This window comes from Amblyomma mixtum, chromosome 2 (genome assembly GCF_055824585.1).
Source record: "Amblyomma mixtum isolate Tamu chromosome 2, ASM5582458v1, whole genome shotgun sequence".
Taxonomy (NCBI): Eukaryota; Metazoa; Arthropoda; class Arachnida; order Ixodida; family Ixodidae; genus Amblyomma; species Amblyomma mixtum.
In genome coordinates, this window is record NC_143013.1 from 241,083,144 (window position 1) to 241,155,232 (window position 72,089).

The following is a 72,089-nucleotide window of genomic DNA, read 5'->3' on the forward strand; positions in this document are numbered from 1 at the left end:
GGTTAAGGTCAGCCCTTTATGTACCAGCCATCTGGTAACAAGCCGCCCAGGTTATACCTAATCAAATGTTCAATGAGAATTTCACCGTAACTGGGCCCGGTGAACGAGCCGTCGATCCGCATGAGTGCGCCGGGGCCACACGGATTGATGGTGCCCTAGACACTGAACGAGCAGCGGCCACTGCGAAGCACATTGTCGGTGTACTCACTCTTGGCCATTTTAGACGAAACACGTTACAACAAAGATTGACTTGTCTCCTCCGAAACTTGACCAAAGTTGAGCTAGCTCATTCCGCTGCCGAAAAAAAATAATAAAGCTGCAGGCTAAAATCACAATTCCAACATTCAGCTAAGGCTTGTGTGTGGCAGAAGAGAATGAACCGCTTCTTATATGATACTGCACTTGTGACAAGTCAAACGCACAGGGGGCAAACGACGCTGCACCGCATTCTTAAGACGATGATGAATTGCAGGCACACTATTTTTGGAGTACTGACAAGTTAGTCAAACTTTCGCCTCGTTTTTCATTGCCAATAATGAATGGCAGGTTATACCCAGTCAACACTAGAAATAGAACAACCATGAAAAGCCTCCACGTAAGAGCTAGTGTGAAGTTTGCAGTCACTGCGCGTACTCTGGCCGCAAGCGAGTGGCGCGAGATAACAACGCCGCGGTGCGGTTTCGGAGCCGCTCCGCCAACTTGAGTGCTACTCCGCTTACTTTTCTGTCTAATTGTACAACATAAGTTGATAAGGTTCGTATATAATGCATATAAATTGCGCGCATCCCCAGCCCAGCTACTACTAAACGCTAACTTCGATGGTCTGGCCTCAAAGTATTAAGAAAAACTGAAGAAGGAAACGTTTTGCTTCCTTTATCTTGGCCTGGTAGGTATTGATAAAACACAATACATTTTAACCTCTAAACTACGTGCAACCCGGTCCTGTCATCCTAACAAGGTTAAATAATATGAACTTAAAACAGTGCGCAGGGACAGGACACAGTCAAGAAACACACAGACACAGCACTGACTGACAACTGTGTGTTTCTTGACTGTGTCCTGTCCCTGCGCACTGTTTTAAGTTGAAAAATGAACCAACTGGCCCCGCTACTTCCCATGATAAATAATATGCGTGTGAAACTAATACTTTCAAAGAAACTTTTTCTTTAGAACGCCTCGCCGATGAAGTCCTCGCCGGTGTATGTTGTTCAATGTGCAAGTGTGTCATTCTCGCGTACTACGCTGAATGTCAAAGTGCCCTCACTGACCTGATATCTGCTGACTTTTTTATTAAGTGGGGTCAAGTTGGATTGCCTCTGTTCTTTTTTCATGTTTTTTTTTTACTTTTTTCTTCTATGACATATGTTTGTTTTCCAATTACTGCTTGCTGGAGTAGTACTGGTTTTTCCGCATAGTGATTTATCGCTACCATATGTGAGAAATATTCTTCCCCTTATGTATGCCTTTAACGCCTACTCGTGTAAAGGTTAGAACTCAGGCTGACGGCGTTCTTCTGAACCAATCAATAATTAAATCACATTGAGCCAAGCCGCCGCGAGGGCTCGGTGGTTATGGTGCTCGGCTACTGGCCCGGGAGGCTCCGGTTTGATCCAAGCCGTAGCGGCCGCCTTTGATTGGAGGCAAAATACTAGAAGCTTATGTGCTGTTTGATGTCAGTGCATGTCAGAGATCGCCATGTGGCCCAAACTATCAGGAGCCCTCTACTGCGTAGTGCCCTATAACCCGGGTAGCTTGGGGAGGCTAACCCCACAAAACAATAAAACGAAAGAATTGCGCTTAGTGCTGCTTATCGACGGCGTCTTCGCTCTCTGTCACAGCACAATGAGTTATTTCAATTGTTAGGGACTTTCACTACGCTTCAGTATTTTTTAGATGCACACGTACAAGAGCTCTGTTGTGTAACTGTGATATATAATATGACGCCATATTCATCATCGGCAAAACTGCACCCACCTCATAACAAAGGCCTCTTAACTACGCAGTCAACCCGGTCCTGTGCCATTTTCTACCACATTACTTCGAAAACTTCCTAATTTGATCCGCTCACATGACTTCCTGCTGCCCCTGCTAGGCTTGCTTCTATTAGAATACGGTTTGTTACCATTAACAGCGGTTCTATTGCTTCCGCAATAAGTGCCCTGTCGGTGCTCCTTACTTCTCAGTTACGAATGGAATATAATTAACTAGCGCTTGTTCCCTAATCCACTGTGCTGTCTTCCTGTCATTTAACGTAACACTTATATCTTTCCTTTCCATACTGAAACAGAATTCGCGCCAGTTGCGATTTTCCCCAGCGGCGGTTGAGCCCGGCGGCGGGGACTCCGTCCTAAGCATCCCCACGCGCGACCCCCCCCCCCCTCTCTCGCACACACTTCTCGCTGTCTAGTCTCCGACGGTGAGAAAGCAGTTGTCTGGCCAGTCACCTCCTGTACGCGGAATTCCGGCTCGAGCGTCTGCGGGGCCAGCCGGGGCTCGGCGCGGGACGTTTCGGCGCGATAGTTTACGTTTCGTTGCCGCCTCTGATTCGTCGGTCCCGGGCCCCGGGCCGTCCGGGAATGGTGAGGGAGAGAGGGGGACACTACGGGGGGACTGTGGAATGTGGCGGAGAGCAGTCGAGGTGGAGATCTTGGATGTGGCGGTGTGCTAGCTAACCGCGCGTGTGTGTGAAGTGTCAGCCGAGAGGTGGTCGGCTCGTCGCGAAGTGTCTGGGCGACGAGTAACGACTCCGGGGACCCGACACCGACAGCCCGACGCCTATCTCGGACCGGACCTCAACCACCCGAAAAGCTAAGCCCCCACCACTCCCACATTTACGAACTATACCCTAAATTCGTTCCTTTAAAAGTGCCTTGTATTTGTATTTCCTCTCGCCTGTCATATTTGATACTGTGTGTCAAAGCTAAAGTTTGTTCCGTCTGTCCTGTGTCTATGCTGTGCTATTGTTGATGAGTTGGTGAAAGCGTTGTTCTCTTTGTAATTAAATTCTATCCACTTTCATTCCCGACTCCTGTGTCGTGCCTCCGGTCAGCGGCTGGTCAGGCGTGGACCTATCGCCGGTTAGCCACTCGGTCCTGCTTAAGATCTGGCACCTGGGTGGAGGTGTTTGTCTCTCCTCCTATAGAATTGGTAACAGAGAGTGTGGAGCCCATTGGTGGCGTGCTCCCACTTCGTGACAAAGTGGCGTCCGCGACAGGACCCTGTGCTAACCCCGACTGGCTCTGACCGCGAGACAACGACACAGCCGTATAAGCGCATTTTGATTTTGATTGCCGGTTTGAGACACGATGGCAGAAGCCGAACGCTTAGTCGCACTCGGTAAGGAGTTGGGTTTGGAGGGAGCAGAGCTTCACGAGTTCCTGAGGGAAGAGAGAGCAGCGGAACGCGAGCGGCGTAAGCTGGAAGACCAGGGGGAGAAAGAGCGAGATGCTCGGGAGAAGGAGCGAAATTTTATTTTTATTTATTTATGAATACTGTCAACCCTCATTTGAGGGTCATTACAGGGAGGGAAAGTGAAGAGACAAAGAAATGCACATATAACCATGAATGAACAAGCTTCTTTGAGCATACAATACAAGAGAGCATTGAAACGCAATACAGTTCACACCACTGTAGAACCACCTGCTATACAAAAAGCAATATTGGACAATCAGTTACGCGCCCATCTACAAGAATCCCATGCCTAGACGGAATCCCCAAGTGCATTCTAGAATGCCGCTACACCTGTAGACTCAGCAACGTGAGCGGGCAGTTTATTCCAGTGCTCAATAGCATCCGGAAAGAATGAGCAGCGAAAGACGTTAGTTCGTGTCAAGTATGGCCGAATTGCTTTTTGGTGGTTAAGGCGGGAGCTTAGTCTACCTGGAGGCTGCAGATATTTTTCTTTATTGATGTTAATTTCTCCGTGAATGATTTGGTAAAGTATTTTTAATCTCTGCCTTTTACGTCTTTTTTCTAATGTTTCTAGACTACATGAGTTTAACATCTCCGTTACCGAATCTGTTTTCCTGTATTTTGAACAAATAAATCTCGCTGCACGTCTTTGAATCTTTTCTATTTCCGTTGAAAGAATCTTCTGCCGAGGAGACCATACTACAGATGCATATTCTAGGGAAGGCCGGATGAGAGATTTGTATGCTAAAAGTTTGACATCTTTCGTTGCTCTCCCCAACTTTCCTCTTAGAAAACACAGTTTTCTATGTGCCACCGCACAAACATTTTCGACATGATTGTGCCAACTTAGGTTGTGAGAAATTGACACCCCCAGATACTTGAATGTACTAACATTAACCAAATCGTGACCTGCAATACTGTACTGAAAAGAAATTATATTTCGTTTGTTAGTTATATGGGTAAATGTGGTCTTATTGAAGTTGATTTTCATTTCCCATTTCTCACACCAAAGAGCAAAAGCCTGCAGGTTTTGGTTAATGTTAATCTGATCTCCTTCACATGTGACAGGTGCATAAATGAGGCAATCATCCGCAAATAGTTTCAGTTTAACAGAATTTCCAACTGCACATGCTACGTCATTGATATAAACTAGAAATAGCAATGGCCCCAGCACAGAACCCTGTGGTACACCAGAATACACATCCAAAAAGCCAGACTCGCAATTGTCAACACGTACCGCCTGTTTGCGTTTCGCCAAGTACGCTTCTATCCATCTAAGGATGTCTCCATTAATGCCAGCCCTTCGCACTTTCAGGAGTAATTTGTCATGAGGAACCTTATCAAAGGCTTTTTCAAAATCTACACAAATAACATCAATCTGTCCCCGGTCATCTATAGCTTTAGAAAGGTCATGTATTGTCTCAATTAACTGTGTCACCGTTGAAAACACTCGACGGAAGCCATGCTGACATTCAGAAAGTAGTCCATTTGTTTCCAAAAAAATGATAATATGTTTCGCAATAACATGTTCCATTACCTTACAGCAGATTGAAGTAAGTGACACAGGCCGATAGTTGTTCATAAGTGTGCGATTGCCACTTTTAAATACGGGTATAACAATGGCAGTGCGCCAGTCTTGTGGCAGATAATGAGTTACGAGTGATTTTCGGAATATAATTACCAAGTAGAAGGACATCCATTCAGCATACCGTTTCAAGAAGCATGTAGGTATTCCATCCGGGCCGATAGCTTTTTTTTCGTCCAATTCTATCAGCTGCTGAAACACGCCGCTTTGAGTAAAGCTGATAGCATCGATAGACGTTTCACGAGAATGTGCTTCGTCGTGTGCGTCGCTTTGGCTCGTGTTTCTTGCGAATACAGATTGGAAATATTTATTGAAGTGGTCGGCCATATTCGTTTTATCTGCAATAAGTTCGGCTCCCACTGTCACCTGCTTTACTCTTTCCTTTCTTTTATCAAGATAGCGCCAAAATTTCTCTGGAGAATTTCGCAGAAAACCACTAAGAGTGTGATTGAAAAATCTTTCTTTTGCAGCCGATAGCAACATTTTTATTTTTTGACGTAAAACCTGTATGTCGTTGAAGTCGGCTTTCTTTCTACGCAATCTTTTCAACTTCCGTTTCGCGTGAATGATATCCCTGGTGACCCATGGGTTGCGCTGCTTTGTTTTCTTAACTCTAGTTGGAACGTACCGGTCGACACAAGTACTGATGATAACTTTAAGACGCTGCCATAACCATTCAACTGATGCATTTTCAGAGGCACTTTCAAATTCATCAAAACAAGTTTCCAGGTAATCCAGGATGGATGTATCATCGGCCTTCCCGTACTCTTTGATTTCTACTCGAACCATAGGTTCCGCAGGAACGTTTACAGAAGTAAGCACTTTCACGAAAATAATTTTGTGATCAGATATTCCATCGGGGACATTTGTTTCAATATCTCCTACATTATTTGAGAGGAACACCAAGTCTAGTAATGACTGTGACTGAGGCGATATCCGTGTAGGTTGTCCAACTACTTGTCTCAAATTGTAAAAGAAAGCAATATCCAGTGCTCCTAGTTACATGACTGAAGATTGGCGGGTGCTCCTAGTTACATGACTGAAAAGAAACTCATTTAACTTATCGAGAAAATCGGGTGAAGTATTCGGTGGCCTGTAAAGTGCTCCTATGACGTACGCAGCACCAGAAAACATAATTTTACACCACACTGACTCCGGCATTTCGCTCGTAATCGTGGAAACTGAGAGCGATGACTTCACAATAATGGCCACACCACCCCCACGGGAATCTCGATCCCATCTGAGCATTGTGTAGCCAGGAGGAACAATGTAATCAGAAGAAACATCACTGTTGAGCCATGTTTCCGTTATGCAAACGACATGCGGGTTCTCTGAGAGCAATAAAAATTCCAATTCTGTGACATTGTTAAGAATGCTGCGAGCATTCAACAGAACTATCCTGAGCTATGAATTACTTTCACTTCTAGAAGGTGACCCATTATGGCTGTCATCTGCTGTCTCCGATCCGTTGTTGGTGTTTCGAGCACCCTTACGTTGGGTCCGGCAGAGCAAACGCTCGTTTCGAGTGTCATCCCAAAAGTACAGACGGTCATCTATCTTCAGTTTATCGTGAACCAGCGATACCTTTTGTCCGTTAGATCGTTCGACAGCAGCAGACTGCCACAAATTCCTCCGAACTTGTACAATATCTTTTGCGTAGTCATTGCTGACGCTAACAGACGTGCCTTTAAGTTTGTGGCAGTTTTTAAGAACGCTGTCTTTTTCCCTGGAATCATAGAATTTCATAATTACTGGTCTAGTAGCTCCTGTTTTCTTTCTTCCTAGGCGATGAATTCTTTCGACTGAAGTAATCTGAACACCAAGATCCTTGTGGAAAATATTGTCTACAACCGCTTTTCTCAGATCTAACTCTGACTCAGTGGCTTGTTCAGGGAGCCCAAAAACTAAAAGATTGTTACGCCGGCCGCGGCTTTCAAATTCCACTAACTTTTTAGCTTGCTCTTTGATGATAGACTCAAGGTTATCAATTCTTGTGCTCATTTCCTTGAATGCCGCTAGAAAGTCCGATAACCCTTCCGTCCTTGCATTCAGCTCACCGATTTCGTCTTGAATAGCTTTCAATTTGCGATCCGTGTCTGCCTGATTCTTTACAATCATCTGCAAGTATTCCTCTGTTGTAGGCCCCGGATTCTCCTCAATATCACCCGACGTCAACAGCAACAACAACACTGTCCAGCAATCACTCAAAATTGCGCGACACCTGCGAGGGCACGGCAGGACTACTACAAATCTATTGTCATTTCTGTTAGAATGAACATTATGCCAGGAACTAACCTGCAAAACCAGCAGAAGGCGTTTAGCCATGCTGTCCCACAGGCGAGTGCCGTGCCCTCTGAAGAGGCCCGCGCAGGACTGCCGCTTTTGTAGATCCGCTGTAGATGACGTAATTGTCCGGTGGTGTTTCTTCTCGGCAAAACGTAGTTCCACCGTCACGTTTTCCAGATGAGCAAGCGGGAATGCGTGCACGGGTAGTACGCAGGCAGTTGCATCTTGTGTCACGCTGCTTTCTAGATGATCCGGCAGGTTCAGTGGTAGCCCATGTGAAGTGTTCGTTGTCGCATCCGAAAACCACGACACGACCTGCAAAACCAGCAGAAGGCGTTTAGCCATGCTGTCCCACAGGCGAGTGCCGTGCCCTCTGAAGAGGCCCGCGCAGGACTGCCGCTTTTGTAGATCCGCTGTAGATGACGTAATTGTCCGGTGGTGTTTCTTCTCGGCAAAACGTAGTTCCACCGTCACGTTTTCCAGATGAGCAAGCGGGAATGCGTGCACGGGTAGTACGCAGGCAGTTGCATCTTGTGTCACGCTGCTTTCTAGATGATCCGGCAGGTTCAGTGGTAGCCCATGTGAAGTGTTCGTTGTCGCATCCGAAAACCACGACACGACCTGCAAAACCAGCAGAAGGCGTTTAGCCATGCTGTCCCACAGGCGAGTGCCGTGCCCTCTGCGCGGGAGAAGGAGCGCTCTGAGCGAAAGCTCCAGGAAATTGAGAAAGAGATGGCACTCCTTCAGTTAAGGGCGAGTGCCAATATTAACGGCAGTTCGGTCAGCGAACCGAGCTCGTCGACGATGGCAACCCGAGTACTCAGAGTTCGGCCACACAAGTTGATGGCCCCATTTAACGAAAAAGGTGATGACCTGGACGCGTATCTGACGCGGTTTGAGCGGGTGGCGGAAGCCCAGCAGTGGCCACGGGAGGAGTGGGCCACTGCGCTGAGCACTTGCCTCACGGTAGAGGCCCTGAATGTGTTTGGCCGAATGCCAGCTTCTGACTCGAATGACTATGTTAAAGTCAAACATGCGCTCTTGCTCAGATTTCGGTTGACAGAAGAGGGATTCCGTCAGAAGTTTAGGAACGAGACGCCTAATGACCACGAGACTCCCTCGCAGTTTGTATCTCGACTGGGCAACTACTGGGGAAGATGGATAGAACTGTCGAAAACAGAGAAGTCATACGAGGGTGTGAAGGGGCTAATTTTAGCCGAACAGTTAGAAAACTGTGGGCCTGCAATGGTCACGTTTATAAGAGAAAAGCGGACCACGGACCTCAAAGAATCGGTTCAGCGAGCAGATGAATACGTGATGGCACGAGGGACCGTCAACTTCGGCCGAAGAGACTCCAAGAAGGAGAGTCTGGTCGCAGGCAAGATGGCCGAACAGCCGCGTGGCCCAGGGGTTCTTGCACGGTGCTACATCTGTTCGCGACCGGGGCACATTGCGGCCCAGTGCAGGGCGAACCGTGGCCCTCCAGTGCAAAAGAATCAGACTCCATCCAGCTCCACGAACATGTCTGCATGTATCCAGGATGGCTATCTAGAATTGAAGGATGGACAGCGCGTCCCAGTCGTGAGTACGACTGTGTTGGCAAAGACGCCCGACTTGCCGGTCGTAGAAGGCCTGATCAGTGGAAGAAAGGGTCCAGTGCTGAGGGATACAGGTTGCAACATGGTGATCGTCAACCGCAGCTTCGTGAAGGACGAAGAAATGACCGGCGACCACCGGGTCGTCTACTTGGTAGACCGCTCTGCTAGGCTACTGCCCGAGGCCCGCATTCATATCGACACCCCATACTACAAGGGGGAAGTTATAGCGGGTTGCATGGAGGAGCCCCTTTTCGACCTTGTTCTGGTTAACATTGAAGGAGTACGATGCCCAGGAGCATCGGATACTGAGTGGAACCCCGAGGACTCGGAAAAGGCAGAGGCTCCTTCAAGTAAGCATCATGATCCATGCGACAAGGGCCCCGACCAGGTCACCATGCCAACGGCGGCGGTCATGACCCACCAGCAGGCGGCCCGACAATCCAAAGAGGTATTCTGTAAGGTACGGGAGCCTACTACTCTCCCTGACGTCAGCACAGACCAAATGAGGCAAGACCAACGAGACGACAGCAGGCTCCTGGTTTGCTTCGAGGCGGACGAGGGGCGAAAGAGGACAAAGTGCAAGGGAGGCGGTTCGTTCAAATTCTGTCTTCATGACGGCCTGCTATACCGAGAGTACACTCCGGACACCGGAGCGAAGACGACCCAGCTGGTAGTGCCCCAGAAGCACCGCGAGAAGGTTCTCCAGTTGGCACATGGGGGACTGATGGCAGGGCACCTCGGTAGAAAGAAAACAACGGATCGCATTCTCGCAGACTTCTTTTGGCCCGGACTACATGGGGACATGGGCAGGTTTGTCGCATCATGCGACATATGCCTGAAAACCGTGGCGCGCAGCACAGTGCGGAAGGTTTCCTTTGAGCAGGAGCCTCTCGTTGACACCCCCTTCAGCAAAGTCACGGTCGAGAACATACGGGGAAAAGATAATGTCGGTGCTGATTACCTCAGCCGGGTTTCAGAGCCCAGCACTCGCCAACAAGTCGATGTTGATCTCTAACGATCAAGATGCTTTCGCTTTTAATTGTTTATGGAGTCAGTTCTTCCATGTGTGTCTACATAATCCTTGTGCGTGCATGTATTCCGCAGTATTATCTCGTTTATGCTTGTATTTCTCAGTATTATCTCAGTGTGTCTGTGCTATGATTACAGTCGAATGTTCTCGTGTCGCATACGGCGAAGCATGGGCGACTTCTGTTTTTGGAGTGTGGAATGTTATCAGCAATAACATTCTTGACGCGGGGGTGGTGAAACAGAATTCGCGCCAGTTGCGATTTTCCCCAGCGGCGGTTGAGCCCGGCGGCGGGGACTCCGTCCTAAGCATCCCCACGCGCGACCCCCCCCCCCCCCCCTCTCTCGCACACACTTCTCGCTGTCTAGTCTCCGACGGTGAGAAAGCAGTTGTCTGGCCAGTGACCTCCTGTACGCGGAATTCCGGCTCGAGCGTCTGCGGGGCCAGCCGGGGCTCGGCGCGGGACGTTTCGGCGCGATAGTTTACGTTTCGTTGCCGCCTCTGATTCGTCGGTCCCGGGCCCCGGGCCGTCCGGGAATGGTGAGGGAGAGAGGGGGACACTACGGGGGGACTGTGGAATGTGGCGGAGAGCAGTCGAGGTGGAGATCTTGGATGTGGCGGTGTGCTAGCTAACCGCGCGTGTGTGTGAAGTGTCAGCCGAGAGGTGGTCGGCTCGTCGCGAAGTGTCTGGGCAACGAGTAACGACTCCGGGGACCCGACACCGACAGCCCGACGCCTATCTCGGACCGGACCTCAACCACCCGAAAAGCTAATCCCCCGCCACTCCCACATTTACGAACTATACCCTAAATTCGTTCCTTTAAAAGTGCCTTGTATTTGTATTTCCTCTCGCCTGTCATATTTGATACTGTGTGTCAAAGCTAAAGTTTGTTCCGTCTGTCCTGTGTCTATGCTGTGCTATTGTTGATGAGTTGGTGAAAGCGTTGTTCTCTTTGTAATTAAATTCTATCCACTTTCATTCCCGACTCCTGTGTCGTGCCTCCGGTCAGCGGCTGGTCAGGCGTGGACCTATCGCCGGTTAGCCACTCGGTCCTGCTTAAGATCTGGCACCTGGGTGGAGGTGTTTGTCTCTCCTCCCCTAGAATTGGTAACAGAGTGTGGAGCCCATTGGTGGCGTGCTCCCACTTCGTGACACATACCCTCTCTTGCTGTCTTGAATTTAGGTTCAAGACTTTTTGTTAGTCTATACCTTTCTGCCCGGCTGATCAGTCGAGTTAAGACACCGCTGTTGTAAACTTAGCTCTTGAGGAATATTAGTTGACTTGTATTCATTATCTGAGCACCTGCCAAATTCCCTCCACACTATACTTATCCCAGGTATTTCACTCATGTGGTACGGATCTACGCTTTTTCCCTGCCTTCAATCCGACGCGGTATGTGCATATTTTATAACAATTTTTTTTTGCTTTGGAAACGAAAGATACTGGGGCCGCCCTACCTGCCACTTTGATGACTCGGATACGGTGTAAGAATTTCCGAATAGCAATTTGGTAGAGGTTTTAGCTGCATAATACGGTTATGGCCTGGATATTAGTAACGGTCGCCATCTTGGGACCAGGACGACAACGTACTTCCGAAGGGCGGAGCAACTTCTGGGGTCTCAAGACCTCCGCAAACTCTCATGTCAGAACCCCGCTGCAAGTTGTAGCATCCGATGCCCTGCTTTAACACCGACGTAGACGGCCGGCTTGTCATGGGCCTGCACGTCAGCAGACAGAGCTGCTGGGACTCCATACCAATGCTTGAATATACAAGACACAGTGCAAGACATTTTTGCGCAGTGTCCTGCAAGTGTTGCTCATGCTGGAGAATGTCCTTTTGAAATTGGAGGATGCCACACGCGTCTGGGCGGGGCACATAAGCACGACTTTACCAGTTGGGACGTCTGCAAGGAGAAGCTTTGCCATTTGAAAAGGACATTGAAAGCTCACCACTAAAGAGACCTTGCCTCTCGAGTTCAGTCCTCCAAGCAGTTACATCCTTCAAGCAGAACATCTTATGTCCATGATGTCCTAGGTCTCAGCTGCAAGCTGCACATGTCGCAGGTTGATAAAGCGGCCACTTTATGGGGATTGCCGACGACGCATTCAACCTACTCCTATGCAACAACTACGCAACTGTCGCTCCTGTTTCTTACCTGTGCTGTCAGGTGGAGCAAGCCAAACACCGCTGAATTGCTTATCGCATCGACAGCCTTCGGGACACGGCCGCTAATTTGTCCTGCGGACATCTGCCGCGATGGCAGCAGCCTCCCTATCCGTCGAATATGGCTCGGATAGGCTGCCGATCACTGGAGTCCGTCACCCTTCGCCTTCAACCCTTCGCCATCCGACCTTTATTGCGCTGTTTTTCTACTGTCTCACGTAACGAATATGGCATTCACTCCAGTTTGGAAGGAGGCTAGAATAAGGAATACGTTGCGAAACCGTAAGTTGAGGAGTTCTTAACTAGGGGAACTCTTGTATAATTGCATAGAAAGGGAACCAGCGCAAATAGACGCAAGACAAGAACAAAGAAGGCACACACCACAACGCTGGACTTAAAACTGATTTATTGCGATGAAGAATTGCTCATTTTAAAAGAATTTCCTGCCTGCGCACACACCCTACAGACAATACACTTCGCGCACCACATGGTGACATGGCTACTATAATGATAAAAACTTGCACTCCTTCTCGGTGATAATCACAGACGGCTCACTGACGCATTTCTGCTTATTCTTTCTGATCATGAATGCCTCCAACAGCTCACGCTCACGTTTAGATTTCCCCCGCCCGATAATGCTGGTAGTGTGAAAAGTAGGAGAACATTTGCAGTCCTTTACATGCAAGCCTAGGACGTTGGTGAGTGGCGACACCACGGGGTTAACCCGAGCATCCGCAGGGACATCCCCGCAGGGGGATGATGGTGAACAATGCGTCACCACGGACCCGAGCATCCGCGCTTAGCCGTGCGTGGCATCGCCGTGTCCGGGGAAAAGGGGATCCTGGTGGTTGAGCCGATGCCGAGCGTTTGGACCATTAAGGCCCCTCGGCGGAGGCAACACACCACTTTGGCCCCAGCTTCCTGTAGACGGCACCTCCGGCCTGACCCGACCGGGGGAAATCGGCAGTCGCCTTTTCCAGTTCTCCTCTCTATCTGTCACTTTCCTATTTCCTTTCTTACAACTTTCCTGTATCCGCCTCTCATCTTCATTTTTTCCTCTTTTTCCTGGCGGCGAGGGTTAACCGTGTGTGACCAACTACCCTGAGTTGAGTCATATTAGGTTATAGTTAAGGTGTACAGCTGGCGTGGGCAGGACTTTCTTTCAAGTACCTGTCGCGTCCCCTTGTTGGACTCCATGGTGGGTGGCTGGCACCTTGACCGAAAAACATCGATTTTTTGTGGCTCCCCCCCTTTCTAAACCTGATCGCTCTCTTAAAAGAGTGCGGAACGAAGCAGAGAACTTTTTTTCCAAAAAGAAACCAACATTTGCCAAATTCCATGTCATCCACAGTGAAGTTCAAGATAAGCAGGCCAGAATTCTATCCCCCTTCATGGTATCGAAATGCTTAACAGAAGCTTTAGGCCCCGGCTACAAAGTATCCAAAATGACCAGTGGCGATTTATTGCTGGAACTCCGAGAAAATGTCCAAACCACCAAACTTTGTAACATAGTGTCTATTGGGGACACACCTGTCTCCATTACTGCACACCGATCACTCAATACTGTCCGTGGCGTCATCTCAGAAAATGATTTTCTACACCTTACCGAGAAAGAAATGCTGGAAGGTCTTTCCGAGCAAAATGTCATTGATGTATATCGAATCAAGATACGCAAGGACAACAAAGAAATAGATACCAAACACCTAGTCCTGACTTTTAACATATGCACATTGCCCGAAACCATCGACGTTGGATACCTGAAAGTAAATGTAAGACACTACATCCCTAACCCCCGAAGGTGCTTTAATTGTCAACGGTTTGGCCACGGATCGCAGAGTTGCCGCGGCCACAAAACTTGCGCGAAATGCGCGTCAAAGGACCACCATTCTGAGGAATGCGACGCAGCTCTACGCTGCGCTAATTGTGAAGGAGACCATGCAGCGTACTCCAGGGCGTGTCCGTCCTGGAAAAAAGAAAAAGAAATAATCACCATAAAGACAAAGGAAAACATTTCATTTAAAGAAGCGAGAAGGCGTTTTGCAGTCATCAACTCATACTCCTTCACAACAAAACAAAACTTCGCCGATGTGGTGCGTGGGCGCGGCGCACCACACCAGGCTTCGGCACCCGTCCAGGTCACACGCAGTGAGCCTGTGGCGGTGCCATCCGCGCCCCAAGGCAGAGCAGCTAACGCTGCTCTGCAAACTCCAAGTCAGGCTGCGCAGACCCCCGGGTCGGCAGGCCTCAACACCTCTTCCCACAGGTCGAGGTCAAACTCGAACGCGAACGTGCCTCCTGCACGGTCGTCCAGCGCCTCCGCAGAGGCGATGGACACGACTCCGGGCAGCCCTGCTCCGTCCCCATGGGAGGGTCGGCGGAGCTCCCTGGATCGGTCAAAAAAAGACAGGCCCCGAGTCACGGGACCATAAACGACTTGGTCTACCTTTCCATCCTATAGAAACACAAAATTAAGATGGCTTTCATAATACAATGGAACTGTAGAGGACTTTTAAACAATTATAGTGACATAAAAGACATACTAGGAGCACACGCTCCTGTCGCCTTATGTCTACAAGAAACAAATTTAGGTCCCCAAAAAAATAACTTTCTAAAGAATTACACTGTTTTCCGTCGCGATCGGGAACAGGCGAGCCGACTATCGGGAGGCGTAGCCATCATAGTGAAAAGCGGCGTCCCGGCTCGAGAGCTTAAACTAAAAACAAGACTTGAAGCTGTCGCAGCCACTCTGGTTGCCCATAAAACCATCAGTGTGCTCACTATATATCGATCCGCACTTTAATTTAACACTACACGACTTAGAGGATCTTTTAGAGCAGCTACCAGAGCCATACCTGGTAGTTGGAGATTTTAACGCACATTCATATTTTTGGGGAAGTGAGAAAACTGACGCTAGAGGCCATCTCGTAGAGAATATTATTTTATGCAATGACGTCTGTTTACTCAACTCTAATAAACCTACATACTGCTCCCCAACCTCGGGAAAAATGAGTGTTTTAGATTTGTCTTTTAGTTCACCGTCTGTTTTTAACGATTTTAACTGGAGTGTTTTAGACAATCCATATGGAAGTGATCATCTCCCTGTCGTAATAAGTCTTTCATCCTCGCTAACAATTATTCCCACAAAACCACGGTGTTGGAAGATGCATTTAGCTGACTGGCAACATTTTACAGCACAAGCTACATTAGAGAAAATAGTTTTAGAAAATGTTGACATCAATGAGATAAATGAAAAATTCACGAATTGTATCTTAGCTGCCGCGCATTTAGCTATTCCTCAATCCTCTGGAATAGTAATACAAAATCACAAATACTGGTACACAAAAGAATGTAAAGATGCAAAAAAGAAACAAAACAAAGCCTGGGGCATTTTTCGGAGATATCCAACACATGAGAATCTCATAAACTTTAAAAAAGCAAGAGCAAAAGCACGATACATCAGACGCAACGCAGAAAGGGCATCATGGCAACAGCACATATCCTCGATAAACAGCTCAATAACATCCAAAAAAATGTGGGAGCAGGTGCGGAAATTCACTGGAAATTTTACTCCTTTCACATTTCCAATGCTAACAACACCCGGTACTCAAACAACATTAGAAGAGCAGGCCAACATATTGGGTGAGCATTTTGCTACAGTATCAAGCTCAGCCAATTACACACACTCCTTTCAAAAGCACAAAACAATAGTAGAAAAACAAAAACTTCCCTTCAGAACATGCATACATGAAGACTACAATAAGCTTATTACAATGCAGGAACTAAACACAGTACTAACATCCGGTAAAAAGACAGCACCAGGCCCAGACAATATACATTATGCCATGCTTGCTCACCTCTCTGAGACTGCCATAGAGGCTCTCCTAAAATTTTTCAATAAAATATGGATGAGTGGAGAAATCCCCCAAGCATGGAGAGAAGCAATCATAGTACCCTTTCTAAAACCTGGCAAACCACCAACTAGTCCCACCAGTTACAGGCCAATAGCACTCACTAGCTGTATAGCAAAATCATTCGAAAGCATTCTAAACATCAGACTAACCTTCACACTTCAGTCCCGGCAACTTTTAGATATACACCAATGCGGGTTTAAAAAGGCATGTTCCACAACTGATCACCTTGTTCGCTTTGAGAACACAGTCCGGGAAGCGTTCATCCACAAGCAACACTGTATCGGGGTCTTCTTCGACCTGGAGAAGGCTTACGATACCACGTGGAGGTTCGGTATCCTCCGTGACCTAGCGGACCTAGGTATCCGCGGCAGGATGCTGAGCTGTTTGAACGACTTCCTAACCAACCGCACGTTCCGAGTCCGCCTAGGCGCAACCTTCTCCAACACTTTTATACAAGAAACTGGCGTACCCCAGGGGTGCATCCTCAGCACGACCTTATTCATCATCAAAATGAACTCCATAGGAAAAGTAATCCCAAAATCCATAATGTACTCAGTTTACGTAGATGACCTCCAAATAGCATGCACGTCTTCCAGCATACCTACCTGTGAGCGACAGATACAAATAACACTAAATAAACTGGCCACCTGGGCAGATAGAAACGGATTTAGATTTTCTCCTCAGAAAACAGTAGCGGTTCTATTCTCTTTGAGACGAGGCCTACAGGCCGACCCCACACTATATCTAAACCAGACCCCATTACCTGTCAAACAAGAGCATAAATTTCTGGGGGTAACTTTTGATAAAAAGCTCAGTTTCTTGCCACATATAAACAGCCTAAAGAAAAAAGCTTCCCAGGCCCTCAATGTACTGAAACTACTGTCAAGAAAACGCTGGGGGTCTGATAGGGCATGCCTGTTACACATATACCGTTCTCTGGTTCGCTCTAAGTTAGACTATGGGTCCATCGTATATGGCTCAGCAAGACCATCCTACATAAAACGATTGGATCCTTTCCACAATCTTGGTTTAAGGTTGTCTTCAGGTGCTTACAGGACTTCACCAATAGCAAGTCTGTATGTGGAAACGAATGAACCTTCCTTAGAAGATCGAAGAACTGCACTAACTTGTACATACATCCTCAAAATCCTTTCACAGCCCAAACATCTCTGTTACCCAATTGTCACGAAATGCCCATCCCGAATGCTCTTCAACAACAAGCCCCATGCAATTAAGCCGTTGCTCTTGCGCTTCGAAGAAAAATGTCAAACTCTGAACATACTAAATGAAATCAAAAATATTGCCCCAAGACACGAAGCGCTACCACCGTGGTACACTCTCCCCACAGTGTGTGACGTCACACTAACACGCTTCAGTAAAACCTGTACGCCACACGACCATATAATACAAGAATATCTAGCACTACAAGAAAAATACAGAAATTACACTGCATTTTATACTGACGGGTCAAAAACTCATGCTCATGTAGGAAGCGCAGTAATACAAGGAAAAAATGAAAATGCAGTACGACTGCCCTCATGTGCTACAGTTTTCACCGCGGAGTGTTATGCTATTAGTGTTGCGGTACAGAAAATAACAAATGAAAACATCAAAAAGAGCATCATTTATACAGATTCATTGAGCGTCCTTACAGCATTAAACTCCAAAAATGCCACAGAGCCACAGATTGGAAGCATCATACACAATATAGTAAAGGTCACAACACGAAAACATGTTATAAAATTCTGCTGGGTTCCCAGTCACGTTGGCATTATGGATAATGAGAGAGCCGACACGTGTGCTGCACAAGCCAGAGCCATGGAGGTGAAACATGTGGGTTTGCCTCCTAGGGATTACATGAAGTTAGTGCATAGCAAACTAAGAGCCAAATGGCAAGCTTCTTGGGAAAATGAAAGAAACAACAAGCTGCATACTGTAAAGCCGATTTTGAAAGCATGGAAATCATGCCGCCATAAAGAACGTTTTATCGAAGTAATTTTATGTCGTTTACGCATAGGCCACACACACATCACCCATAACTTCTTATTAACAAAAAAAGACAAACCAGTGTGTGAAATGTGTGGTGAGGACCTCACAGTGAATCACATTTTAATCTCTTGTTCTCATCTCGAAGAACTTCGAAAAAAATTTTTTACGGTATTTTACAATGAACACATTCCATTTCATCCCGCATTGCTTTTAGGCGAGCAAACACTCGTCGAGGTTTCACTTGTTTGTAAGTTTCTAACGAAAGCCAGTGTTTTAAATTTAATATAATGTAACTTGTATACACTTAACATAACATCATCTAACCTTGTGTTTGACGCATGATAGCCATAGTTGCTTATGCGCCATAAAACCCCATATAACTAACTAACTAACATGCAAGCCTAGATTGCTGCCTGTGCCAGTGCCCAAAGTTGTGCGATGTTGCCTCAGGCGCTCATTCAAGCATGCTCCGGTTTGGCCTATGTAGATTTTCCCGCATGACAATGGGATTGAATACACCACGCCCACTGCGCATGTGGTGAACATAGTCTGGTGTTTCGTCTTGCAAAGACCAGTTCTGCGCAGGTCTGCAAAGGTTTTGGCGCACAAACCGGATAGTTTGCAAGGAGCAGAAAATGCCATAGTGACACCAAACTTCTGAGCCACTTTCTTCACACCATGTGAAGTCTTGTGGAAGTAAGGCATGACTTCCACCTTTCTTGGTTGCACTTCTACTAGCCTGGTAGCCTTTGAACACAAATTCAGTTTTTACCCAAGGACTCCGCCACCGCCAGCAAAACCGAAGGGGGAAACCCTGAACGTTGTAGCCGTTCAACCTGCTCCGCCAGACTTTGATGCATCACATGTGGGCAACTCTTATTTAAGGCATTCAAAAAACACATGTTTGCAATGCTGCGCTTCACTAACTTAGAATGGGCCGAATCATACGGCAACAGTGCCTTCTTAGACCTGGGCGCGTATTTCCAGCACACGTGTTGATTGGGCAAAAAGTCAATTCTAAATCCAGGAACCTAATGGTCTTGTCAGAAGGAATCTCATGCGTAAAAACCAAGTTCTTAGAACATGTGCTAAAAATATTTAAAATCTGGTCTGCCACAAGAGTAAGCTGGTCAGTTTCGGGTAAGTTCGAAATTACTAAAAAATCGTCAACGTATCTAACAACCCTTACAACACGTGTGTCGTTTAGAGAGCCTTGTAGCATCGAGTAAAATTTTGCTAAAGAAATGTTGCACAGCACAGGCGCAACACAGGAGCCAATACAGATTCCATTTTTTTGCACAACATAATCATCTTCATGCTGTGCAATATTAGAATTCAAGTACACTTTTAAAAGTTCGAGGAATGATTCTAAAGTGATGCCACACTTATTCTGGAAGGAAATTGTCCCAGATCTTTCAATAAATTCGCGCACAGCAATAAAAAGTTCGTCATGGGGCACAGAATAAAACAAGTCCACAATGTCCACCGAGAAGGCTGCATTAGCGCCGGGGAAACCGCGATTGAAGCACTCCACCAGGCTCATTGAACCCTGCACAACAAAAGGATCCGCAGGCACCAGGCCCTCGGAGGAATGCTGTAGGTAGTTCGAAACCAATTTTTGCCACGAACCTTCTTCCGTGACGATCGCCCTGAAAGGGTTATCAGGCTTATGTGTCTTTGCTGTGAAGAACACACGCAGGGCGTCTTGTTGGCATTTACGAACTTTTCTCTCAATGCTGCCCAAATTCAACCTGTTGAGAAGGCTTAAGGCCAACGCCTTGGCCATACGTGGTTTTACTTCTGCCTTTTTGAAGTTCTTCTCTATAGCTTCGGCCGCTTTCGTCTTAAAAAGGTAAGAGGGAAGCACCACGAACCCACCTTCCTTGGCAGCTTCAAGGAGACTGAGGCCTTCTTTTGGAAGTGGGTGACCAAAGGGCGCAGATCCCTGCTTGGTTGACGTCGTCCCGTCCAGGTTCTTATGAGACAGTCAAGTCCCTCTGAGACGCAACGAGCTTTCTCCTCAAAAGGGGCCTTGTCAGCCACTCTGTGAACCACTGCCAGAAGCTCGTGCTTGCGGGACCTTGGTTCAAGGGAGAACTTAGGTCCGAGCTTCAGGATGTCGTCGAATTCTGAGGGAAGAGAGGCTTCGCCCAGGTACGTGACAGCGGTACCAGTTGCTTTTTGTGTCCTTTTACTGGGCAGAAATCGCCGAAAGTCGTTGCAGTAGCCTTCAGTGAGTAGTGAAGCGAGACGAAGATGCTCTCGAAGCCTACTTGCAGCCGCCCAAGGTTGTCCGGCTTGAAGGCACATAAGTCGCATCCAGTCCCGCAAGTGCCGGACCTGCCGGTAGAGCTCCGACTTCAAGATTTTGCATACACGCTTCTAGTGTCCTGTTGGCAAAATGTGGTTTCGAACTACCTACAGCATTCCTTCGAGGGCCTGGTGCCTGCGGATCCTTTTGTTGTGCAGGGTTCAATGAGCCTGGTGGAGTGCTTCAATCGCGGTTTCCCCGGCGCTAATGCAGCCTTCTCGGTGGACATTGTCGACTTGTTTCATTCTGTGCCCCATGACGAACTTTTTATTGCTGTGCGCGAATTTATTGAAAGATCTGGGACAATTTCCTTCCAGAATATGTGTGGCATCACTTTAAAATCATTCCTCGAACTTTACCATCCACACCTCCCTGCTCCTGAAACCTACACCAGCGGGCCGTATCTACACCCTCCAGACGCATTGTCCCTCGAGGTTCTCGCCATTGCGCATGCCCTCCAGTCATTTGCCCTCCTTCCCTCTCTCCAAGAGTACACAGTCTATTCAGATTCACAAGCCGCTATACACAACATACAGAAACGCACCCTGACCCCTTCTCTCCAACAGGAGGTCGAATGAGCGGTCTCCGCACTGCAGCCTAACATCGTTTTCCTCCGCTGGGTCCCTGGGCATTCAGGGATTGACTGCAATGATCTGGCCCATCAGCTCGCCCGCGACACACTTTTCCGGGCACCGTTGATCCCCTGGCCCAAGCCCTCGGAGGACGGTGGGAGACTCACCCTTCGCCGCACCATAAAAGAGGTCTACCTTGAGCTCCGCCTCGACAAACGCCTTTACCCTCCCCCTCATCCATCACTCACGGTGCCGGAGTCTCGCCTTCTTCGGCACATTTAGATGAATGCAGTTATCACCCCGTCCCGCCTCTTCCTCTATCGCTATCGATCGGACCCTTCCTGTCCCAACTGCCCCTGTATCTATGCGGACCTGGCCCATTGCCTCTTCTATTGCCCGGCTGCTCAGCAGTCGGGTTCCTTCCCCCCACCCTCTCTATCCATCACCACCTGGCTCGACTGGCTTGGCGCTGAAGGGGAAGAAGAACAGCGGCTTCTGGTCGCCCAGGCGGTCGAAATGCTCGGCCTATAAATTTTGGTCGAATAAAAGTATTTTACTACTACTACTACTACTACTCGAACTTTTAAAAGTGTACTTGAATTCTACTATTGCACAGCATGAAGATGATTATGTTGTGCAAAAACATGGAATCTGTATTGGCTCCTGTGTTGCGCCTGTGCTGTGCAACATTTTTTTAGCAAAATTTGACTCGATGCTACAAGGCTCTCTAAACGACACACGTGTTGTAAGGGTTTTTAGATACGTTGACGATTTTTTAGTAATTTTGAACTTACCCGAAACTGACCAGCTTACTCTTGTGGCAGACCAGATTTTAAATATTTCTAGCACATGTTCTAAGAACTTGGTTTTTACGCATGAGATTCCTTCTGAAAAGACCATTGGGTTCCTGGATTTAGAATTGACTTTTTTGCCCAATCAACACGTGTGCTGGAAATACGCGCCCAGGTCTAATAAAGCACTGTTGCCGTATGATTCGGCCCATTCTAAGTTAGTGAAGCGCAGCATTGCAAACTTGTGTTTTTTGAATGCCTTCAAGAAGAGTTGCCCACATGTTATGCAGCAAAGTCTGGCGGAGTAGGTTGAACGGCTACAACGTTCAGGGTTTCCCCCTTCGGTTTTGCTGGCGGTGGCGGAATCCTTGGGGAAAAAACTGAAGTTGTCTTCAAAGGCTGCCAGGCTAGTAGAAGTGCAACCAAGAAAGGTGGAAGTCATGCCTTACTTCCACAAGACTTCACATGGTGTGAAGAAAGTGGCTCAGAAGTTTGGTGTCACTATGGCATTTTCTGTTCCTTGCAAACTATCCGGTTTGTGCGCCAAAACCTCTGCAGACCTGCGCAGAACTGGTGTTTGCAAGACGAAACACCAGACTATGTTCACCACATGCGCAGTGGGCGTGGTGTATTCAATCCCATTGTCATGCGGGAAAATCTACATAGGCCAAACCGGAGCATGCTTGAATGAGCGCCTGAGGCAACATCGCACAACTTTGGGCACTGGCACAGGCAGCAATCTAGGCTTGCATGTAAAGGACTGCAAATGTTCTCCTACTTTTCACACTACCAGCATTATCGGGCGGGGGAAATCTAAACGTGAGCGTGAGCTATTGGAGGCATTCATGATCAGAAAGAATAAGCAGAAATGCGTCAGTGAGCCGTCTGTGATTATCACCGAGAAGGAGTGCAAGTTTTTATCATTATAGTAGCCATGTCACCATGTGGTGCGCGAAGTGTATTGTCTGTAGGGTGTGTGCGCAGGCAGGAAATTCTTTTAAAATGAGCAATTCTTCATCGCAATAAATCAGTTGTAAGTCCAGCGTTGTGGTGTGTGCCTTCTTTGTTCTTGTCTTGCGTCTATTTGCGCTGGTTCCCTTTCTATGCAGCCGCCGCGGTGGCTAAGTGGCTATGGTGCTCGGCTGCTGACCCGAAAGACGCGGGTTCGATCCCGGCCGCAGCGGCTGGAATTTCTTTGGAGGAGAAATTCTAGAGGCCCGTGTACTGTGCGATGTCAGTGCACGTTAAAGAACCCCAGGTGGTCGAAATTTCCGGAGTCCTTCACTACGGCGTCTCTCATAGCCTCAGTCGCTTTGGGACGTTAAACCCCATAAACCAAACCAAACCTTTCTATGCAATATGAACCAACTAGCCCAGCAGTTCGCACTCCTGAACTTGTACAATTGGGTTGTTACAGTGACGACGTTCTGCTTGTCAAAATAGATTCCTCGCCTAATAGATGCCCTTATATTGTGTGAGCTGATTGTCAGGACATGACTGAGGACATGAATGTTGATACAATGGTACAAGATTTTCCTACGCCTGGAGCTCTGCTTATCTTGGGCGAAATGCTTGGAAAATAGCTGACACTACCTTTAGTAGACAAATATACTTTGTACGATGTCGCTCTTTGGCTAAAGCTATATTTGCACTAATAATTTCCATGATCATGACATGACTCGAAGGCACTAACAGCTTCACTTTGAGCTGATTCACTGATTTGGAAGTCAGCGTCCTAACGAAACGTACGGACGCTAAAATGGCGAAAAAAATTTTTTTTAGCCCTTTCCTTTATAAACGCCGAGCTTCGCTTCTGTAAACGATTTTAAGGTCGACACCCTCCACGTCTTCTCGACAGAGGCTGTGAACACGCTCACATCATGATGTCACGTTGCCAGCACGTACAAGTACCAGCTAGCACTGAGTCAGTTCGCAAATTATCACCTCCTGAGCATGTTTGGTACTTAGAGGGCAATATTTTTGACGCTTGAAACACATGGCCGTGAATTCTGCCCTACGCGATACGGAAGTTGATAGTATATTCTTCCTTTTAACTGCAGGAGAGCCAAGAACAGGAGGAAGGCGCTAAAGAGCACACGAAACCAGTGAGAAAATCTGTAATCTTGGGGCGTATATCTTCTGGAGCAATGGAATCTTCTGAACGTTTCGATGATCCCATTTCGGAGAGCACCGGTACAAGTAATAAAGGTAAGTTCAAAATTATCAAGGCAGCGTATGTTTAAATGACGTCACAAATCTGGAGCTTAAACCTGGACACTCTATAAAACTACCGTTGCGCTAAATTGATACCTGGATAGTCTTGTATTTAATTTCACACAGTAAGAATTTCTAGGCCCCTTAAAACCTAAAGGGGACCTGCGGCACAAAAAAAAGCATGAGGTCTATAATCATTGTATGCAGAGTAAGGCCAATTGTGATGCCTGAATGTCCAAACAGATCTCAGAAATCGTAATAATTGATGTTTTAATCTTTAGAAATGCTCGTTTCATGCCGATAGTGTGGCAACGCAGCGGCCATTTTCGACGGCGCAAATGAAGTGGCATTCAGATCGGGCGTTTCCTTTCCGACTGATTGCACGTCCAGTTTGAATCTTGTTTCTTTATACTCATGAAATGGAACCAAAATATTGTGTATGTCTGAGTGCTGCATGCTTTTCACATGCACAAAAACTGAAAATAAGTAAAGGAAACTGAAACATCCGAATTACGCTATGGGCGACACTTTCCATTCCGCTTCAGTTTTTTGCGAGTGAACGATGTTAAGACCAGATCAAGAAAGCAGCGCAAAAAAGAAAAACTGTCGAACACCTTGCCGAAAAATGTGTACAGAAAGGCCGGACAGGAGACGGGCGGCAAGTTTTTGAAGGGGGGAGGGAGGCATCCTTCCAAACCTACGAAAAAAGAAACATCGCGGAGATTCCTTTGCTGAGTAAGCCGCCCCTGCCCTGTCTACTGCGCGTGCATGGGGGATGCCGTCAAAGTCCACGGCTGTGGGCGGTTCCGGCAAAGCAACAATTACATGCAAGCTTCGGCTGCGTGTGTGCTAGGCGCGCATCTGATAGCGCCCAATCTCGGTACTGGGCGGTGAGATGGGTGAGTGAAACGCGTTTTGAATTTTCGAAAGAGAATAAGATTGATTTGCATGCTCAGATTTCGGTAGTTCTTTTTGCTCTGCTCTCTGGAACGCATGATGAATTCATTTAATTAGATTAGTACGCAGTAACGAAAGCATCGCGATGCCCCTCTGAGGGCTAAGTGTAGCCGAATGCATGACAGTTCATATGCATTCCGACGAACATCTACATGTTATCAACCGATTCGGAAATCACCTCAAGACGTGAAAGTCATCAGGCGCCATCGCTATGATGTGCCTAATACAAGCTCTTTCAGCTTTATTAAGAATTTTCTTACGTTTTCATTCTTAAACGCCGAAAAATTACTAATAGAAATTCACTGAAATCCCTAAATGAAGAAGCTGAGTTTTTTCTGGATGTTGTATTCTTCAACATTACCAAAACTGCGGGGATTATCGTACTAACCTCTACTGCTGTCGACACTTGCAGGTGCCGCTGCCGAAGATTTCGGCTCCCTAAGCAGCGCACTCCCCCCTGTTGACGCCATCGCACAACGCAGTCCTTTCAACGGCGATGCCCCGACCGCAACGAGGATGCCTTCGCACCTTCACGGTGGTGAAACATCCATCCCTGACAGCGCCAGGTCGGCCGAAGAAATGCGCCAGATAGAGCAGCCTACGACGTCGTCTGATGAGACTGGTCGTGAAGGCATTGTGGGACCGAATTTATTCGAAGAGCCCCGGAAAGACAAGTGCGTTATCAGTATTTCATGAAATCTGCAGGTAGCTTAATTTTTCCGCGATAATTTTCAAGCGTGATTACATGTATAACATTCTTAATCCCTATATCGTCAGTCTTCAGCAGATTGATACCGTGGCTACGGTTTTTGAAGAGAAAGCTTTTTCTTATAGGACGAATATGGGTAACAGGGCAGAGCGTGTGCAGACCTCGAGAAGACCGGGCGCACAGTCACCATTTTATGGAACCGGCGAGAGTATAAAATGTAAGAGCCCAGTCTGGCTTCAGAATGTGCAGTTGTATTATTGCCTGAACATCAGAAGCGTTGATCTAGGCGCAGCGGTCCCGCTAGATTTCAACTTGGCCTTGTATCTTCGTGGGCTATGTCAGCGCGTGGAAAAGAACCCCTGATGGCCGGAAGGAATCTTAACCCCATAACTACAACTTCTGAGCCCACAATCAGCCCTGGAACATTATATTCAATATACATCGTAGGTTCCAGGTGGTAGAAGCAGGTGACGTATTAGCATGCGCACAAATACATCATTTCCCAATCTTCGCTCAGGGGTCCCACTGGTGGGGTCGTAACTACTAGGAAAATTTCTGCAACATGTTTTATGGATTCCACTATGATATAAAGAAAAAAGAAATGAAGATTAAAAAATATAAAAATACTGGTTGTTTTTAATCGTCGTCAAATTCTTTCTGCGTTTATATCTCTTCTGTTTGCATAGATGATAACGCTTAATACCTGCCACTCTGCTACAAGCTGTTTTAGAGAACGACGTGCAGACTAGATGAAAAACGTTCTTTGGGTGGATTCTCACAAATTTTATAAAACATCTATGGCTTGCAGACAGACGAAAATAACGGCGCACATAAAAACATTGGTATATTTATCGAATTCAGATGTACATAACTTTAATATATTTTATTTATTTTATACCCAAAGTTGGCCAGAACAGCAGAGCACTTAACGCGGTACTCCACTTTTCGGCCATCAATATTTCGCTTGAAAAAAAATTTTTTTCCAAAAGCAATAGTGAATCGCTCTTTCCAGTGGTTAGGCAATGATACATCAAAATTTCAAAGAAATTTAAGGTATTGACCAGCCACCCTTTGTACGTTCTTACGTACAACCACCATGTGTAGTTGAAGCCTGTGAGTTTAGGCAGGCAGGTAATTTCTGTAGAGGGCTTAAGGAGCGTCGGCTCAGAAAGCGGCTCGCAGAACAGAGGGGATACTTCAGAAAAATCATGCTTGTGTCTGACGTTGAGGATTAAAATGTGACCTCATAAGCTAGGGAAGGAACCAAAATTGCGATCTTTGGTAAAGTGAACGCAACAAGCAGTTGCAAATTGTCCTCCTTGCGCCCGGAGGGCAAACTGTGCGCCGGATGTTCTGCAAACGCTTCGGATACGAGCATTATTTTCCGATGCGTGGGTGAAACTTCTGCTGCTTACAAAAATTTTCATTTTTTAGTGATTAATGTCCAATGTGAGTAAAGTGACACATTCGAAGAAGGTAGAAAAAGTAGGCACCCTCATTTTTTTAGTTTGTAGTGATGTGTATAGTTTGCACCATTATGAGTGTTATGGAGTCTTCAGAATTGTTTGCTGTCCTTTGGAATGATTGTGAATCGGCTCTTTTTTATTTTGCACACAATGTACAGCGTCCCACCCACTGACTCGGCCCCGCCGCGGTGGCTCAGCAGTTACGGCGCTCGGCTGCTGTCCCGAAAGACGCGGGTTCGATCCCTGCTGCGGCGGCCGAATTTCGATGAAGGCGAAATTCTAGAGGCCCGTGTACTGTGCGATGTCGGTGCACGTTGAGAGCCTCAGGTGGTCGACAATTCCGGAGCCTTCCACTACGGCGTCCCTCATAGCCTGAGTCGCCCAATGAACCAACAAACCAAACCACCCATTGACTCGCAACTTTTTGAGAGCTACTAAAGAGGAGAGAAGACAGTGCTTTGACCGTAACTGTTAGACGCAGAAATTTCAGTATGAAGTCTACAAATAGCCTTTCAAGCACTAAATGTCCTTCAAAGGCTTTCGCGACTGCGATTCCGCTCTTTAAAATGTTGGAAAAATTTTGCATCGCCGGGTGTCATTATGTATACTATAGTATGTGGATCGTAAATGAGGGGCGTAAGTATATCTTGATGGCGTCTTTTTTATTGCAGCATTCAACAAAGGGTAGGTTTGCCCGACGGTGAAGACATGACAAAGCTGTCGTGCTTCTTGTCGTGCTGGCAGGAAGGTCACGCGATTTTGAAAAGAGTGAATAGTCTCCTGCGTACCAGCCTCACAAGCCCAGTGCCATCAATCTCCGCGCCAAGCCCTGTGACGTCGCCAGGCGCTGCGGCCGGCGTCCCACAAGTTCAGTCCGCAACATCAGTGCATGCGCCAGGGCCGTCATCCGCTCCGGAGGCTCCTTCAGCAAAAGCATCAACCGTAGGGTTAGTGCGAGCTCTTCATGTTTGTAAACGAGCTTTAACGCGATTCTCCATATATCGCTAGCATTCGGTACACGTACAGAAAGCTTGTTTCATTTTGACGGTCTCTATTAAGTTGAAATCAGTCCCTGTTGCAGTGAGTAGTAGCCTTGCTGCTTCTGCTGTCCGTTTTTCTTTCCAGGAGTTCGCAGTGAATGCTTAGCTGGGTCTGTATTGACTGGTTATGTGCGTGCAGCTTATGAATGCATGTATATGAATGCTGACTGTGCTATTAAAAGTTTTTAGCTGTACAGGATGGCTTCTACATCTTCATGATGAAATCTTCTAAGACTAGCACCAGCATTGGGGCTTTGGTGCAAAGTCGTTCACCTGTTAGTGCGAAGGACTTGGGACCGAATCATCATTATGGCGGCCGCGTGGCGCCGGAGTGCAAAAGACACCAATCGTTCTGTTGGGTTGAACGTCAATGCTCGCTAAATATCTCCAGGTCGTCTTAAGTAGTCTGCAACCGTTCACTGCGGCCCGTGTGAGAGAAGTTAGAGAAAAATTGAGCTTCGGAGGAAATACGAAGACAGTATCTGACGATAATAGCTAAAGAAAGTATTCTTTTTCTCTTTTCATAAGACGCCGCGCCAGGACACATATGTAAACACTCAATGCAAAGCTTACACAAGCACAGTAGGCACTCCCGCAAGGGCACCTTGTGTAACGAGGTGTTGGTGCTTGGCGCCACCACGGACCCTTAGCCCCCATACCGAAGCTGTCATCCGTACTGTGGCGATAGGTTGAAAGGTGGAGGGAAGAAACCTTGAACGGTGGCGGTCGAGGAAGTGGCCAATCCTCGGCCGATGGGCTCCTCGTCTCTCTACCAGGCGGGGAGTCCCGGGACCTTCCTCTGTGTATAAGGGTGAACCAGAGGCGACAAAGCATTGAGAACCCTTAGCCAGTACATGCCGTGTGGAAAAATTTGCAAACAAATCTGATCGGCCCCCAAAAAGGGGTCGCACCGATGCGAAAAATTGATGCCACAGAAACCAGAAACGTTTCCGAAGTTTTTCATGGTTCACTCAAATGCAGATGAACCTGTCGCAAACTTGTCTGCATTTGTGATCGCCAACACTCTAAAAAACTGTGTAGGCAGAAACTACAAAGCAAAAAAGCAGCGAACCGGAGATCTCCTTGTAGAAATAAACACAAAAGAACAGAGCACCAAACTGATGTCTTTACAGAATCTTGGTGAAATGAGCGTACAGATAACCCCACACCGCACCCTCAACCACTCAAAGGGCGTCATATCCGAACATGAATTCCTGCAGAGTACCGATGCTGAAATGGAAGAACTAGCTGAACAAGGAGTAATAGCAGGCCGACGAATAACCATCCGGAGAAACAATGCTGAATTCAAGCCAAACACATCGTCCTAACTTTCAATAGCACAACTCTCCCTTATTCCATCCACGCCGCATACCTCCATTGTAAAATCCGCCCATACATATCGAATCCGAGACGATGTTTCAAGTGCCAGCGCTTTGGACACAGCATGGCGGCTTGCCGAGGTAAACCCACTTTTGTCACATGCGCAGAATACGCACATACAGAGGAAAGATGCGAACGTACACCAAAATGCATCAACTGCAATGGCGCACATGGCGCGTACTCCAGGTCGTGCCCAGTCTGGAAAACAGAAAAACAAATCATAACTTTGAAGACCACAGAAAACCTGTCCTCCCTTCAGGCAAAAAAACGCGTCTCTTTCTAACAGAAAGGGAGATACTCCGAAGCTGTGACGCGGGGACCGCCGCCGCCTTCGGTTTCTGTCGGCACACAGGTCGATCCGAAGGACCTGGCGTCGACAACCAAGTCCCCACCACAGAAGTCAGTGACGCAGTCCACAGGGCTGAAAATTTCGCGAGAAGACCACGCGATCTTCGCCGCAGGCCCTCATGCGCCACTTTCAGCAGCGGCATCCTCGGAGACAGACACCCAGAACAGCTCTGCTGAACTGGACGTGTCGCCCCACCCCTCTAAGAAGGCAACTGCTGGCCCAAGAGACTCTGCCGCTGGAGCAGGGCCTGGTTCAGCGGTGCCAGCAAAAAAGACGAATGCGAAGGCCACGGGCCATCGCAACCAAGAACCATCCTCCACGTCTACCGTGGAGGAGATGGATGTCAGCGACAGTCCGCTGACATCTAAAACACACGCATCCGCGGATTCTCCGCGGAAAACCGGCGCCACGAAAGTGGCGATGGATACAACTCCTAGTTCGCCACCGCTGCAGCGGCGGCGAGGCTCCCTAGAGAAAAAAGGGAAACCACGAATCACTGCTCCTGAGAATAAGTAACTTTACCCAACCCCCAACTTATCACAATGGCGTATCTAATACAATGGAACTGTAGAGGTCTACACAGAAAATACAGACATAACCGATATGCTCAAAACAATGGCTCCTACAGCTGTGTGCCTGCAAGAAAGGAACCTTGGGCCACAGCACACAAACATCTTAAAAAAATATATTTTCCGGAAGGACCGAGTACAAGCTAGCCGACTCTCAGGAGGCGTCGCTACATTATGCAAAGCGATGTCCCTGCAAGAGAGGTATCATTAAAGACGAACTTAGAAGCGGTCGCAGTAAACATCATTAGCCATAAAACAATAACAATACGTTCTGTGTACATACCACCACATAACACAATTACCATGCATGACCTAGAAGAACTTCTGGGACAGTTGCCTGAGCCATATGTCATAATTGGGAATTTTAACGCACACTCCTCATTCTGGGGAAGTGTGCATACTGATTCCAGGGGTCAGCTCATCGAGGATTTTATTCTTTCAAATAGCATATGTTTAATGAACACAGGAAAAGCAACGTACTGCTGCCCCAGCTGTGGAAAAATGACCTGCCTAGATTTAGCGTTTGCATCACCATCGGTTTTTAATGATTTTATTTGGGATGTTTTAGACGACCCTCGCGGAAGTGATCACTTACCTACGGTTTTAAAGCTAACATCAGCTACATCCATCCTCCCTAGGAAGCCACGGCGATGGAAAATTCACCTCGGCGTTTGGGCACTTTTCAGAACGAAGGCCACACTAGAAAAAGAATATGCCGAAACCCTTACGATAGAAGAAATAAATGAAAAAATTTTGGCATGCTTAACATCTACAGCAATAGAAGCAATCCCACAAACATCTGAAATTTCACGAAAAACACATAAAGTTTGGAAGTCAAATGAATGCACATTAGCTAAAAAGCAGCAAAACAAGGCTTGGGGCAAACTTCGCAGATATCCCACTGCAGGGAACTTGCTCATCTTCAAAAGGGCTAGAGACAAAGCACGATACATTATACGCAACGCAGAAAGGGCATCATGGCACCAGTGTATATCCTCCATAAAGAGCTCAATATCATCAAAGAAAATGTGGGAGCAGGTGCGGAAATTCACTGGAAATTTTACTCCATTCACATTTCCAATGCTAATAACACCCGGTACTCAAACAACATTAGAAGAGCAGGCCAACATATTGGGTGAGCACTTTTCCACAGCTTCAAGCTCATCCAACTACACACAAACATTTCAAAAGCACAAAACAATAGTAGAAAAACAAAAACTTCCCTTTGGAACATGCATACACGAAGACTACAATAAGCTTATTACAATGCAGGAACTAAACACGGTACTAACATCCGGTAAAATGACAGCACCAGGCCCAAACAGTATACATTATGCCATGCTTGCTCACCTCTCTGAGACTGCCATAGAGGCTATCCTCAAATTTTTCAATAAAATATGGATGAGTGGAGAAATCCCCCAAGCATGGAAAGAAGCAATCATAGAACCCTTCCTAAAACCTGGCAAACCACCAACTAGTCCCACCAGTTACAGGCCAATAGCACTCACTAGCTGTATAGCAAAATCATTTGAAAGCATACTAAACATCAGACTAACCTTCATACTTCAGTCCCAGCAACTTTTAGATATACAACAGTGCGGTTTTAAAAAGACATGTTCGACAACCGATCACCTCGTTCGCTTTGAGAACACAGTTCGAGAAGCGTTCATCCACAACAACACTGTATCGCGGTCTTCTTCGACCTGGAGAAGGCTTACGATACCATGTGGAGGTTCGCTATCCTCCGTGACCTAGCGGACCTAGGTATCCGCGGCAGGATGCTGGGCTGTTTGAGCGACTTCCTAAGCAACCGTACATTCAGAGTCCGCCTAGGTGCAACCTTCTCCAACACTTTTATTCAAGAAACTGGCGTACCCCAGGGGTGCATTCTCAGCACGACCTTATTCATCATCAAAATGAACTGCATAGGAAAAGTAATCCAAAAATCCATAATGTACTCAGTTTACGTAGATGACCTCCAATTAGCATGCATGTCTTCCAGCATACCTGCCTGTGAGCGACAGATACAAATAACAATAAATAAACTGGCTACCTGGGCAGATATAAACGGATTTAGATTTTCCCCTCAGAAAACACTAGCGGTTCTGTTCTCTTTGAGACGAGGCCTACAGGCCGACCCCACACTATATATAAACCAAACCTCACTACCTGTCAAACAAGAGCATAAATTTCTAGGGATAACTTTCGATAAAAGGCTCACTTTCTTGCCACATATAAACAGCCTGAAGAAAAAAGCTTCCCAGGCCCTAAATGCACTGAAACTACTGTCAAGAAAACGCTGGGGGTTTGATAGGGCATGCCTGTTACATATATACCGTTCTCTGGTTCGCTCTAAGTTAGACTATGGGTCCATAGTATATGGCTCAGCCCCGCAAGGGCACCTTGTGTAACGAGGTGTTGGTCCTTGGCGCCACCACGGACCCTTAGCCCCCATACCGAAGCTATCATCCGTACCGTGGCGATAGGCTGAAAGGTGGAGGGAAGAAACCTTGAACGGTGGCGGTCGAGGAAGTGGTCAATCCTCGGCCGATGGGCTCCTCGTCAGTCTACCAGGCAGGGAGTCCCGGGACCTTCCTCTGTGTATAAGGGTGAATCAGAGGCGACAAAGTATTGGGAACCCTTAGCCAGTACATGCCGTATGGAAAAATTTGCAAACAAACCTGATCGGCCCCCAGAAAGGGGTCGCACCGATGCGAAAAAATTGATGCCACAGAAACCAGAAACGTTTCCGAAGTTTTTCATGGTTCACTCAAATGCAGATGAACCTGTAGCATACTTGTCTGCATTTGTGATCGCCAACACTCTAAAGAACTGTGTAGGCAGAAACTACAAAGCAAAAAAGCAGCGAACCGGAGATCTCCTTGTAGAAATAAACACAAAAGAACAGAGCACCAAACTGATGTCTTTACAGAATCTTGGAGAAATGAGCGTACAGGTAACCCCGAAACGCACCCTGAACCACTCAAAGGGCGTCATATCTGAATATGAACTCCTACAGAGTACCGATGCGGAAATGGAAGAACTTACCGAACAAGGAGTAATAGCAGCCCGACGAATAACCATCCGGAGAAACAATGCTGAAATCAAGACAAAACACATCGTCCTAACTTTCAATATCACAACTCTGCCTGATTCCATCCACGCCGCATACCTCCATTGTAATATCCGCCTATACATACCGAATCCGAGACGATGTTTCAAGTGCCAGCGCTTTGGACACAGCATGTTGGCTTGCCGAGGTAAACCCGCTTGTGTGACATGCGCAGAAGACGCACATACAGAGGAAAGATGCGAACGTACACCAAAATGCGTCAACTGCAATTGCGCACATGGCGCGTACTCTAGGTCGTGCCCAGTCTGGAAAACATAAAAACAAATCATAACTTTGAAGACCACAGAAAACCTGTCCTACTCTGAGGCAAAAAAACGCGTCTCTTTCCAACAGAAAGGGACATAGTCCGAAGCGGTGACACGGGGACCGCCGCCGCCTTCGGTTTCTGTCGGCACACAGGTCGATCCGAAGGCCCTGGAGTCGACAACCAAGTCCCCACCACAGAAGTCAGTGACACAGTCCACAGGGCTGAAAATTTCGCGGGAAGACCACGCGATCCTCGCCGCAGGCCCTCAGGCGCCACTTTCAGCAGCGGCGTCCTCGGCGACAGACACCCAGAACAGCTCTGCTGAACTGGACCTGCCGCCCCACCCCTCTAAGAAGGCAACTGCTGGCCCAAGAGACTCTGCCGCTGGAGCAGGGCCTGATTCAGCGGTGCCAGCAAAAAAGACGAATGCGAAGGCCACGGGCCATCGCAACCAAGAAGCATCCTCCACGTCCACCGTGGAGGAGATGGATGTCAGCGAAAGTCCGCTGACATCTAAAACACACGCATCCGCGGATTCTCCGCGGAAATCCGGCGCCACGAAAGTGGCGATGGATACAACTCCTGGTTCGCCACCGCTGCAGCGGCGACGAGGCTCCCTAGAGAAAAAAGGGAAACCACGAATCACTGCTCCTGAGAATAAGTAACTTTCTCCAATCCCCAACTTATCACAATGGCGTATCTAATGCAATGGAACTGTGGAGGTCTACACAGAAACTAAAGACATAACCGATATGCTCAAAACAATGGCACCTACAGCTGTGTGCCTGGAAGAAACGAACCTTGGGCCACAGCACACAAACATCTTAAAAAAATATAATATTTTCCGGAAAGACCGAGTAGAAGCTAGCCGACTTTCAGGAGGCGTCGCTATCATTATGCAAAGCGATGTCCCTGCAAGAGAGGTATCATTAAAGACGAACTTAGAAGCGGTCGCTGTAAACATCATTAGCCATAAAACAATAACAATATGTTCTGTGTACATACCACCACACAACACAATTACCATGCATGACCTAGGAGAACTTCTGGGACAGTTGCCTGAGCCATATGTCATAATTGGGGATCTTAACGCACACTCCTCATTCTGGGGAAGTGAGCATACTGATTCCAGAGGTCAGCTCATCGAGGATTTTATTCTTTTAAATAACATATGTTTAATGAATACGGGAAAAGCCACGTACTGCTGCCCCAGCTCTGGAAAAATGACCTGCCTCGATTTAGCATTTGCATCTCAATCAGTTTTTAATGATTTTATTTGGGATGTTTTAGACGATCTTCAAGGAGGTGATCACTTACCTACGCTTTTAAAGCTAACATCAGCTACAGTCATCCTCCCTACGAAGCCTCGTGGATGGAAAATTCACCTCGCCGATTGGGCACTTTTCAGATCGAAGGCCACATTAGAAAAAAAAATATGCCGAAACCGTTACTATAGAAGAAATAAATGAAAAATTTGTCACATGCTGAATATCTGCAGCAATAGAAGCCATCCCACTAACGTCTGAAATTGCACGAAAACACATAAAGTTTGGTTCTCAAATGAATGCTCATTGGCTAAAAAGCAGCAAAACAAGGCTTAGGGCAACCTTCGCAGATATCCCACTGCAGGAAACTTGCTCATCTTCAAAAGGGCTAGAGCCAAATCACGATACACTAGACGCAACGCAGAAAGGGGATCATGGCAACAGTACATATCCTCGATAAACAGCTCAATATCATCAAAGAAAATGTGGGAGCAGGTGCGGAAATTCAGAGGAAATTTTACTCCATTCACATTTCCAATGTTAACAACACCCGGTACTCAGACAACATTAGAAGAGCAGGCCAACATATTGGGTGGGCATTTTTCCACAGTTTCAAGCTCATCCAACTACACACTAACACTTCAAAAGCACAAAACAATAGTAGAAAAACAAACTTCCCTTTGGAACATGCACACACGAAGACTACAATCAGCTTATTACAATGCAGGAACTTAACACAGTACTAACATCCGGTAAAATGACAGCACCAGGCCCAGACAATATACATTATGCCATGCTTGCTCAGCTCTCTGAGACTGCCATAGAGGCTATTCTCAAATTTTTCAATAAAATATGGATGAGTGGAGAAATCCTCCAAGCATGGAAAGAAGCAATCATAGTGCCCTTCCTAAAAACTGGCAAACCACCAACTAGTCCCACCAGTTACAGGCCAATAGCACTCACTAGCTGTATAGCAAAATCATTCGAAAGCATACTAAACATCAGACTAACCTTCATACTTCAGTCCCAGCAGCTTTTAGATATACATCAGTGCGGTTTTAAAAAGACATGTTCCACAACTGATCACCTCGTTCGCTTTCAGAACACAGTGAAGCGTTCATCCACAGCCAACACTGTATCGGGGTCTTCTTCGACCTGGAGAAGGCTTACGATACCACGTGGAGTTTCGGTATCCTCCGTGACCTAGCGGACCTAGGTATCCACGGCAGGATGCTGGGCTGTTTGAGCGTTTTCCTAAGCAACCGTACATTCAGAGTCCGCCTAGGTGCAACCTTCTCCAACACTTTTATTCAAGAAACTGGCGTGCCCCAGGGGGGCATCCTCAGCACGACCTTATTCATCATCAAAATGAACTCCATAGGAAAAGTAAACCCAAAATCCATAATATACTCTGTTTACGTAGACGACCTTTAAATAGCATGCACGTCTTCCAGCATACCTGCCTGTGAGCGACAGATACAAATAACAATAAATAAACTGGCTACATGGGCAGATAGAAACGGATTTATATCTTCCCCTCAGAAAACAGTAGCGGTTCTGTTCTCTTTGAGACGAGGCCTACAGGCCGACCCCACGCTATATCTAAACCAAACCCCATTACCTGTCAAAGAGCATAAATTTCTAGGGGTAACTTTCGATAAAAAGCTCACTTTCTTGCCACATATAAACAGCCTAAAGAAAAAAGCTTCCCAGGCCCTCAATGTACAGAAACTATTGTCAAGAAAACGCTGGGGGTCTGAAAGGGCATGCCTGTTACACATATACCGTTCTCTGGTTCGCTCTAAGTTAGACTATGGGTCCATAGTATATGGCTCAGCAAGACCGTCCTACATAAAACGACTGGATCCTATCCACAATCTTGGTTTAAGGTTGTCTTCCGGTGCTTACAGAACTTCACCAATAGCAAGTCTGTATGTGGAAACGAATGAACCTTCCTTAGAAGATCGAAGAACTGCACTAACTTGTACATACATCTTCAAAATCCTTTCTCAGCCCAAACATATCTGTTACCCAATTGTGACGAAATGCCCATCCCGAATACTCTTCAAGAACAAGCCTCACGCAATTAAGCCGTTGCTCTTGCGCTTCGAAGAAAAATGCCAAGCTCTGAACATATTAAACGAAAATAAAAATATTGCCCCAAGACACAAAGCGCTACCGCCATGTTACTCTCCCCACAGTGTGTGACGTCACACTAACACGCCTCAGTAAAACCTGTACGCCACGCAACCATATAATACTATATAATAATACACAACCATATAATATAGCGCAGTAATACAACGAAAAAATGAAAATGCAGTACGACTGCCCTCATGTGCTACAGTTCTTACCGCGGAGTGTTATGCTATTAATGTTGCCATGCAGAAAATAACAAATGAAAACATCAAAAACAGAATCATTTACGCAGATTCACTGAGCGTCCTTACAGCATTAAACTCCAAAAATGCCACGGAGCCAATGATTGGAAGCATCATACACAACATAGTAAAGATCACAACACAAAAACATGTTATAGAATTATGCTGGGTTCCCAGTCACGTTAGCATTAGGGATAATGAGAGAGCCGACATGTGTGCTGCACAAGCCAGAACCATGGAAATAAAACATGCGAATTTGCCTCCTAGGGTTTACATGAAGTTAGTGCATAGCAGACTAAGAGCCAAGTGGCAAGCTTCTTGGTATAATGAAGGACACGATAAGCTGCATACCATAAAGCCCATTTTAAAAGAATGGAAATCATGCCGCCATAAAGAGCGTTTTATCGAAGTAATTTTTTGTCGTTTACGCATAGGTCACACACACATCACCCATAACTTCTTATCAACAAAAAAAGACAAACCTCTGTGTGAAATGTGTGGTGAGGAGCTCACAGTAAATCACATTTTAATTTCTTGTTCGCATCTCGAAGAACTTAGAAAAATTTTTTTTACGGTATTTTACAATGAACACATTCCATTTCATACCGCATTGCTTTTAGGCGAGCAAACACTTGTCGAGTTTTCACTTGTTTGTAAGTTTCTAAAGAAAGCCAATGTTTTAAATCTATTATAATGTAACCTCTGTACACTTGATATAACATCATCTAACCTTGTGTTTGGCGCATGATAGCCATAGTTGCTTATGCGCCATAAAACCCCATATAACTAATTAACTAACTGTAGGCACTTTCCGACCTGGCATTTTCAGCTGATTTAATTAATAAATTTAAAACGGAGCCAAATAAATCGTTTTTAGGCGTACAGGGAGGCACCTATTATGAAGAGATGTAACCAGTGTTATTGCAAGGGCATCTGGTGACGGTGCAATCGCAATAAATTTAGGTGCACCAGTCACACTGTATAACCTCGACAGATAGGCCAAGGATAAGCCGTGAGGCTAGTGTCTGTTGCATCGGTTTCAGTACACGCTGCAGCCCGAGAACCAAGCACAGAAAGACACGAAGGCAAACAAACGCTGACGGAAAGGATTATGAAAAAGTGCCCGTTGAACTGGAAATATGCTTGAATACATCGAGCTGTTAACGCCTGTTTTTTTTTCCCTGTCTTTCTATGCCCTGTCCTCGTGCTGCCGCGCGCTGCTGGAAATGAAATAGGTCGTTCCCCGCAGTAAAATGCACGCTGACAACACAGCAATATATCGCTTAACTCAAGCAAGCAGCTAAGCGAAGCCGAGGGCAATCACAAGCATCCACGCCTTCGCGTGTGTCGCCTACATCAATTTAGCTTAGGACGAGGACAATTATCAGTATAACAGCTTTTTAGCGTTTACAATGTAATTAAATCTTCTCCTATTAAGACCCGCGTTTCAACAGAACAACACTATAAGGGACTCTAAAAGGACATCTAATAAAGTTGCGGTATGCTTGGATGTCAAAGCACGACGTTTCAGGAATACGTCAAACAAGATTTTTTTTAGTGCGCTTTTTACAAGCTGAGTTATCTGTAGTCAAAATTTGAATTTCAGCATCTTAGCACAATTCCCTCTCCTCTCGTCACTTTTTGCACGCTGGAAGATCGGCGCTCCTCCGCCGGCTTAAACTCTCGGGGCAGAGCTTTCTGTCCCGTCGGATCTACTCGGCTTATTGGCTGCGGCTTATGTTTGAAAGAGTAACCAATAGCCATCTCTCAAATTGTATACGCAGATGCGAGCGTGGGATGAGTGCCAGCATGAAAAAGTAGGCGGAAAAGGGCTCGCCAACTTTCGGTCATGATCGTGGGTTTTCTGCTGCCTGTAGCAGTGTATTACTCTCCTCGGATGTTCGTGACAACCCAAAGCAGTGATTTAGCGAGTTCATGTGCTCTCCTCGGAAGGTGTTTCAGAGCCCCTTTGACATGGAGCGCTGAATATTTGTAATCTGAGTTATTCAATCAACGGTTCCGTTCTAGAGAGAGAAATGGACGGAAAGGCAGGGAGGTTAACCCAGCGATGCCCAGTAAGCTACCATACACTTTGGGAGGGGAACACAATGCACACAGTGAGCTAAAGACTTAACCGGGTCCTGGTTTTCACGCACCACCTCATCTTTTATTCAGCCTTCCGAGACCCCTGAAGAGCCGTGCTGCTAGCGAAGGTGACAGCACTACTGCCAACCAGGGCCAACCAACGGTTTCACCTAAGAAAGAAGAAACAGCGCCGCCTGCGCCTGAACCCGCCTCCGACGATGCAGTGTTCAAACGCCCGTTTCCTGTGCCTCCCTTCTCGTCTAGTACACGCCGCCGCAGAACTTCAAGCTCTGCGTGTTCGCTGCAACGCTCTCCACAAAAGCGAAGTTTGTCAGGGGAGGAAGAAGCCGTGCCAATTCCGGTAAGGAAGAACTGTGGAGATTTGTTGCTGGGGTCTTTGAAAGCTGTCGGTTTAATGGCAATCTTTTAGTTGATATGGCGGGCCTTGTTTTTTTTTCAGAGAGATATATCCCCGTTGAATTTTTAAATGTCAATTTCTCCCTGTGCGTTTTCGCCGATTACTAAGTATTTGTATTTATCTGTTTGTTTCGTTTTTTTGCTGTTAATATTGTATGTTTGATGTAACCCCACTCCCCTCTGTAATGTCCTCGGGCTCTCAAGGTAAAATGAATAAATAACCCGCGAAATTACTTCTCCGGACACAATATTACGTCCCTGGTTAGAATACCAGGAGTAGGTCCTGAGCTCGATCTTTCCTTTAACGAATAAGCCTGAACCATACGCACAGAGTGGCAGTTGAACCAACATACGCAGCGCTATGATGGTACTACTGCCTCTCTGTGCTCAATTAGTCAATGTAAGAATAAGTGGTTCCGGATGCAGTTCATTTCACACTGCTTTATTTTAAACTACTTCAACAGGGAGCCATGTTTCCGTTAGGTAGTGTAGGGACTGGGAGTCCGAGCCAGGAAACGGTCGAGGCGACGGTGAGTCAAATGTATTCTATGTACAGTATGTACAAGGGCTTTTATATGATACAATGGCCATGAGCACCACGGGCTAGCACAAAGAAGGGCGGCCCCGGTGGCGAGCTTTGCTCCGGCGTGATGGCTCTTCTGCTGCCCTTCTGCCGCTCGGGTTCAGCGCGGCTCCGTTTCATTCAAATCCTCCAGTCAGGTCACGGCACTGGCCACCGTTCAAATTAGACGAATGGTATAGAGGCGCCCGGCCGTTGAAGGCTTGCCGACAGGAACGGGCGGCCGGCGATGCGCCGCAGGTGTTCGAGCCGACGGAGAGGAGGGGAAGCAGGAAGGGTCCGCGCCGGGGCGGGCGCCGGCGAGGCGAGATAATTCGCGCTGCAAGCTGCGACATGTCCAAGAGAGTCTCGGCCTGCTTTGAGCGACGGCGGGCGCGCAGCGCTGGTTTCCAGAGAGGCCAGCCAGCGAAATGTCGGCGCCGGCACACCAAAAGCTACAAATGAACGTTAAGGCATACATTTTTACAGTATATTGAGGCAGCGTAACTGAGATAACGCAAAGTATTCCATACAATATGACTCACGAGGCCCCAGCGCCACTCAGGAGCCTTGCTTCAGCTGTTTTATTTTTTTGCCACAGGCGCAATGTACGAGGCGGTGTGAACAGGCTTCCAAATCACCGCCTTGCACTTCTAACTCAAGCTACTTCTGGTATTGCATCTCATAAGAAAAAAAATGCTGGCGTCCTGAAGAACTGTCTGTGCAAACATTACCTCGGGAACGGCAACATTGGTCTCGCAAGCCCCGATATGTAGCTGTCGTGTAAGAATGACTTAGTGTGGTAACACAACTAGGCACTTTTTCCGGTTCAGGAAAGTATACGCACCTGAAGCCGGCTTTGGGGCAGGCTGCCCACCTGCCCAGCGGCTTGTGAGCAGCCCGCCAGGTTTGTACATCTGCCAGGTTTTCACATGGCCCTGGAGCTCACCTCAATGAAAGACTTCAATGTGAATGCCTTTAGTTCAAACGGCTTATGTTAAAGGCGTCTAGGGTGAAGGCCTTTATGATAAATGCCTTGCTAGTATATGCCTTTCGGCACGAGGCCCTTAGGTAGGACGTCAGACAAAAGGGCTTTAGATTAAATGCCTTTATCAAGAAAGGACCTTAAGTTCCCACCGTAACTAGTGTTATTGCACGATACTCCGTGCTATGCTAAACTGTCTGACAATTATTACTTTATTGCGATAGCGTTAAGAATCCGCTGTCACAGAAAAACAGGCGTCGTCATCGTTGGCTGTTAGCGAGAACACGAAAAATCCCAAGGGAAGCTACCGAGGTGGCAAGAGGTCCTCTGCCACCGAATTGTGAGCAAGCTGTCCACCGTGGCAGGCGGTAGCTAAATTAATTATTGCTATAGAATTTGCTCGGGAAGAGCAACCAGGCTCTCACAAACTAAATAATCTCAAGTATGACTGCCATGTCATGCCTCTAACCCGAAAGAGTTCCTATGACAGCTATCGATGATCGCATCCTTAGCAGGTCACAGGAAATAGGCATTTCTTCGAACGCTGTCCGTTAACTGGACCAAGGCTCATCGTTTGCCGTGTGTTCCAGATGCCGCATTTGGTGCAGCTTAGACGAGCGTAGTTGAAGTCGGGTGCTTCTGGTTGCGAGCAAAAGCATTAAGGCTGTAGAATCGACAGAGTAGGATGTCACTTTGTTCACACGGAAGGTGTCATGCACTCATTGAAAGCGCTTCCTCAGCACATGGTGGTGCAAGTGCGACAGCTTTCTTGGGTGTCATAACCCTCATCTTAGATTTCTTTACAAGTGCAGCTTTCAAGGTTGTATCTCACGATGTAAAGTTGAAATATCTCACGTCTTTGCAAGATACAAGGGAGCCAGTGTTTCCTTCATCTGCAATTTTATATCGCATTTCAGAAAGCGCCAGATGCGACGATGGAGAAGCTGGGCAGTTTCTCGGCGCTGCTGCACAACGAGCACCCATCTCTGTTCCCGAAACCTTATAGTGCCCTCCGCTCCATATTGAGGATTGGCCGCACCATTGATCAGGGCAGTAAGGAGGACCTGGATTCCCTTTGCACCCACGCAGTGTACAATGTTTGCTGGCTTCTCAGGCATGAAGACGCCCTGAACGAAATTTTGGTGTTGCACAAACTTGAGATCGTCGAGCTGCATCGTAACACTTACACGCTGCGGCGTCTGGTACACGACACGACACCGGAAGGCATCCCCAACCCACGTGAGCAGCGATTTTGTCTACACAACCTTTCGCGCTCTGATACCATCCCAAAAGTGAAAATCACTGCCGCTCCTCCTCATTATATGTGAGCACTCCGTCAGTAATGATTTGCCTTGCAGCTCAAGGACAATTACTATGGTCAAGAAGTAATAATGACCGTTTGACGGAAACTGTCCTTCGTCTTAGTAGGCTGTACATCGCTTGCCCCGTGCTTCCTCTCTTGCTGTGCGTCTGAAACATTTATAGCGAGCCGCCGCGGGGGCTAAGTAGTTATGGTGCTCTGCTGCTGACCCAAAAGACGCGGGTTCGATCCCGGCCGCGGCGGCTGGAATTTCTTTGGAGGAGAAATTCTAGAGGCCCGTGTACTGTGCGATGTCAGTGCACGTTAAAGAACCCCAGGTGGTTGAAATTTCCGGAGCCCTCCACTAGGCGTCTCTCATTGCCTTAGTCGCTTTGGGACGTTAAACCCCATAAACCAAATCATTTATGGCGAAAATGCGGCCCTGCCAAAGCCCTTAATGAAGTGGGTACTCACAAACTGCAGTGATTTAGTTTTTGCTGTCAGTCTCTCCACAGAAAAATCTATCATATTAGTTGCAGTTCATCGCTAACTGGCCTAACTATTCTCGGTGTAGTTCGAAACCTTCCCACAGAAGCATGAACGTAGCCTCCCACTCGGCGGCCACGAAAAGGAGCAAATTTATGCGTTATGCATTTAGCCTGATCTACACACTGTTTCCCACTTTACTAGCTCGCTGGGAGCCATGCAGACTGCGATTCCGGCGAAATTGAATCCCATAATTTACCGCATGAAGCGAAATAGATTTCAACCACCAGTTGGCTGACGTTGTACACTCGTTACAAATTTTAAGATATACTGCAAGTCAATATTGCGGGCCATATTAACGAAAATCTATGCTCCGCATGCCTTCTCTTGGAGTGGATTCCAAGAGAAGGCAATCGTAGCGCAGAAGTTAGATTAAGAAGATTAAGATTATGAAAGATTAAGAAGTTTGCGGTGATACGGTGGCCGCAACATGCAAAGGACAGGGTTAATTGGAAAGCCATGGGAGAGGCCTTCGCCAGGCAGTGGGCGTAGTCAGGCTGATGATGATGATTGATGAACAAAGGGAAGGGAAGAGATTGTTGTAGCTACAACCTTCGAACCAGCCGTCGAATGCAGTCTTAAAAAAGCTATCATCGTTACTTCGTTTAGAAATTACATGGAGCGTGCTAAGTTCGTTAATGCCGAACTAAATGCTGCGTTGGCAAACAGGAACCTCCTTCAATAACGAAAATTTGGGTGGACGTTTTCGCTATGTATTTATCTTTATTTCTTTAAAAAGTTGCCAGGACATATCATGCGTATTTCGTTATTCCTTGCCACACTTGGCTGTTTACGTTAATACCGAATAGACATACTGACCTCAGACAGCATTTGAACTAAATGCTTTCACTGGTTTCAAATACAAAAGCCAGTTTGGCGAAAATGTAGCGATAGCTTCTTCTGCATAAATGGCGATCATGGCATTTTAGCCGAAAAATATCAACACTGTGGAGCGCATTAGTTTAATAGATTCTAGAGAAAAAATCACTTAATCATATATGCATACCCTCATTTAGTTATACCTGAATGATTAAGAGCGCGAAAGCACGTTCTTACGGATCCTTTTCCTATGCAGCACTGGACCCTCATCGGGAGGAGCTCGTGATGTGGTTGCTGCGTGTCCACCGTTGTATTCACGGCCTCAGCCTCGACCTTACAGCTATTACACAATCGCCAACGAACTTCTGCGGTGCCTTCAGTCTTCACAGAAACTACAGAAGCATCGACATTGGCGTTTCCGGACCCGTTGCGCCAAACTGCCACTACCTCGCCCATCTCCTCAGCTTCGTTACGGAGCTCACAGAGCTCTCGCTCTTCGGGCTCGACATGTTCGACGAAGTGGATGGCCTCTGGATCCACAGCCTTGTGGTATCAAACGATGGGATTCGTAAGCTGTCTTTTCAGCGGTGTCAAGGTCGTCGCAGGTAAAGTGCTCGACTTGTAAACTCTCTGGTCAGATTGGGTACATTCTGAAGAAACCACTGCCAGCGTTCTGCGAGGGCACAGAACAAATTTTGCAGCTAAGTGGTTAGGGGGCGCGCGTGTCGGCCTAGCGTCGGTCTTGTAACAGATCACGTACCAGATACGACTCGTGCGACAATTCTGTTCGGTTGCAAGCATGCGGGACGTAATTACCAAAGATATGCTAGTCGAAACTCGCCTCAGCGTCATGAGTTCCCCCCTGCCAGTATCACACAGGCCTCGCGTGGGTGCGAATCCCTCCTGAGGGGCCGCGTAATGACGCTGAGGCTGAACGCCGGCCAAACCCAGATCGAGCTGGGAATGCTGCCGAAGGAGGATCGCTGCGCTGATGTGAAGATTGGAATAGTCGAGCTGCTGAGGTGGAAGCGAAGGGCTGTCGTTGCCTTCATATAATCGTGCGAGAAGCCGATGCCTAACGAAAGGCTACCATAGCAAGCACGCATCGCACCGCAATCCATGAGAGCAATTTTCGCAAGACCCGGCTCATTTCTGCGTATAACTTTTACCACCGGCCTTGCTCATCCCAATACTGCCTGAAACCGCTGCGCTGTAATAATACATTACCGATTAGTTTGTTCTTTATGCGCCTTCTTCGTGGCGAAAATGGACAAGACAGGGATGCCTCGTGCAGTAACACCCGGATTGTGAATAACGCGTGCTCAGCTTGTTCATTTCCCAGTCTTTAATGGTGCTAGCGGGAATTTCACACATGGATTTCGCTTCCTGATGGACGCTTGACGGGAACTTTCGAATGGCTTGTGTTTGAATTACAACGGATAAGGGAGAATGACGTAGAGTGAATGGGCATGCACTAAAAATTTCCGACAGGTCTTAGGTAAGCCTGCGAATATTTCATAGCACGAAAGAATTGCCTGAAAACCTGCCATTTCAAATCTTGTGTCAAGCAGACCACGGACCTTTTAACGATACGGGATTGTTACCGTAAGTGCGGCTGAAGGTAAGCAAATTCATATGCTGAAGCTAGCGACTAATGGGCTTATGATCCACCCAACTCAGCAGCGCTTTCCCTTGATTATTTTTTTCTGCAATAATTTGCACAGCTTTAATGAGCTTTAATGATGTACAAAAATATAAAAGATGCGTACAAAGCTTCTCCCCGAGGAGGAATAATCGGTAAAGATAATCGAGACAGTAGTCACTTTCAATGCTTACTTCAGAAAATGCGTGGTGGCTCAGTCGTTATGGCACTCGGTTGCTGACCCGAAAGACGCGTGTTCGATCCCTGTCGCGGCGGTCGAATTTTGACGGAGGCGAAATCCTAGTAGCCCGTTTACTGTGCGATGTCGGTACACCTTAAAGAACGCCAGGTGGTCGAAATTTCCGAAGCCCATCACTACAGCGTCCCTCATAGCCTGAGTCGCTTAGGGACGTTAAACCCCCATAAACCAGAAAATGCTTAATATATTGTGAACTGGGTAGCGATAGCCAAGCATAGATTAGAAACTTTCATGGCTTTTAAGAACCTTCGAATGAGCAAATTTGGCACTGAATGGTTCAGTATTGTTTGAATAAGGAATATCATACCAGTTGCCAAACGCTGGCGCCTGCATCTTTCTGTTAAAATAACATATATAGTCACCACAAACGTTTTCAGGGTGGCTGTGCTACCGAGCGCACGCATGCACGAAGTTACTGTTCATGAAATTTACAGAACTGCTTTTTCGTCACCCAGTCGCACCGTATTTATAGTAGCGGATGAAGCATGCACATGCCCTTACAACTGCATGGATCACCGATGCTCCAGCGCAGTTGGGACAAGATGATCTTGTTATCTATCCCCAACACTCTGAAAGCCAATGTCTACAACTGTGCAATTGTTACGCCTACCGAAAACGAATGTCTGTGTGCACTTAATTTTGTTTCCTCGTTTGTAGCAACCTTGATGAGATCGTCCACGTTGCCGCCTGGCTGCCAAACCTCGAAGAGCTGGTCCTGTCTTATGAGAAACCTGCTCGTTCTAGCAGCCAAGATTCGGGACTCCAAAGGTTGCTCCATAAAGACGACCCTTGCTACCTCAGAAAATTGTGCTTGCACATTGACATGTCGTATCAGCACTTGCTTCAAGACCTTGCTATCAACCAGTATATTACGGAGCTTGAGATCACTCACAAGATATCAATAGCACCAGACCTCATACCTCTGTTGGAAAACACCGGATTGAAAAACGCTCTCAGGTGCCTAGTCCTTTCTCTTGACATGCAGTCTGTGCTGAAAGACAAATCGTACGAGTCCCTTCTGTTTGCATTCATAGAGGAGGCAGCACTGCACGTGCTCAAGTTTCACAACACTGTGTTCACAGAGAAAGGCATCCGCGCCATAGCTGATGGCTTGAAGAGGAACGGAAAGCTGGATGTGTCTCAGGCTGCTTCTAATCCCACCGCGAAACACTGCGAAGAGCGTCCTTTCTTGAAAGAGCTTCACCTTCGGGGTGAAAACCTCTCTTGCGACGAGCTCAAAATTTTAGTTGAAGGCCTTCAGCAGAACCAAGACCTCGAAGTCCTTGACGTCGGCGCGATCTCTGCAACGGAGCGCACAACACACTGGGCCGTCACCAAAACCATAGTGGACGACGTGACAGGGACACTTCTGGGAAGGTCTGCACGTAAGGAGAAGAGTCCTACAGCTCCTTTCCGAGTGGTGAAAGATCACTTTCCGGACGAACTTGTGCAACTAATCGCTGCGCTTCGTCGGGACATTACTTTTCAAACACTGGCTTTTGTTTTTTCCCTGAATTCTGACGAAGATCGGCACACTCGTATGAAAGAGTTCGGGCATCTACTCGCCATACTTCCATTCTACGCTACAGTGGACACGCTTCAGTCAGTCTCCATCGAATCGAATTCCTGCGGAATACCGGATGAAGGAACCATGGGTCTCGCCTTACTGGCCTGCATGAGTAAATCCCTTGTGGACCTAACGTTGACGCTCGGCGACGGCTCCTCCGAAATCACGTCCATCCTCCTATTCGAAGGGCTGGCCGATAGCGTGTCCATTCGTTCGCTTACAATGAGTGGCTGGTGCCTTGCTTCTCCAGCTCCCCTTTTCTTTCAGCGCATGTGCCAGGCAAACAAGTCCATGCAGCGCCTACACATTCACATCAACAAGGTGGCCGACGAAGGCAACACAAATTTCATGGCTCAATTGCCTGATGCACTGAATTACATGTTCTCGCTGCTTGAATTCCGTTTGACCCGAGGCACAGAACGCGAAGAGGTTTTTCTTGAAAAGGTTTTGGCGGTGCTTAGACGAAACCAAAAGCTGCTTTGCGACGCCGCAAAGCTTGTCGTTGACCTGGCTGAGGAACGAGAAGACCCCCGAGGCAGAGGTGAGCTTGGTTACGACGAGAATTTCACTCGCACTCGCTGCCGGACGTTTAATCTACTGAAGGACCTGCCCGAGCTTCGAAAGTGGATAATGATTTTGACTCGGTGGAGTAATGAAAAGACAGAAACGGAACTAGAGCTCACGAAGAAAATTGCGTCTGGCCTTTTGTCCGTAGTAGGTGAGGGAGCCGTGTCGGAGCTCGGTGCAACCACTAGTGGCGAAGCTGGAACTTCCGACGACGTGGACGAGAACACCCAGAACGTCAAGAACTTGAAGCCGCGTGAGGCTGCACAGCATGCATTTCCAGGACAGTACGATGGGCGATATGATGAGCGCCTCCAAGCATTGAACAAGACGGTGAGAGCCGTTTGTTACGAGGAAGAGCAGAGGTACTCTACGCACTACAAGGTTCTGCAGGAGGCTCTCGAAAGTCTAGTGCAAATTCCAGTGCCTTAAGCGAGCACATGGTGCTCTATTCTGGCAATCATTCTCGCAGTCATTGCCTCTAGAAATCCTCTGCGCGGAACAGTCCACAACTTTTTTACGGAGATATTAATTTTGTTTACGAAATGTATGTCTGTGCGTTTTAAAATTGTCGAGGTTATATACACGTACATGAAGATTGAACTTCCTTTTGCTTCTCAGTTTCCTTTTCTGTTGGGTAATTAAAGCTTTAGCTCCAATATTGTCTCTTATTTACTCTGCTTGTGTCTACTACAAGCAAGATATCTTTCGGGCCGGTGGGGCAGAAAAGTGTGAAACACTCTTTATTTTAATGCTCCTTGTCAACTTGATCAAAGGTTCCTGCTTTTTTTACATATATTCAAAAGTCTTCTTCTTTTGTGACACCTTTGTGTTTGGATAACGTCCTTCGGGAAAGGGAGCCCAATGAGAAATTAAATTTACCCTCCACTCCCTCTCCACCTCTTAATTTATAGTAATCGGCCCACTTAAGCAACTTTTCTTCACTTTTATTCCTGGAGACAGCTACTTGAAGTAGTGTCCCAGGAAAGTTTTCTTGCGGCCGTCAGGTGTTGGCAGGTATTTTGGATTCAAGTTCGTTATGCACGGGTGCGGCCAGAAAAATACGCACCACAGTAGCAGTCGCAGAACTACGGAGAACTGCTTATGCGGGCTGTCTATCTGTGGCGTCATGAACTATCTGTGTTTAGAGGAACAGAGAGGGCACCCGTGGCACGGACATACATTTCTCCGCACCCTTACCAGCATCATCGCTTAAATGATATTCTGCTGTCAAGAGCGGGCGCTTCGTCGCTCCCATCTAGGAGCGGCTCGCGCTGGGAACGGGCGCAAGACTGACGTATGACACTGGAATTTTTCTGCGCCGTTCACGGCCGTGCGGCCATCGCTTCGTCGACGCTAAATTTTTCGCGACGCTAACCAAGCACGACATCGACGCTAAACTGAACCCGTTTGGAACGGGGTTGTAATCCTTTGGTGTCTTTACTCCGGGAAGAGGCGAAACGTATGAGAGTACGTGCCGTTCCTAAACGTGCTACTTTTCATTGTCTCTCGTTAAAATTTAAGCAGCGCTAACTTTTAGGACGAACACACAGAGGACATAACAGGACGGGCGCTGTCCTGTCATGTCCTCTGTGTATTCGTCCTAAAGGTTAGCGCTGCTAAAATTTTAACGAAAGAAAATGCATAACCAACTAGCCCCGCAACGTGTTTTACTAAGTGTACCTTTCATTGATTTTTTAATCTAGCTTCCTTTTTTATTCGCAGCTTGCAAGGTTGGCTAAAGACAGGTTTTTCCCGTGCGCCGTCGGCACTTGCGAGAAAGGCCGCTGCAGCTGCCCTTGCGCAGTGTGCCACTAGTTAAAATTCTGACTGGGCGAAATTCTGAAAGCACACCAGAATAATACACCAGAATAATACACCAGAATAATACACCAGAATAATACACCAGAATAATACACCAGAATAATACACCAGAATAATACACCAGAATAATACACCAGAATAATACACCAGAATAATACACCAGAATAATACACCAGAATAATACACCAGAATAATACACCTGAATAATTCACACGAAAAGCCCGCCGCGGTGGCTCAGTGGTTATGGAGCCAGGCTGCTGACCCGAAAGACGCTGGTTCGATCCCGGCCGCGGTGGTCCAATTTCTATGGAGGCAAAATTCGAGCGCACATTAAAGAACCCGAGGTGGTCGAAATTTTCGGAGCCCTTCACTACGGCGTCCCTCATAGCCTGAGTAGCTTTCGGTCGTTAAACCCCAATAAATCCATAAATCAGATTAATACCCACCAAAATAAGTACGTTGCAAAATATATTATGCTCACCGTCCTTGTCAAATTCCATCAGTGCATGCATTAGTCTTAGGCTTGCTTTACTCCTAATGCCTTTAAGCGTTGGCATCAAATGTTTAGTGAAAAAAGACGAAAACAGCTGCATTTGTTTAATAGTACTACGTTCCTCGTGTACCAAATTGCTTAAATTATAAAGAAAAATGTCAACCGCGGGTATGGTAAAAAATTTCTACTCTTTCTGGTAGACAAACTGCTAAACATGACATCCTCGCGGTAACTTATTCCAGTATATATTTTCTTTGCCACGCTTGACTAAAGACTACGCCAGCTAATATTTGTAACTAATTCGGAGGGCACCAAAGAAACCACGGCTGGTAGCGTTTCCGGAAGACATGCCAAGCAAATGTTTTTGGCAACTCTCGCTTTGTATCCTGTTTTACTGGTAAAATAAAGCCGGACAACTCTGTATTATATGAATTAATGTTTTCTTCTATGTCCTTTCATGGGCACTTTCCACTGAGTTCATTTTCCGTCTGTTCTAAATTATAAAGTAGCCGTCTCTTTCAGGTGACATGTTCTGCGGTTAAATGTATTACTGCTACATATCTTTATCAGCAGTGGGGAGCAGTCGAGGTTAACGTAACGCCATTAAACTTCTCCAAAGACCGTTATCCACGGCAGCACTATAAAATGAAACACCATCAGGCCTTCCCAAATTTGACAGCAGCGCAGTCCACTCCTTGGTTGGTTAGAAAGTTGCACAGTGGGCGTCCTGCTTCTGTTACCACGCGTATAAAGTAAATTATGGCATAACTGAAGAAATAAACATACGAAGGCTCGCAAAGAAAATTCAAAAACTGTGTTACTTCTGGCCTCCACGGGAAGCCAACAGTTCATTCATGACGCTAAAACGAGGGCGGTGCTGATCGAAGCTTCAGGAACGGTTTCCAGTTCGGGGCAGAAACATCAGGCTTCGAAGGGAAATTATTAGATATAGCAATCAGAAGCATGACCTAAAGCGAGGTCCTCTTTCATATTCCATGCCAGGTGGATTAACGTGTTCAACAGATCAATTTCAAAAGCGTAGAGATATTTGCAGATTGTTCAGAAGAACTGAACATGAATACTGTAATTATTCGCGCTAAGGCAACGCGGCGTGAGAAAATTCAGTTAGCATGATAGCGGGGAGGAGGTTAGGAGTTTCCCTGCGAACGACCGTACCGTGTACACCGTACCGTGTACCATGTACAGTGTAATGCTTCCGTATTATTCGGCAGCACAGATTTTGTTCCGCACTGTGAGGAGGTAACCATTGAAACACCACGCTTTATGGCACAGCTCAAATATAAAGATAGCCCCTCCGCGGAGGCTCAGTGGTTACGGCGCTCAGACTGCTGACCCGAAAGACGCGGGTTCGATCCCGGCCGCGGCGGCCGAATTTTGATGGAGGCGAAATTCTAGATGCCCGTGTACTGTGCGATGTCAGTGCACGTTAAAGGACCCGAGGTGGTCGAAATTTCCGGAGCCCTCTACTACGGCGTCTGTCATAGCCTGGGTCGCATTGGGACGTTAAAGCCCTACAAACCAAACCAAACCAAACCAAAGACCTATATAAAACCAGTGTGCTCTTAAAATCAGGTGACCAAAAAGGCTTCACCTTAGCTGATAAAACAATTAAGGCCCTCAAGTTCTAAATGACTACTTATCGCCCCTAGTTGAGGAGCACGGAGCGTTGACGTCGGAGATGCGATCGCTGAGCTCTGGCGATAAAGTCTTGCATTTTAATGTTGTCCGGATGTAATTGCATACAATTGGGATACAACCGAGGCATCAGTCGAAACCCATCTCATATGCATGGCACTGCTTCATAGTGCTTTTCAGGCTTTAGGATGGTCGACATTGCGCAAGGTCCGGACCTTACTTCAGACTCGAGGCACTGTCACATTACTGGGACAAAAGAGGTTTTCGAGAGGTAGACATCGTTGCGCTTGGCAAGTATTGCAGATGCAGGCTGCTTATTTCACATGAATGCATAAATCACCGGAAACAAAGAGCCGAATTTCCATGTTTTGGAGTCGCTGGCATAAGTAAAACTCTAAATAACTAAAAGCGGTTGCAAAATACCTGGTTCGTAATTGCTCTTCCAGAATAAACCAATCAAAATAAATAAGCAAAGGTTAGAAAAAACAATGAAAAACTGAGCGGATGTTTAAATCAGCCGCCGAAAAGACATGGAAGAGAGGCGCACTATGGCAGGAGTGGAACTATAATGTGAGGGCCGGGGGATGCGCACGGCATGTTGAGCGATGCCTTAAAAAGATAACTGATGTGTGGAAGGTAACAGGAAAAAAAATGAGACAAGAAAACGGTTAATATTGCTCCGATAATCTGCGAATAAAACGAAAAGACGGGTTTTTCTTGTGAGAAGGGGCGTTCATACCCAATTTGCTTAGTAAACAATTTTAGCAACAACAAAAATAACGGCTCGAAATCTCGATACATATAGAATAACAAGGAGCGCTGGAGAAGGATAGGCTGAGTAAGAACATAAATATGGGTTAAAAAATAGAAACAAAATTGACATTATGTAAACACAAACACAGTATGGTGCACAAAGCAGAGAATGTACAAAAAATACTCCCGACGATTACGTTGCTTCCTTTTGCTAAATTTGAGCGCAGCTCATCAGCTGTATAAGCTTTTCGATAGATAGAGGCAAAGAATTCGAGCAAGACGTGTATGTACAATTATAACTTGTTATTTTTCACACATATTCCTTCCTCAAGAAACACTCCACTAACGGTTCTTGATTGTCATGAAGGAAGCTTTGTGGTCAGAGAAATAGATGGATAAATGCTCGACTTGCTGCACCAATGCCTGGTTCTCAAAGACGATGTGAATGCAAGTAATTCGCGAGGTTGTGTCAGCCGTGGGAAGCGTTATGAGCGAGAGGAACGGTATGCTCTTCAGCATTGCTCTTCAGCAATGCTTTACTAACCATTGCAAAGATTTACATAATCCGGGACCGTATTGGCGATAAGTCACGTTAACAACATTTACCCAAATAATGTGAAACTGAGTAACAGGAATGTGCCGAAGATACTGGCATGTCGGAAGCCAAAACCAGATGGAAAAAGGAAAACCTAACATGGTCTGTTATTGAATAATCGTTGGATATCGCAGGCGGAAAGGAAGCTGCAATCGATTGACATCAGGAACCCACCGGTACAACTGTCTGCCACTGAGAGGAGAATGCCATTCTGCATACTGCTACCCATGTCGTAGCGCTATAAAGACTGACCAATTACATTAGCGGCACAATTGGGAAGAGCGGAAAAACCCAAGATGTGCACCCAAAACTGGGCCTCTTCTATTTACCGCACTAGGGCAGCCCGCTGGCTGTCAGGAAGTTCGCCTTTGACAAGAAAACGCATCATGCTCACATGGCCTGGCGGCCACAGGAACTAGCCAGCCGCCAATCACGGCGGCAAGCATGTCGTGCATCACAGAGGGCAGATATGTTCTCTGTAGCTTTGCGTTCTGCGGCGCCTCGTTGCCACGCACGCGTACTGCAAGAACAGGGTGCTTGGTATCAAAAACAACGGCCGCAAGTTATTGAGGGCTGCCGCAGACTGCAGAACAAGCAGCTGATCAAGCTCGCACCCATATACACCGGCGACGACAACGCGAGCGTGTGCCTTCGGTGGACAGTGTGATGCGTAAGGTTCGTGAAATCCTTAAAAGCATACGATCAGCAATCGCAAACTGACGTGTTTCAATCGACACCACATAGGAATGCAAAACTGCCCATGCGTTGCTTATGAAACGATACGCCCTTCTCTCAGATTATTGCGTGTTCGTTTGCTATGCATTGAGTATGACTGGTACGACCGATGACGATCGACCCTGCAAGGTGATTGACTCTGCTGTGGTCGTTGCGGTTTCCCCGCTCGTGAACTACTTCCTGCAATCTGTAATCAGAAAAGAATCGGGATGTGTTCCGTTCAGCTGTAGTCTGTCCGCTGGCTGCTTTTGCTACGGGCAAAGAATGCTCGCATATTCTCAACAAAAGCGCATATCAGGTCACTGAATGTTCATCTAGAACAAGCGGGTGTATTGTATAAATTTAGCTGCGTATCGTATCTGTCATATTGCAGCTTTACCGCAGAGAACTTTCTCTGGAATGAAAGGCGCTACAATCAAGCTCTGCGTGTCGGCGCATCATGTACCGCGTGTGCTTGCATGATGATCAGTGCTGGGAGATTCCTTTTATCTCTTTAATGAGCCGAACTCGAGGAGATGCATGCCTATGGTACTTCTCAGATATTTTGAGCATATGCGGCAGAAGGGCCGAACATCAAGCCGTACAACAGTTGGCGACAACAGAATCAGGACTCGATCGGCTCCCGTAATAGTGACAACCGTGTGGCCGCATATGGCCCGCAGAGATGCCTCGAGCAATGTGCTCGTGAGGGTTTTTAATAAAGGACATGTTTTAGTCAAGCGATGCAGAAGTCATGTCCGCTTTCGCACTCCGCCAGACGCTATGAAGACCATACGCTCTCGTATCGCGCTCAACCAACAACTCGCAAAACACTTTCAGCACATGCATATATGCGCGCTTCTGGGTGCGTACTCGGAGCTGGAACCTGCGGCTGCTCTCGTGAAAGGCCTCGAACACCATCACAATATTAACCGGGCGCACGAAACTAACAGCCGAAATATTTTCTGAATCAGAAGTGTGCAATCGCAATTTGAACCGAGCATTTGTGTTTGCGTGGTGGTAGACGATCGAAATACGATCGCGCACTAGCGCGCAGAACATATAAACAACGAGAACTACCGCAAAAAGTGTCACTGCAGGCGACACAGACGATATGCACCGTGGCCTAGTCGAAAGAAGAGCCTGAATCACACAGACCTTGCATGAATCACCGCGGTCCCTCTAGTCCATATAAAAATGGCCGCGCGAGCTTCCCGCTACCATATGACCTCTGCGTCGTCTGCTAGTTGCCCGAGCTCTGCCAGCACAAAATCGCTCTTGCGAGTCTGGCTGCCCGCTGGCAGCCCCAAACCGCCCAGCCAGAGAAAAATGAACGCGTTCTGGGCAGCCACCAGAAGGGTGTGGAGCAGCCAGAGAAAATCGAGTGCCTGGCGCCGCGATCTGGCCGCCCGCAGGCAGCCCGAGAGCAGCCAGAGGCGTATAATCGAAGAGGCCCACTTCTGGAATGTCGGAAGTTCGTTACCGACATAAACGAAGGCAAAAATCCTCTTCATAGCACACAAGACCGCCGACCAATGTTTTCTTGACAGCGACGATGATTTTGGTTTCGTTTAGAGCAAACACAGCGGAGTCCGCTCGGAATCGAAAGAAGGCCCGAACCCTGTGCTTAGCATTTATTTATGAAGCCCACAATTTGTGGGGAGATAATGTTAGATATTAAAAATACAACGGCTCCTGGGCTTCTAAGAAACCTGGCTCAGTGAAAAACAGAAATATAGTATTTAGTTTATTTAAGACCATTACACATTTAATAATCTGCAGTGCAAATAGCGGCTCTTACACGCATTAAAACACAGCAGGAGCTGGCGCCAGCCGGCTCACTTAATGCATACGTGTCGCTGTCTAGGTTGCTATTCCTTCCACATTATTCTTTCAAAGCTTAAGTAAATGGCGCAAATATATAAAAATCGACACTTCCTCGCGTCTGGTTGCACGTCTTCGAGTAGCAACAGTCATCTCCATGCGCAATTGCTTAATGACATTGTCCACATTTCATTATACATCGCCCGCTCTCTGCTCATGATGCATGCACGACCATGTCTCATTTGCGCGAGGCTCCAGTAGTGTTAGGCTGATCACTTCAAGCTCTCTCAGCATCCTGACTGATTTAATTAAAAAGTGAGTACATATTTGAAACATAAGTTATTGAGCAGATTAGTGGCATTTAGATTAGGAACAACTACAGTATTCGAGAATATTCCTGAAAATTGCAAGGAAGAAGCTTTTAGCAGCAAATAATACCGCAGGAACGCCAATAATATGACCATTTATATACCAGTTCCGGAATGGGAAAAGTGTCTTGGCCTGGTATCAGAATAAGCTGCCGTGATAAAATATTGATGGATTTGCGAAGGGGCCTTTACGTCTGACGTGTCTTGGTTCGAGGCCAACCACTATAAATATGTGTTAGCATGTTTGCGTCATTTCAGTTTGCTAGCTCTAGCTTGATCTAAAGGCGAATGTACTCAGGCTTAGGCGTAGTACTAAGGGTAGTCGACGTGATCGGTCCACATATAAAAATTACGCAGGGTATTTAAGAGTACTTCCGTGTTCTGAATGGGAACGCGTTGTTTCTTATTCTTTCATTTTGTTTTTCCCTCCTTTTCTAATGACGTACCTGCTCATTGGCATACAGTCGTAAGGCAACGCATATAGTAGGTTGACCTATGACCTAAAATTTTGCGATTATTGCTTTTAACATTAATTGCAAAATTATTTTTCGGAAGAGCACAAAAAAATATCTTCTAGCGCTCAGGAATCACGTTACTCAGAATATGTAATAGCCATGCATGCATTTCTTATGCAGATCCGTTTTCCGTTAATACTACTGAAGAATGGCGCCTGGAACTTTACGAAAACAAGGAATAAGATGGCGCCAGGTGGACATGGCAGGCGAATGCAGTGAACACTCTATTGGAAGCGAGATAATAGACAGTTTTATCCGTGCATCAACAAAATATTTGCGTACGCAACAGGCGCACGTCACAGCGCACGGGCGCTTGTCTTGTCAACGACAGTTTTAGCTGAGCGTGGCAAGCGCCCGAGAAGCGTAACACATTGTTTTTCCATCTAATGACAGCTAGTAAAAGCTCCTGAGCTTGTATCGAAGAAACTTTTTCCCATAGAAACAGTAACAGTAATGAATGCATTCAACGGCTTTGTTTTTTTTTAAAGAATAAATTAAATAAATAAAATTAGCATGTAAACACCGGCACAAAGTTAGGAGATTATTTCGTCCAATGTCGTTTGCTATAACAAAAGTGAACTCCGTATATAGTTAGACTTAACTGCAGTGAAAAAGGAGTTAATTTGCAAAACGATAACCGCTTCTTACCTGCATCAGTACGGAGGGGTGTGAATAATTACACAAAAATTAAATGTAATTACCGACACAAAGCTACACTTCGCCCAGTGTCCTTGCTATGACGACAGTATACGTCATACATAGGTACGGGTAACTGCAGTAGAAGTGATCAATTTATCTGAAAAAACATTAACTGCCTCTCACCTAAGTCATTACGAAGGGTGAGAATAAGAAAAATCAAAGCAATTGCTGCTGTTTAGAGCCTAGATGTCCCGTCGAAGAATGCAGCGGCGACGCTGTATATGGTCCGAAGCGGGCTCGCAGTGCGCCGCCACGTTTACAACGTTAACCCCAAAAAGTCTCGGAAAGGCCGCGAAGTAAACCGTCCCGGATTGTGTGCGTACAGGCGCCAGTCTAGCGATTGCGTTCTGCCATGCGCACTACCGCGCCCGCAAGCTTCCTGCGTACGCAAAGCGGTTGCGGACGCAGAACTAAATTGTCTAACAAAGCAGTTATGTGTTACTTCAGAGCCCTCCTCTAGAAATACTTGGCAATGAAGCGTCCCTGTTCAGTCAGGTTCCCTCGCAAATGATAAGACACCTTGGACCGAGATGTGAGAAGAGTGAAGCTGAATGATTATGTTGTTAACTGTTTTAATCTTTTATTCGACTAGGTATTTTCTTCTGCTCTCAACATTCACCGCGGCCAGATCATGCATGTTAATGTTAGTTCGAACATCAGCATTTTAGTATCCTGCAAGCACTAGGCCCTGCGGCCGCACGCGAGAAGTTGCCGCAATTTCCGGGCAGGTGTTTTCGAGATCATGTACATTTTTTTCAAGCAGCAGGGAGACAGTGTGCAACGAAGTTACCATTAATTTAACAAATCTGCTTCTGATGGATGGCATGTCGGATGGGAGTGGCTTTGTCAAATGCATGATATAAACATCTCGAGTTCTATTCTCGCTCCTAACGAAAGCATTGCGAATTGCCAGTATTCAGTGGATGTTTAGCGATGCCTGATACTGTTTTTGTGCTCCAGTTTGTAGGGCCAAACATGACACCAAAGACAGCGGCGTTGTACAGGTGGACATTGGTCGTCGTTGTGTCGCTTATCTGTTGTGAAGCCAAATGTAAGTAACTTGTAGTTCTTAGAGCAAAGTAGACTCTGTCTAGAGAAGAAATATTTTTTTTTCTACGATTGATCGTTATCTTTATAAAATAAGAGTGTTTCTAAACTCTACATCTAAAAATGCTTTCACCTTGTCACTGAGGGCAGTAAATAATAAAACGTTGAAGGATTCAATCAATTCTCTATGAATAAGAAGCCCTATTCTGCCGCCATTGGCACATGATGGACTGTAATATGACAGTAAAACGGCGGGTCAAAACAGATATCAGTGTGCCATTAATGAGGCGGCGGCTTTATGCAAGACGTTTTCTTTCTTCTCCTTGATTGAGAACGGGAGTCAAAAGGCGACATGGTGGCTCAGTGGTTATGGTGCTCGGATGCTGATCAAAAGACGCGATCGCGGGCCCGGCAGTGACGGTCGCATTTTGATGGCGGCGAAATGCAAGAGGCTCGTGTAAATTGCGATGTCAGAGCATGTTAATGCACCCCATGTGGTCTAAATTATCCGGAGCTCTCCACTACGGCGTCGCTCAGAGCCCGAGTCGCTTTCGTATGTTGAACTCCATAAACCAAAACCGAGAGTTAGCTTCTGCTTCCAGAAGTTTTTTTTTGACATTTTTACTTTGAAGTGGAACTATATTCCTTAACTCTTTCGCTACCGCGCCATAAGCCATCGCTCGCATATGATCGATTCAAATCGCCCGCGCAAAAAAGCTCATTTTGCAGCTTCGTGGACGTGCTGCGCCATCTAGTTATCGAGCTCAACAACTGCTCTTTCGATTGCAGCCTTGGTTTCAGTATTTTGACATGAGGGGGCGCCGTGAAAAATAAAACTTTGAACGGCCGCAGCAGCGTCTGCCGGAGAAAATGGCGTCCGCGTCGCCGCGCGCTCCTCGAAAGCGAAAGCTGACACCGAGGACGTCGGCTGGTTTCGGTTTCGTTTTTTCCGACGAAAGCAGCGGTTATTAGTTGGGCAACAATGTACAAACGTCGGATTTCGGTTTCGACAGCCAGACTTCGCCTCGGGAGCCTGGAACGTCAGCGCGTACTTGCATGTAAGTTCTGTTTTCGTTTGCTGTGTGTTTTCTGCGGTGCATACGGTTTGTAATTGATGACAGTGGTTTATTTTTGTGCTTCAGGGTATTGACAACGTATGGCAAAGACAGTTTGCCAAATGCTCAAGGTCGCGTCGCGTTTTTCAACCAAAACGACAGCTAGGTGTCCATATCGGCACATCGCTGCGGAGCGGCGCTCGGAGATTCGCTCGACTTCTCGACTTTTTTTTGATGCTCTTCACGGCGGAAATGATGAAGACCGTGTGCGGAAACACTAATAAGTATGCATGGATGAAGATTTTGAGCAAGCAAACATACGCTCGGCGTGACGGCTCATGGGAAGACGTGAAACTGTTGGATATTCTGATGTTCATTGGAATCATCATATACATTGGAATTTTTGACCTGCCACGATTGTATCTCTACTGAAATACCAGAATAATCTATTCTGGCCCTCTGCCATCAAAAATCACTTCTCAAAATTGGTTTTTCGCTTTCTTTGTTTTTTTTTTTTGCACGTAACGGACCCGGATGATTCAGTGGCGGCAGCTTCTATTGGCAAGACTTGGAAAGTGTCCTGACTTTTGAACCACATCGATAAAACTTATTTCATCGATCCTGATGTTTTAGAGCTTGCCAAAAATGCCAAATTTTATCAGCTGGCTTTCAGGGAGCAGCTCATTCAAGAAATATTCGGGTATGATGAGGGAAAAGAAGTCCACGCCCCCAATCCTCCCATAGAATCCATTCAACACCAACCGAAAAAAATGAAAAAAAGAAGAAACTGCAAGCTCGGCTATCAGAGAACAAGGGAAGAACAAAGATAAAACCTTATGTGAAGCACCTGTCAGTCTACCTCTGCTTCACATCTTCACGCCTGATTGCTCTTCACAGTGGCACCACAGTCATGACCCCTGACTTGACAAGCCATGGAAAGAGCAGTAAATTTTTCTCATAGCTGAAACTGTGAATAATGACAGCTATAAACATGTGCAACTGTTTGTATATTCCAGTTTTCCTCTAATCAAGTTCGGGCTTAGTGCAGCCGGTAATTTTTGTTTTTGCTATATACTTATTTTGTGTTTTTAGGAAATTTCACAAATAAATATTCACTTACTTTTGCACACACAACTCTTCTGCTTGTTTCATTCAGAAGTGCAACTAATATGCTACAATTTCATGTATTGCAATATGTGCTGGGTGTATTAGTTCTTGTAAAAAAAAAATTTTCTTTCAGTACACTCCAAATTGTGCATTTTTCCGCGGTAGCGAAAGAGTTAAACGGATAAACAACTGCGAGTGCTTTTGAACGTCGGTATAAGAAGCATTGCAGGGAATGGTGGATAGTAGCGCAGCCCAGTTGGCAGCAACTGAAAATGAGCAATATCTCAAAGCAGACCGAGCATTGTAGATGCATTCTTCCTCCACTATCCCGCAGTTACTGCCTTGTGCTCTTAATTAGGGCTAGTGAAGGCCGTGGCCAGCTCTTGACATGGCGAATTAAATTGCAAGGGAAGAGCGCTGCTGTTATGTCGAGTGCCGTGGTGGTGAAGTGCGGTTAGCGCTCAGTAAAGAGCATCGTAAAGTAAAGCGTATGCAAAGTGTGTAAGCGCTCAGTGTGTGTAAAGCAAATCAGATATAATTTAACTATGTTCTGCCGTATACACAAAATTCACGAGAAAATTTGTTTCACAGTAGGTGCTGTTGTGCTAAGGTCACACACTAATTCAAGCAATGTAGACTCCCAAAATGACGCAGCTACGGAGGCATTTCATGTCTTTTGGGCAAGCAGTGGTTCTCACTGCTGAGCTGTAAGTTTATTGCTCATGGCAGCGGTTTGGGCCGGGAAATAGTTTAAAACCAGTATATATCGGACTAAAGGGCGCACGCGAGCGCGTTTAGAAAAAGTGCCTCCAGGTAGGCATGAAAACAGCGGTGTCTCTTCATTAGAAACGACCTGAGAGGTTGTGCTGAAAAGCTGGGCAAGAAAGGAAACATTTTTCAGAGAGCTAGATGCAAGTGGCCATAATACATGATTCGAACCTGATAGGTGAGACAGCATTTCAGGGACAATATTTGACTATTGCTATTAAGCGCGTTGTGGTAATAACATAGTAATCTCCACGCGACGAAAGCACAGGATGAAATCGGCGCTTCCCACGAAGCTCAAAGTCCTGAATACAAAGTATGTGGAAAGCTCTGTATCTCTGATGTTGGCAGAGTGTTGGAGAGAGTAAATTAGCTTTGACGATGAACACTCAAATTTAAAGACAGCTAAGATTAAGTTGTCTCAGACAAGACGAGACGTTGGAAACAGCCGTGATGAGATCGATCAATCTCTTCGATTCGTTCCCCACACAGCGGCGACAACATGGCTGCCGACGGTGGAGGTGTTTTCTCATGAATACTGATCATTTGTAAGAGCGCTGAATCTCCTAGCATCAAAAGAAAATACCTTATTATAGGTTAACCGAATACGTATAGAGAGCCCTCCGTCGGGGGGTTTTCCCCAACTGGTCGGCAAAGGCTGCCGACGGCAACAACATCAGCTTTTGTGAGAAATGCAAATCCCAAGTAGGTACTTTTCTCCTGTCTCCGACCTCTACAATCCTAGCGTTACCCTAGGCAAGCACTTGCAACACAGCTTTCACCCTCCGACTTGAGCACTACAATGCTGTCGCATGTTCGGGGCTACACGGAGCAAAAAGGTTCGTCTTCCGGGAGACAAAAGATTACATTCTATCTGAAAGGCTCGGCTCCACATTTGCCTTCACGATCAAAATGATGCTCGCCGCAGTGTCAGGCCAAATTGCATCTATATTTGCCTGGAATGGCCGCTAAAAACATTTCATGTGCAACGCAAACACGAGGTGTAGGCGAGTTCGATGCAGCAGACGGGCGCACTTTCATTTGCGATACCATGTTAGGCAACCACGCAGGTAAGTAGGGTATATATTTATACTGTATATTTGCAGCCGACCCGCTGTCTTTCGTGCAGTCACTAAATTTAGCAATGAATATTCCTGTTCTGCTGAATAGGCCGCAACAAACTGGCCATGTTTAGATTAGGCAGTGCCGATTCTCACGGTTTGCTACGCATGTATTGCTAAACGTAATGCAATTATGTCGTATACGCGCCGACCGCCGCCAGTAGCAGTGGCTCGAAAGGAACTGTGGGCAGCAAATACACCAGATAACCGCTCTAGCGATCCCAGGAGATTTTACTGCTCAGTACACGGAGCGCACAGACGACCAACTAAGGAAATTGCCCTTGTGAGAGAGCATCACAAGGGGATTAGATGAACAGCGATTGTATAACCGAGCAATACATAACCATCCGGCACGGTTAGTTTGACCGTTGTGGTTTTAAGAATAGCGACCCCGGTGTTCGCATTGTCTCTCTGAAACCCCACCTTATCGTTAAAAATCTGTATCGTCTCTTTGCTGTATAAACTTTGTTTTGTTTTGTGAACCTTTAGCTCCGACCCATTCTCTGGCTTGCGACCGGCGAAAGCTGGGCACCGAACGCCCAAAAACCTCCTGTCACTTCGTAGCTGGTTTCCGCTGAGCTTGCCACGCTGAGTAGAGGGCATCTCCTTTGAGTCCGAGACCGCTACCCCCACACGCTGTAAGGGTGTCTGGGAGCTTCAGGCTTAAAAGTGCGGCGATGTTGGGTAACAACCGTTCACTTTAATAGCTTTTCTTCCTCTCTCCTCAAGTGCGTGTTCGCAAAATACAAGAGCTACATTTCGTTTGGATAAGTTCAATACACTGATTATTCCGCATTTGAAAATCTCCGGACAAGCCAGAGTTATTCTTCAGGTAAACTTGAATGAACATAAGCAGTCCAGCTCTGATAGCTTGAAAAATGTGTTCCAGAAGAGGTGCCCTGAAAGACTGGTGTTTTCGCAAATATTTCTCAAATTGACAAGAATAGAGCCTAAATTTAAACAAGGTGTTAAAATATAAATTCTGATTATCACCAGATAGCTTTAACAAGCAAACATTAATTATTTCTCACTGTCGGGCACTCTCAGTTTCAACAATTTTCGACCATGAATCTCTCAGCAACAAAAATTTCAGCCCCTGCGCTAAATTGAGGCTGTGAACCAAGAAGGATATCTGAATGCGCGTCAGTTTTATACACTTTTCAAAAACCAATTTATGAGCCAGTAATGTGCTTGCATCGGTTTCATCGGTGGACCCTGATTGTGCATAACGTCTGAGTAGAAAATCGTTAAGATATTACGAATTCTAACCCCTAAACTACATACAAGAGTTGCAGCTAAGGCACTGTATGATTTTTCTTCCTTAAGGTAAATACTGTCAGACGAGGTGCTAACTACAATGTGCGAGTGTCGCAGTTCCTTTATGGCACCTTGCCAAAGCTAATTTGTGTCAGTTTCTAGCACAGAATGCACAACATTACCTGCGCTGCGACGCGTTTGCCTTCTCCTGCCCTCCCTTTCCTTTTCCCTCCTTCTCTACCTACTCAGCTTTCAGCAGCACAGATTATTATCAGCAGTTACTACACGCACCGTGTCTTGGGCGCAGTTTGGATGAGTTCGTTAATGATACTGGGCACTAGATGGATTTTGCAGCAGACAGGTTGAGCGAAAACCTATCCGAAGCGAATCAGGCAGGAAGTACTTTAATTATCTTTCGATTTCCAGAAGTGTGTGTAGTTCTAGAGGCATGTGTTGTAAACCAGCAAATTCATTCTTTTTTTCTCCCAATCAAGTGGTCTGTCAGTCCTCAAAATGGCGCTCTAATATTGTAGCGCGCAAAGCCTGCCGCTAGGTTCCGATTTCGCAATCGAAGTTTCAAATGGAATACAAAGGAGAGGGGGGGGGGGGGGGGTTGACCCGTTACGCGACGAATTGCTCGAGTACAGCATGACGCGAGTTTGGGGCATATTTCACCACAAGGAAATTTTGCAGACGCTTGCCAATTCCTCTACTAAATTATTGCCATATTCAGGCATAGTTATCGTACACAGAAGAGCACATTCTCTTTACCTTATTTGGAAATTTCATTTCAACATTGGTACTTGCCAGAATCCGTAGGTGTCCTCAGCTGCAAGTACAGTTTGCGGAGCGAGGAGTTAAGCTACGGATCCAACAAGCTCCACCACACGCTGAACGACGAAACTACCTTAGTCCTCGATCGGAGCATACACGACTGGAGCCGTTTTATCGAAGGTTTCTGTCGCATTTTCGCTGTGTGATTTTCTTAAAATGTTGGTAGGAATTCCTCCTCTTCGTGGCTAATTTATCCGAGTGGATTGAACAGCACCTTCGAAACAAATTTCCAACTCACTCATCCACTGAGTGGAGCCGTCCATTGCTTCGTCGTTAGGTAGCTGGCGCAGCCTGATTGATTGGCCGTTCCTGCGAGCCTCTCCAAACGCTGTACTTGCAGCCGATAACAGCTCCTCTTTCACTGCGGACAGTTTCAGCCAGCGTTATTGTTAAATTGCTTCTTAAAGGACGCGTACTACATTATGCTTCTGTGTGAGCATTATTTGAGCCCGGAGTGCTTAGTTTTTTATCAGAGTAATTCTTGAATTTCAGCCGCTGAATATGCAAGTCTATGTATGCGGTGCTCGTGCTCTCCCCTGAAAATGGCGCACTGATATCATGTTAGTCTCTGCAGACTCAAAGGCAACATCGTTCATTGCAAAAATTAGTTACTGAGCGCCATTCACACTGCACTATACATGAAAATACCGAATGCATATGCGGCGACAATTGTTGAGATTTATGAACAGCATTCGTGTCTGACCATTCCTGAGAAGGCACGCCGCGCAGAAAAAACCAAGCCACCGTCAAGTCTCGTGTGTTGCTCATTAGAACATAGGACACCACCAGTTGCCTTTATTGCCTAAGGAGTCCGAAAAAGTCCACTGCTGCGCTATAAACTTCCTATTTTGTAACTACAATGCAGCACTGAAAACTATAATGTTTTCATTAGAAAAATACTTTACGTACAATAACTCACCACGTGTCCACTTTGGAGACTCAGAATGAAACTTGATAGCCAAAAATTTTACCACAAGCTCTTGATGACAGCAGCCGTATTCAGACTTTTTCAAGCCATTAAAGTCCAGTACTGAGTGCTCATGTGGTTCCACTGTGCTTGCTAATGACGTTTTTCTTTTTTACTACAGTGAAATCCGTTGCATCCAAAACCTTGCACAAGTTCAGAAGGCGGAAATTGTCGATGCATACCACGGAGCGATTGCCCTAGCGTTGGCGTGTGTGCCATGACAAACGTATCTCTCGGTAACGATTTCTACAATACAACAGTGTATCTTTCGTAAAAATAAAGAAAGTCGTCTCACAAGTTGATGCACAATAAATTATCCTTTCAACAAGACCAGGAGCATTTAGTGCATTTTCTAGTCAGGGTTGCCAGATGGCTGCGACCTCAGATAGCCAAATTGGCCTCCGTAGTAGCCCAAACGTAGCCAAAAGCGAAATTTTTGTGTAGCCCAAAAGTAGCCAAAAATATTGGTTTTTGTGACGACATTTCTTAAGCATATTAAATTAATTTTCGGCAGGAATATTTACATATTAGATTTCTTTCCCGCACATGATGTCTGAGGGGGTGCGCACGGCGTGTTCCTTACGTTGTTACGTTTCGCACCCGTCATGCACGCTAACCAGTGCGGCTAACCAGGTGCGCTAACCAGGTCCTAAAGATGGGGCCGCAGTTCCACTTTGCAGGCGCGGCAGTAGGCCATATCACCTGAGGCGGGTGACGACAACGATTCTGCACGCGGAAGAGAACGGCGGCGCTATATAACGGAATTGCATCTCTAGTTTAGGAATATTTCACCTTTTAAATGTTCGCGCGCAGATTAGACACATCGACAGTGAAAATAACTTACTGTATACTTACGCAGCCTCACATTTAAATTTTATGCTTTAAGAGAAAGGGTCTCACTGAGAGCGTCACCTCAAAGCATCTAGCATGCGCCTTCTTGAAGCTATATTCTACGATATGCATGAGCTCAGAATAAATCAAGGATATATGTCATTAGATGATAATCTATGTCGATTTTATCTTCAGTCTAACAGCACATTCAGAATAATGAGAAAAACATATTACCCATTCCGGCTCCTTTTTTCATTTCTTTTTGTAGTTCCGTATGTACATCGCCCACTTGCCCATTCTGAAAGTTCTCGTAGCGACGGATATAATGCCATGTCATGCCACTAACTTCTGCCGCCTTCGTTAGTTACAGTGGGTTCCGCGCCGCGCCGAAGGATGGCTCCATGGCTCCGCTTGAGTGCACGCAGATTACGCAACGGACACGGCGCTCTCGCGTCGCTCGCAATGAACCTCGAGGGCTGCACGTGTGCCGCTTGAGGCTGCAGAAAAACCGTAGGCTCTTGCGAGTGGCTCGCTTGCTGTGTACACCACGAGAAATAGAAGGGAACAGAAAATGAAGTTATTAATGCATAAGCATTACTTGACTCATGCGTATCTTGTGCAGAATCTGTCCGCAGTACCAGATTAAACAATACAAGAAAAGGACATGCCTGGCGGTGGGTTTCCAACCAGCCACCTACCGCAGCCGAAGCGATGTTCAGTGTCGAGCGAGCGCGGGTGGCGTTAGTTCGCGGATTAAGTGGAATCTGTATAGGCCCTGAAGTGTTTCCGGGGGGCAATATTCACTTAGTGTCCCCTCTTTATAAAAGAAATCAAAAGGCCATGATCCTTGACCACCTGAAACACATAAGTTTTCTCGAGCACATTATAACTACTTTAACTTTTTTTTTCACGCATGAAAAGGATATAGCCCAAAAGTAGCCACATAGCCAAAACGAAATTTCTGACGCCAACTCGGACAAAAAGTAGCCCAATTTGGCTATTAATAGCCCAATCTGGCAACCCTGTTTCTAGTCTGTTAATACGAGCTGTCTTTATCAAGGACTATGGTAACTGTGGACCCGCTGTAGATATTTTCTAGTGTTTTTACCTAAGCCTTACGTACACCCTGACTCCGCAACGCCTGTATGGCTGGTGAGGTTTCCACGGAGGCACATATGCTTTCTCGTAATCTTTATAAAGTCATTCATAAATCCAGAAATAAAATTCCAGCAAAGAAGAGTGTCAGGCAGGGAGACACGATCTCGCTAGTGCTATTTACCGACTGTTTAGAAGAGGTTTTCAGAGGCTAGGAATGGGTACAGTTGGGTATGAGAGGTAATGGAGAATATCTTCGTAATCTGCAATTTGCGGGTGACGTTGCCTTCCTAAGTCACTAAGAAGACGAATTGCAAAACACGATCAATGACTTAGGCATTCAGAGCACAACGGTGGGTTACACAATAATATGCAGAAAGCCAAAGTAATGCTCAGCAGTCTCAAAAGGGAACAGCTGTTTACGATTGGTAGCGAGGTGCTGCAAGTAGTAAGGGAATACATTTACTTAGGGCAGGGAATGATCGCAGATCCGGTTGAAGAAAAGGAAATGACTAGTAGAATATGGATAAGCCGAGCCCATTTGGCTCGTTCTCTCAGATCATGATTTTCAGTTCAACAATAAGGCTAAAGAAAGTATATAAAAGCAGCATCTTACCGGTACTCACATAATGGGCAGAAACGTGGAGGCTAACCAAGGCGGTTCGATATAAGCTGGTGACTACGCAGCGAGCTATGGGCAAGGAAATGATAGGTGTAACATTATAAATAGGAGGAGGGCCGAGTGTTTCAGATAGCAAACGCGAGTTAATGAGATCTTAGTCGAAATCAAGTAGACCAAATTTTCTTGGCCAGGGAGTGTAATGCGAAGGCAAGAAAACAAATGATCGTTCACAGTAAAGCAATGATACCAAGAGAAGCCAAGAATAGCAAAGGCGGAAGCAATATAGGTTAAGATTAGATAAAGAAGGTTGCTGTGATAAGGTAACCGCAGCGGGCACAGGACAGGGTTAATAGAAAAGTATGGGAGAGGCCTTCCAATCCTGCGAACATAACCCGGCTGATGATGGTAACGAATACAAGCTAACGGATACTTTATGCTAGGGGCCTGGCATATGCATTAAATCGGTTTATGGGGTTTAACGTCCCAAAGCGACTAAGGCTATGAGAGGCGCCGTATGCATTAAATCATCAACACGCAAATACCTTGAAAGCTGAATTAACAGCTTGCTACTCTATGAAATAACTTTTCTGATGTGACTTGTACAACGCGTTTACATTTGTTTCTAAACTAACTGTACAGTATTATTATTTTAATTCGCCGGTAATAAATTCCGTATGAAAGCCTGGCTCCATCAATGTACAGCTTCATTGTAGTCCAATTATATGAATTCTCGAAGTAAAAAAAAACGATGTGATCATACTGTTATAAGAGTAATTTCCGTTAGTAGTAATTGTTGCAAATTTCTCTTTTACATTGATCACCTAACCTTGTGTCGCGCAATTATATTAATGCGATAGCATTAATAGCTTCATCGAGAAAAACAATGCGGGGTCCATCGTAAATTTCGCTGAATTGCCAGAGTGACGCGACATCCCCAGACCAAATAATTCCCATTGGCTGGAGGAAAGCAATGTCCCCACACCGGAAGGTACACCACTAGACTTGAAGTGGTGTCATAAAACCTGACGGCATCAACAGCTTATAATGCTGTAAAGGCATCAACAGCTTATAATGCTGTAAAAAGGCATCAACAGCTTATAATGCTGTCGAACTGCAGACACGTAATGTAAATAGGTGTCTCGGTGAAAGTGAGTGAGAGTGAAGGCTTGAGAAGGGTTGACTGAGGTGGACCCGTGGTTGGTGGGTTGAAGTTCGCAGGTGACAAACGCAATTTTACGGCTGTGTGCGCGGAGTTCCAGCCATTGGAGGGAGCTCTGAAGGAGTTACTTTCTGTTCCTTGGAGAGTGCCCTGAAGGCTCCCCGTTCAACTTCAATCAGGTAAGGGAGCTGTGCGGTGGAGGCTTGAAAAAAATACTGAAACTGCAGCCATTACGCCGAAAGAGCACTATACTGCTAATCCAATTCATGACTGCTTCACACAAGAAATGCATCCAAATGTTGTCCAGAGGTGGCCTTCTTCCTGCCGTTTGGCTCTACGAGCACGATATACACAATTCAGTTTTTAACGTCAGCGCGCGAGCCTCGACCGCTGACTCGATAAGCGCTGTATCACGGAGCACAGCGGCGAATTGGGCAACAATCCGCACGTGCACGTTATAAACAGTACGTGCGTAAGTTCCCTCTGCCAGCCTGTTACAGGAAAGGGGCCCAACTTCCGTTTGTTTTGAGCACGTTATCGTCTTCTTCTTTCTTGCTTCTATTAACACCGCTATATAGTTATAAATATAAGACCAGTGGTAACGCTGTAACGAGATCTCATCGCGTAATAGTTCGAACTTTTCTTTGCTAACAGAGCGAAGGAGCTACGACGTTTCATTTCTTAATGCGTGCTCAACAGAGTGCAGTACAGTGCAGAGTGCAGTGCAGAACAGAACGTGATACCAGACTCAGAAGCAAGTGGGGTTGGGTGCGTTATCCGGAACAATCTATCTGAGGACACTTGCACCGGGATTTTCATTGCATACACGAGCATATTCTCATAAATTTTAGTGCTCGGCTCTGCAATACGGCCTTTTTCGACACAGCGGTCGATGCTCATGCGTGCTTTATGTTAAAAAAAATAGAAGGGTGTACATTTGTTAGCAGACACTTAGTTCCATCGACTGCCTGGGCAAGAGTAGCAACCAGAGCGACGACATTGCTTTCACCACTAAGCTGCCGTTCCGCTTAATGACCGGCTTGATTCTCATGCGCGACGCTGCTCTTTACGCTCACATTCATCGGTCACTCAACTAAAAAAAAAGAATTTCACGAACAAAGGTAAATTATTGCTTTTCCGGGTGGCGACCATTTCTCTAAAAAAAGTTAGAGCACGCACTGGCACGGGGTAATTGGGCTTGTGCACACAGTGACAATTTTTGCACCAGGAATTATCGAATGATCATAAGACAGTCGAGAAAATGAAGCATAGATGTAGGCACTTTGAGGTGTTGGTTAAAATTATATAAGAGAGTTAAAAGTTTAAGGGCAATAGCACCACAGCTGCAAGTCGTCATGCGTAGAGTGTCGGAGGTGCTGGGACACAACGAAGATTTGGACAGGGTTGTGCTGACTCTAAATGGAGAGAAAAAGATGTTAAGCTATATGAAAGGCTTCGAAGTGTCATAAATAGGCAGAGAAGTGCATGTAGCAGGCGCTGGCGAAGCGTTTGCAAAAAATTGAATCCATTTAGTGGAACGGTGGGAGCAGAGATCGATTTGCGCCAGTGAGGCCGAGAGCAGCTTTTTTGGAGCAACTACGAGGACTGCTTGCGTAGGGGTAGGTGGAATCAAAGAAGGCTGAGCCAAACAAAATGGTGACTAAGAGGTTGACAAAGGAAGGAAATTATTAAAAGTAAACTGAATACTTGGATAAGTTATATAAACATGCATGCGGGTAGAAAGGTGCAGTGGTCATAAATAGAGCAGCAGTTAAAGGACGATGAAATTGATGTGTACGCTCTGTGGCAGACACGTCTCAGGCTTCTAGAAGAAGCATTGTTTTTTAGAGGATATCCATGAGAGAGGTGCAGCAGAACAACCGGTGGAGAAAAAGGAGGGAGGGGTAGCTATGATGATATATCAAAGAACCATCGGCAAACAATAAAATCAACTCGCAAATCATGTCTCGCTATCTGGAAAAAATGTCACTAAAGGCAAAATGATAGGCCTAGTTTATTTATGCGTAAGGGGAAAATGAAGGCAAGAAGACACGGATGTATTTAAATGCCTCAATGACAATGTAAAACAGTTTGGAGACCTTGTTATTATTATTCTGCTTGTAGAGTTGTAGCCACGCTTCCTCACTGTGGTGAACTGGGTGGGTGAAAGACGACGACGATCCATAATCAATAAATTCTTTAGTACAAGTTAACCACAGGCGAGCTGCTATGGCAATCTCCTTTGACAACACGTACCCTCCCTTGGGAATGCTAAGAACCTGCCTGGCAATGTGCTAAGTGGGATTATAGAGGAATGCCTAGATAATTTTTCCAACCATATTGCCGTTTTTAGAGACACGTCCCAGCAAAATGTATAGGCAGCGATTGACATCTTCTCAAAGCCTCTTGATTGGAGTTATTCATTTCGGGCACCTGACTATGCCCCATTTTTGTCACTATTTTCGTAGCAGTAAATCGACAGCTTTATTAGACGAGCTGTTTATTGCATTCTCTGGAATAGGAGTTGAAAAAGATGAACTTTTCTCACACGCGCCTCGCTCCGAACAGTGCTGATCATGTCATCACAGGGAACAATGCTCGTGCGCTTTCATGCGCCTTGATCACACGCCCTTTCCCTCGTGCTACGGACGCAATACAACCGACACTGCAGCTTTGTGAAATGGGCAA

The 72,089-nt window shown here is 46.4% G+C and overlaps 1 protein-coding gene across 1 annotated transcript; it reads left to right on the forward strand.

The window, feature by feature from the left end:
* Positions 1-8,086: 8,086 nt before the first annotated feature.
* LOC149363133 (uncharacterized) lies at positions 8,087-9,895 on the forward strand. The gene has a single exon (XM_089568440.1). It carries the CDS (start codon positions 8,087-8,089, stop codon positions 9,893-9,895), a length of 1,809 nt encoding a protein of 602 aa, XP_089424566.1.
* The last annotated feature ends 62,194 nt before the right edge of the window (positions 9,896-72,089 follow it).

Excerpts from the sequence above, each read along its gene's own strand:
- LOC149363133 (XM_089568440.1), top strand. The coding sequence starts at position 8,087 with ATGGCAACCCGAGTACTCAGAGTTCGGCCACACAAGTTGATGGCCCCA.